We start from the raw sequence: 60,948 nt of genomic DNA on the forward strand, positions 1-60,948 counted from the left end.
GCTGGGAGCAGTTACTACAGAGGCCAAAAGTGCTTCTTTAAAAGATCTTGGTAAGGTTATCTTCTTTTCTAAGTGTGGCCTCACTAAGAGGTATGAATCATGGAGAGTTTACTCTAATAATTCACCCATGACAATACATGGAGCATGATAAAAACCAGGTTAGGAGAAAACACCTCAGGGCATGCTGCCACCTAAGTCCTCCAGATAAATATTTCACAAGACGGCTCAGGTCCTCTCTTGTTTACTGCTGCATAATGACACAGCTTCAGCAGCTTTACAACCCACCTACTCTTCTAACCACAGCAGTTTATCCACAGGAAAATCTTAAGAAAAAAAAGGGCAGAAAATGTGCATTTGTATTCTTTAAGGGGGAAAACAGAACATAATATGGAAACAGAAGGAAAAAATGCAGCTCATTTCAAAATAATGTAAGTGCTCTGAAATGGGCTCTGAGCATTAGTCCTGAACTCATCTGCAATGGGCTGCAGCAGGTCTTCCCCCAGTTTCATCCAGGATCAGGAAAAAATATGCAAACTTAGTTCAAAATGCTTAAATCCCCACACACATACTTGTCCCACTTCAGGTGTAAAACTCTTCTCTCACAGGGTTCTGCTACCTCAGCTCACCAACCAATGCCCCAGTGGTGTTTAATGGATCAGTGACTTTTCTTGGTCACACTGCTTACAGTGCTTTTCTCTGAAAATTGTTAAGAAAGGGTGGTTCATCTCTGAGTTTGATCATGTGGGGCCTTGTTGGCCTGGGGTAGCTATTCAGGGCTGGGGTGATTTTTCTTAATGGCCAAGTAGTACAAGGCCATGAGTTAGATAAAACAAGTTCAACTGGAAGAGCTCATGAAAAAAATAATGGTCTCTAGGCTCACACAAATAATTTGAAGAAATATACATCTCAAAAAGATGGAGACTCTGATGAAGATGCAGATATTGTAATTTGAGGTTAATACATTTCCCAATGTTTCCAGGCTGTTAATGCAAAGAAATATTTATAAAATGTGTTTGAAATGTTTTTAAATGAATGTTGGGAAACCTTGATGATTTACTATATTTGATAATGATAGTGCAGTAATTACAAATTTTTTTTCACTGAAAATTATGAATTTTCAAAACCTAGAATGAAAAGCAATGTTACAAAATTGAAAAGGAAAAAGGAGCTTACCTGCTCCTGTGTTATTCTACTGTCAGCTCCTTTAAGAGTACACCCAAGTGCTTTGTGGGCATTAGAATGTAATTATTGAAATTTTGTATACTTCTCAAAATATATTTTCTCAATGTTTCAGAAGAAAATTATAAAAGAAATTTGGAAATTTATCTGAAGCAATAAAGTGAAGTTGTAATGTATTGAGTCCAAAACTACTGCTTTGTGAAAAACAAAGTCTGAAAAGCTGATACTGGTTAAGGCTTCATTAAGGTATCAACTATCTAAGACAGAAAGAATAACCACTTTATTGAAAAAGCAGTTGAAAAAGGAGAACAAAATTATCTCTGTTATTGCGTGCACATAATTATGTTATGTCATCCACGTATGCAAATAAAATAATAAAGGTAAAGCAAAATATTGCTCTGGAGCAATCACTGAGGTTTTGAAAAATTCAGAGAAACAGATTAAATGCATGTTACCAGTGGATGTTCAGGTGCTTTCATAAAATTAACATTATATATAAACACAAATCAGTGCTTAAGTGCCAGATGGTTAATGAAGACCAGCCAGGAAACTTCCATAATTCACAATAATGAGTATGGTAATGAGACTGCATTATAAACTGAACAGCCAAGTGATACATAGTGCCTACTTGAAGTAACAAAGCTTTGGAGTGTTTGATATTACCAGAAAATGTTGAATTTCAAGAACAAAAAAACAAAACAAAGCAAACAAAAAAAACCCAAAAAAACAAAAAAACAAAAAAGAAAAAACCCACCCAAAAATAAAAGCCTCCCAAAACCAAACAAAAAAAAAAAAAACCAAGCAAAAAAATGCCAAAAAACCCCAACAACAACAAAGAACACCCCCTCCCAAAAAAAAAAAGAGTAGAAAATTTTCAGATACTCAAAGTTTTTTACAAATTTTATAAATACATACCTGCATTAATAGCAAGCCACTAGAATTGAAGTGATGGAATTTTAAACATCACTTTAAAATAATTTTAAAATTATTTCCAGCATTTTCTCATTTCATTGGCATTGTTAATGGCAATACAGACTGCTACTGCTTTTTTGGGGGCTTCATTCTTATAAGAGTTAGATTTGGTACAACTGTGAGAGCGACACATCTAGTACTTGTCTCTGATAATGGAGCGGTTACAGAACGACACGTGCGGATCATTCCTACAGCTGGAACCAACAATTCCCACTGTGGCCTGTGCATGAATACACTTTTTAAAAGAAAACAAGTTTGAACTGTTTTCTCCGTTATTGGCAGGACTAGTTTGGATCACAGATCGTATCTCAGATACTTGGGAGACGGCTGGGTGGGAGATGATGGGATAAGAAAGTTCTAGGGGTTGTAGGGGAAAAGTGATGGGTTGTAAAGGTGGTTCCATGTCTTCCATTCCATTCCAGCTCCATCCCTCCAGCTGGGAGCTCTCCTCTCCAGCTGTCAGAGTGCAGGTCCCCATCCACAGACATGGCTTTTGTTCTCAGACCATACCTGAACAGCTGCTTTAATCCTTGCAGCAAATTCCTTCACCTTGATCTGTTTTTCCCCCTTCAGAGAGCTTTGTAGCCTTCTGAAACACTCACATGATCTGATATCTGTTTGGCTTTTCCTTCTGAGTAACCTTCAGAGAAGCAAATCTGCAAAAAACCCAAAAGCTTCCTCTTTATTTCCTCATTGTCTTCCAGATTTTAAGATCTGTTTTACCAGTGCTCCCTTCCACATTTCTGGCTAGCTGTTCATGGGAGGTTACCTCTTTAAGAAGAGATTAATCACAAGGTGGTGGTGTTTTCATCATCCTACATTAATATGTTAATAAACATACGCTCAGCATATCTATACTGCTTCTAGTTCTAATGTAATTAATTTTAAAGCTTTTATTCATGAAATAGCTAAAATTAGCTATAATGTCATTAAAAATTCTGAACAAAGTCTTCTATTTGAGCCTCCAAAATGGGGCTTAAGTGTAAAATTTTCAGTGGATTCATTAAACCTTTTATCAGTGATTGAAATTCTTACTTTTTCACTATAATTCTTGGTTTACATATTCTTGATCTCTTACAGCAATTAGTTAGTGTAATTAATCATAATTTTCATTCTGATAACTTGTAAACATTCCTTACCCTGGTACAATCTCCATTCATCTGGAGCCTCCTGATTTTTCTGGTGTCTGGGCTGGTGAGAAATATGCTTGACACCATTTTGCTAGGAGTCAGCTTGAAAATGAAAATGAAAACAGAATAGTGGCACTCTGCTTCTTCCAACAGCTCTACAATCTGCCTCCTTTTTCTATCCTATGTCCTCCTTCCTATGCTTCTGTCTTCTCAAACACATGCCATGGCAGTGCATTGTTAATAAAAATAAGTTTATAAGGTGTCTATACAACAATTGTACACCTCTGCAAATGGGGTATTTCCAGAAACAGAGTTCAATATTCTCTTTGGGTTCCTCTCAAGGAGGGTATCCAGCAGGGTGCAAAGACATTTTCTTAGCCTCGTGCCTTGGATTACATCCCTAGACAAAACTCTTCTTGTGCTAAATATTTGTCAAAGCAAAACCAGGCAAAATTATGGACATTGTACAACATATTTGCTTCAGACACACTGCCCTTACATTTCCTCCTTCCCTTTCATCATCATTATTATGTAGCCATTTTTCTGTCTGCCTCATTAATCCTTTTGTTATATTTGGTATCCTATTTCAGTCCTTTCTGTACATTACTGTACACTGTTTGTATTTGCTTGTTCTGCACAGCATGTCTTCCATCACCCAGTTTTTTTGTTTTTCTTTTGTTTCAAGCCATGTGGTTTCCCTGGATTCCTTTCTGGATATTGGTTGCTTTGTTGCTTCTCAGTATTTCTACATGTATCATTTTATTTTGGCTTTTGATTCTGTTGTTCAGGTTTGGTGTATATTTTATGAGTATTATATTACAGTATGTTCATAATTTTAATGCAATTATGATATTATTTCATTTACTTTTAATCTAGGTGTATCAAGGAATTAGCAATAGGAATTCAAGCATGATGTGATGGAAAGATGATATTATTGCACCAGTGTTAGCAGATTTTTAAAGATGCTTTTTCAATATCTTACATATACAAAAAAATAAATAAAATTTGATGACTAATAGATTTCTATGTAAGTGAAAGAAAAATACTAATCTTCTGTGGGAGGAATGATGACTGATTACTAGCAAGATAGAAATCTTTGGGAGAAACCTGAGAGATGTTTAAAATTCCTGACAGTAGAAACCCACGAGGTTTCGACAGCTGCCTAAAAAAGGGGTCAAATAAGAAGGGTAACACATTACTGACTTAAATAGTCTGAAAATAACTTCAGATAGAAATCTTTATCATAAATACTGTTGGGTTGGCTTTGCTTTCTACATTTACTGAACATCTGTACCTGTTTCTCTCTCTTGCTTTTTCTCATTCCACTTTTTCTCTCCTCCTCCTCTCCTTTTTCTCCTGAACTTATCTCTTTTTTCATTTCACTTCTTTGTATTGATTGTTATCAGAATTAAAATAATCCACATGTATTTTGTCCCATTCTGGTTTTACTACAAGGAGAAAACAAAACTAACAAAGTCTTCAACCACAGACATCTAAGACAATAGTTGGCTTTAAACTGCCAGTGTACACATGGCATTTTCTGTCATGCCTACATTTGCCCATATAGATGGAATGATAATCTGTTGCATTCTGATTTGAATACAGGAAAAAATATAATTAATGGGGCTGCTACTCTTGCTGCTATGTTTGTGTAATGAGCTTGTGGGCACTGGTAGTACTAAGCACAGATGTAAAACAAAGGAATTGCCTATGTTTTGAAGAATTTGTAATGTGTTAATTTCATTCAGGTAGATGTATTCCGCTACAAAGTTCAAACTAATATATAAATAAATAACGTTCATACTAATCCACTACAGAAATACAATTTTAAAAGGGAAATTCAATGGAATTTATTAACTCTAAATGGGATTTTAGTCTCTCAATGGGATTGAGACTGTCTTGAAATTCAAGTTTTCTGTGATTATGAAATTGTATTTTATAAAATGTCTCACAGTTATCAATCTAAAAGGAGTTGTCAATATTGCTTTACAATGTTATTTGTATAGCCAACTTTCTTTATTTGAGAAAAGCCCAGGATTAGCTATTTCTTCTTTAATGCTTTCCTGAATATTTTGACACACTTTGATTGAATACACATGATTTTTCTTTACTTTCCAGGGATTTTATCTCAGACTTGTATCTGTGAGAATTGATCAGTACAACTACCTATATAGATACTGTAATTTTTTTGCAAAACACTAGCTACTGTACATATAATTTAAAACATTTTCAATTAATTGTGAAGGACAGGGAAAAATTAAACATGGATTCAGAATACAGATTCTTTTTTATGTGTAATATGTGAAGGAAGAAAGCAGGGAAAAGAGATTGTGTTCTGCCTTATCATGATTAGATAAAAAGCAGGAATAATTACCAGCTCAGTGGGTATGCTGGTACAAAGGAAGAAACACTCATCAAGCAGTTGTTTTTTCAGCTTCAGCAGATTGTGCACATAAACACACACACCCCCCTTGGTGAGTTTTGCTATCCTGTAAAATCTAATGAATTACCTCCATGGCACATTTTGATGAATATTGTTTTATATTACCAGTTGATGTTATTTCAGTTTTTGTATTGTCTAAGACATTATAATGGCTGCAATTCAAATTAAGGATAACAAGGTACATGTGGAAATGATGAGGGCATTTTCCCAAGTCTTTCCAGATTAAGCTTGTTAGCAGCATGAAATGCAGTGAAGACTCATTGAATAATACTTAAAAATTGAGAGTCTAAAATGTAGACAAGTATGGATAAACCCTAGTGAAGCAAAGCTTTGTTTTCCCCACTTGCTATTCTGGAGTTAGTTGAAATAAGAGATTAGTTCTTTTTCAAGTGGTCATTCAAGTAAACTTCAGAATAGACCTGGGAGTTCTGCAAACCTGGTACAGAGTAAATACATTAAGATTAAACAGTATGCTTTTTTATTTGAAATTGCTTGATGTACTCAACATTCTTTTCCAAAATGCCCTGAAGTGTATTATATACATTGCTCACAGGAAGAAGAAGAGGGAGCTTCAGAAAAAAAGCTTACAGAAATCCAGACTTGGTACCCAAAACAGGAATGGTGAGACCAAGACAAAAGATCACATACAGAATCAGGCTCGTCAAGTCAGATGGTTCATGGGCTGCAGTTCTGTTGGAAATGTTTGTTAGTAGTTAGGTGAATGTTGCACTGATTTCTAAGTCTGAATCTACCAACATACAAAGTTCCCAGTCTCTTGGGAAAGGGAGGGAATCATGTCTCTCATAACAGCATAGTTTCTGAGGTTTTAAGTATCTATAATTCTTGCTTAGGTAGTGTGCATCACTAATTTTAAGATAAGGACTGGGCACTTAGAGAAATTAACAATGGAGGTATATAGATATATAAGGAAGTACCAGAGATGAGGAATAAGAATATTTTTATTTTTAGAAGCACCCTAATGATTAGGTAATGATTAGCATCTTCTAATCATTAGTAACAGGCCTAAGGCTATAGATTCAAGGGATACAGTCAGGAGAGAAGAAATGCTTACTGAAACTAATGGTTCGTGCCAGCTTAGTACAAAAATCAGGCTTAGATGATGTTTGCCTCACATTTTATGTTCTCCGTCACTTAAATCAATGGGTTTTTCTCTTTAGAGTACTAGGTGTAATATAAATCACAGACTACACATACCTTCTTTTTCTTTTATTTTTTTAGCTTCATAGAGCCTTTCTCTTCCTATAATGATTTGAGGAACAAAATTATTTGCTCACTATATGGTGTTACACACAGTTAATAGACTATCCATGCTTCTTTCAGTGAAATATCCAATTGATGGACCTAATTCCTTTCTCATTGGTACCAAATTCAAACTCATGTTTAACTCATGGGAGTACTATATGACATTTTACCGCTACTTGGGTTTGTTCTTCTCAATGCATGCCCCATAATTGAATTGAAATAGAAATTAAAAGTTAGAAACTCAGAATTTGTTATAAGGAAACACCCATCAGTTAATTGTTTCAAGATACTAATTTGTATTTAAGAAAAAGACGTGTAAGGTAGGAAACATAGACATGTTCAATGCATAAGACAATAATCCACAAGCAGATGAGGAAAGTAGAAAATTTTCCCAAGCCAGAAAGTATGATCAGTCATCTACTGACTCACCTAATCTATGCAAATTTGCAGTGTGCTCAGCAGAGATTAAATGTGGTATCAGTAAAGATGGATGTTCCATGTAGACAGAAAGCAATGTTTATCCAGCTGCTGCAAAGCCATCTTAATTTGTGGCTCCTTTAGACCAAGAACAAAGCAAACAGCTTGCAACCATAGCTACTAGTTCAAATGTCAAATTTCTCTCCTAAATGTACTGTGGAGGCAGCAGCAGCTGACAGGCAGTCCAAGCGTAGAGTATAAGTGGGTAATGGAAATTCCAGGAAAGATCCTTTGCAACAATTGAGGAAAGCCAAAGGTAAAAAAAAAAAAAGATGCTTCAGTCACTTGGGTGTGAATGTCTGTGAGTATTGCTCTGTCCTGCACTGAGCAGTGCATATTGAGTTCTGTTTCTATTGTCTTCCTCACCCTCTGTAAGAAGACACAATTCTTTTTTCTGTCTTTATTACTGGAAATGCAGACTATAGCTATAACAACAACATCAAGTAAACACCTGGCCTACTCAGCAAAAATGTACCCAGGGATTCTCACTTCCTGTCCCATGTCTAAGTGCAGGGAAATTCTGGTGTCTGCCCAAGTAAAGCATAAAGCTGGAAGGATTCTTCACATATGGTGATCCTGCAGGAAAACAGAGCTCCACAAGTCAGCACCAGAGCCTAGCAGGCTTACTGGACCAGGTGGTAAAACACAAAATTTTGACTAGGTTTAGCTTTTGTCCTTTCTTTTACTGTTTTTGAATGGGATGATACTAATGGACAGATCTGACCATCCTAATGTTTTGGAAGGTCATTCCTTCTTTTGTAACTCATATTTGAGCAAGAAAGTGAAAACTTATTTAATATTCTTTTCTCAGTCTCTCCCTTTTTCTTTTTTTCTTTTTCTTTTTTTCTTTTTTTTTTTTTTTCTTTTTTAACATTAAGAGAAGCTAAACAAGAGAGCAGAGGAAAATTCCAGGAACAGGACAGTTCATCTACAGCACATCATATTTTTAAATTAAGTTCCTTGTTTAACATGAGTTTTAACCATTGTCATGCTGACATCTGGGGTGCTGAACAAGCTTGTTTGGGATACAGGCTAGCATTTGCATGTGTATGTTCTTATGTGCAATTTACATAGGGTTTTTTTTGAGACACGTCAAAATTTACATCACTTTTTCTAAAGTGCTTGCAGTATACCAGATGGAATAACTGTTTTCCTTTCCTGAAGGATTATTTTAAACCAAGATCCAGTGCAGTACTCTATTTATAATTACAGAGAAAAGAAAGAAGCAAGACATAAAGGAACTACATTAAATACTATTTTGTAAGAGTTCTTAGGTGACATTTGACCTCTGTGAACAGTTACTGCTTATCTTCTCTCTGGAATAAAAAACTCTTTTATCCATATCCATGTTGCATTCTAACAAAGACAAATGTGATAAATGCAAAGTCAAATGCACATAAATTAATTAAAGTTTGAAATGGTTCTCTTTCACTGAAACTGCGGTGTTCTGACTGAGCATCACCTGCTTCAAAAGAAAGCACAAGTATTCCTGCAGCAAGTGGCTTAAGGAGAAAAAATATTATTCAGTGGAAATCTCCTTTAAGAGAACAGTTTAGTGTTCCATAGTCTACTTTAAACAGTATTCCTGAAGGGAAAGTTAGCCATATGAAATTTGGGGTTAGTCACCTGGTTTCAGATACCCAAAATGGCTAATACAAAACTTGCCATGGTACCTCTGTAACACCTCACCTCAGCTTTGCTTCAAAATTCCCATCACCTTTTCAATATAGCAAGGTTACAAATTCAGTTTGTTTACTGACACTCTTTTTTTTTTTTCACTTTCAACACATTCAATTTGGTTGCATACCATAAGTATCTGAAAACCTACTTCACAATCTATCTATCAGCTGATGGGTCTGACTAGATGGCATAAAACAAATCTAATTTGAGAGACAGGTAACTCTCCATGTTTTTCATTCCTAGAGATGGTTAGAGTTTGTTGATTAGATGACAGACTGGCATGATAGACAGACATAAATAAAATTAACAAAGGAGTCTTCCACCTTGGGGCACTATCTGATCTTCCCGCAGCTCTGTGTGAAAGCAGTTAAAATTCTAAACGACAACAACAATAATAATAATTTCCCCATATCTTCTGAAGGCCTAAATAGTACATATCCAGTTATGCATACCTCTTTTGGCCAGATTTTCATATTTTGAGATTTGCATAATCCTCATGAAAACTAAAGGGAAATAATCCTTTTGAAACTATTTAGCAAGGCCATCCTGAGAAAAGAAACTGAACTATTTAAAATTGCCCTAATTTTTTTAGAGATAATAACCATGTAAAGTATACCACCTAGCTCCTTTGCCTAATTACACCAAACCTTTCCTAAATAATTCTTTAGTTTGAAATGTGATCTATGAATCTTCCATATAATTAAGCATTACTTTTTAAGGAAAAGCCTGCATTTGTATTAAATTTAAAAGAATTGCCATCCTATTTCTGATAAATACACCAGTTCCACACATGTTCCTTAAATCTTTGCAGTAGTTCCCCAGCATGCAATCAAGTGAACACAGCGCTGAGTCACAAGAATGTCACTATTCACAAGCACCAGAACCAAGACACTCTTTGCAGTAGCAAATTGGAGACTATTATTATTTTTCCATCACTTCTCACTCCTTAGTGTTTACCTCTAATGCACCCACAACTTATTTAAGAGTCCACACACAAAGTCCTGTGGCTTCACAAGTCCTATGCCCTTAAAAAGACTCACAATATTACAAGATATAACATTATGCAGAAATTATGCCAGCAGCAACAGCTTTAAACAATCTATTATTTCTCATCTTTTTTTGAGGCTCAAAATATGGACAGCCTACTATCCTGAGTGTCATGCCACAATTCTTTGAGTAGAGCAGTATTATTCAGCAGGAATTAACTGTAACTATACCAGTAGGAGGTATTTACATGATGAAAAGAGCATAGATGTAAGAAAAGATTTTTTAATGTTTTGGGAACCAAGAATTTATGAGACCAAATTTGTATCAAAAAATGTGCAAGAATTGCTGTTGGTGTGGGGTATTTTTCAAAGTCATCACACTATCAAAGATCATGATACCATGTAGCAGAAAATAACGCTAAAATACAGAGAAAGCATAACTTACAGTACTGGTTTTTTACCAATATTCTTGTAAAATAGTTTTCCATTCTCCAGGAAAGCCATTCATTTTGTTCCTCATTAAAATTCTCATAAAATAACTTAAATGGAATAATTTCTGTGGAAAATCTTGCTGTGTTACCATGACTGGATGCAGTCCTAGTTGGGAATATTTGGTCAAGAGAACAACTGGAAAAAAAACACCCATGGTGAAATTATGAACAAATTGTTAAGGTCTTAGGACAGCTCTCTACAGCCTTCCTTACTTTTCATCACTCCAACCAATTTATCCATTTCTATAACTTCCAGGCTGTACAGGATGACCTTTGGAATGGTGTCAGTGCTGGGGACCACAGCTGTTACCTGATGGCTGCTGCTCAGCCAAAAGAGGAGTCAAATTCTGGAAGATGTGGATGGTGTGGAAGAGTTTTGATAGCTATGAAATTATGAAATAGAGTACAGTTCAGAGCCACCTGGCAGCCACTCTGGTTAACTGCTCCTCAACAAAAAAATCCTGTTTCCTTTTGAAATCCTCAACTGCTCCTCAACAAAAAAATCCTGTTTCCTTCTCTCTCTCTCTGTTTATTAGCTGAGTCCACACTGAATACAGTAATGGAAGTCAGTGTAAAGTACGTATTGCAGTAATGATACTGAAATATCGCATAATTAATAAATTATTGTATCACATATGACTGATGGAGAAAGAGAAATCAGTAGGAATGGGAAAATGACATAGGGCATACAATGTAGTTTGAAAGAAGAGGGGAAGTTAGCAAGAAATGTCAGGAAGAAATGTGAATGGCTTGGACAGTCTGCAAAGGAAGAAAGGAAGGAAGCAGGTTCAAAAGGAAAATAGGAAGTGATGGTGCACAGACAATTTAGGGCTGTAGCTCAGAGGAGGTAAACTGCAGAAAACCTGTAGAGATTGCAAAAAGAAAGGGGTGGCTTTGAACTGGATTTTTTGCCCGACGACTTTCTTCAAGGGGATCAGTTTCTATTCTTAGTCTAAGGAGTGAGATGAGTTGCAGAGATCTGCAGGTAAGATGACAGAGGAGTTACAAGATGACAAAAGGGAATTAAATGGAAAGGAAAGACAGGCCATAGTGCTTGGAGAGTGTGCTCAAACAGAGACATGCTGACAGTGGGAACAGAACCACAGTCTGGGATCCAGAGTCCACCACCCTGAGAGGAGTCCTTGACTTCTGTGCCTCAAAATAGCCTCCTCTCTAAATGGGAGACACACAGATTTGACAGACAGGACAGTCACAATCAAAGGGTTGTTGTCAACGGCTTGATGGTCCCAGGTGGAGACCAGAGACTGGTGGATTCCTCCAGTGTTATTGTTGGGTCTGGCCCTACTGAACACCTTTGTCAGTGACACAGGCAGTGGGATCAGAGCACCCTCAGCAAATGTGCTGACAACACCAATCTGTGTGGTGTGATGGACACACTGCAGGCAGGGGATATCACCCAGAGGCACCTTGACAGGCCTGAGAGGGGCCTGTGTGGATCTCATGAAGAGGAGAGGGAGAGGGAGAGGGAGAGGGAGAGGGAGAGGGAGAGGGAGAGGGAGAGGGAGAGGGAGAGGGAGAGGGAGAGGGAGAGGGAGAGGGAGAGGGAGAGGAGAGGAGAGGAGAGGAGAGGAGAGGAGAGGAGAGGAGAGGAGAGGAGAGGAGAGGAGAGGAGAGGAGAGGAGAGGAGAGGAGAGGAGAGGAGAGGAGAGGAGAGGAGAGGAGAGGAGAGGAGAGGAGAGGAGAGGAGAGGAGAGGAGAGGAGAGGAGAGGAGAGGAGAGGAGAGGAGAGGAGAGGAGAGGAGAGGAGAGGAGAGGAGCATATAGTGACAGGACAAAGGGGAGGGGGAATGGTTTTAAAAGCAAAGAGGATAGTTTTAGAATAGATCTTAAGAAGAAATTCTGTACTGTGAGTAGGGTGAGACACTGGCACAGGTTGCCCAGAGATGTTGTGGATGCCCTATCCTGGAAAGTGTTCAAGGCCAGGCTAGATGGGGCTTTGAGTCACTTGGTCCCGTGGCAGATTTCTTTTTCCCATGGAAGGTGTCCCTGCCCTTGGCACGGGTGCTGGAAGTAGATAATGTGTGAGCTCACATCAAACCCAAAGCCTTCTCTGATTCTGTCAAGTGAAATACAAGTAAGCAGTCAGCAGTGTCCTCAGAATCCTCCTTACCCTCATAATGCTGCATCTTTAGAATTTTCTGGTGTTATTTCCAAAAAAAGTCAGCACAGAAATCAGCAGCAGAAATCAAACAAAATTTGCAAGCTACCCACACTGTCTGCTAATTGCAACAGGGTGAATGACCACTAATGAGATTCCCATTATACTTAACATCCTCTGAGTTTAACAACCTCTCTCTAGCTAATAAATATATTTTGAGCATTGAAACAGAATGGCTGCAGTTAAAAAAAAAATAATGTAATACCTAATTGTCATGCTTCAATAACAGACAGCAATTAAATACCATGCAGCCTCTTGCTCATCCCTCTGAGCCCATCATAGTAGGGAGGAGAATAGGAAAAAATAGGTAAAATTAATGGGTTGAGATAACAACAATTTAATAATTGAAACAAGTATAACAATGATAAAAACAGTTAAAAAAAATAAAAAGCAGAGATAGAGTAACAGAACCCAAGAGAAACAAGAAATACACAATGCAATTATTATCTGCTGACAGATGCCCTGCCCATCCTCAAAGAGTAGCCACCTCCTCCCAGCCAATTCCCTCCAATTTACTTACTGGGCATGACAGTCTATATTATGAAACATCTCTTTGGCCAGTTTGGGTCAGCAGTCCTGGCCATGCTCCCAAACAACTGCTTCTGAAGATCCTCACTGGCAGAGCATGAGACACTGAAAAGTCCTTGACTAAGGAGAAGCACTATTTAGCAACAACTAAACATAGAGTGTTAGGAACATTATTATCACACTGAAAACAAAATCCACATTATTGAAGCAGCTACTGTGAAGAAAATGGACTCTGTCTCTCATCTGATAGTAATGTTAGTGTGTTTACATAGCAGCCTTTGCACTTCTGCATACAGAGGTTTTCACCATGTGCTTGCATCTTGCTCTGTCAAATGCTTTGGAATATTCAGAAATCAAGAAGTCAGAAGGGAGTGCTAAAGCCATACTAACACACAATTCATTTTTTATTCCTAACCCTCATTCATTCTTTAGAGGATTGGAGCTGTGCTACTGTTTTAATGACATTTACTCAGCTGAAGAATTTCTCACAAACTTTGTTCTGCATTAAAAAACAAACCAGAAAAAAATTTGTATCCTCACCAGTCTTTCTACAAGAGCTTTTCTTCCACCCTGGATACCCTAAATGCTTATTTCCAACTTCCTAATTTGCAGACTTCTCAGCATACTAACTTTTTGGCCTGTCAGCCAATGTCTGTTGACCTCATGGAACATTGCCTTTATGGATTTCAAGCACATGCCAAGCTCCCACAGCAACAGCAGCAGTGGATTATCACAAAGGCCCTAGAGATAAGAAGCGACATCATGCATTATTGTTACTGCTTTTGCTAGCTCAGCAATACACATATCCATACAGCCAAACACTTTGTGGGCTTCCTCTCCATGTGGTGTTTCACCTCTTGCAGATGTGAGCCCTGTGAGAGTCACGGACTTATCCAAACATTCAGTTCTTCAACCACAGTTCCCGTTCTGATGTAAACTGCTTGTGTTAGATATTTCCATGGTAAGTTAAGAGCTGTAATCTGTATGTGTAATCCTCTTTATGTTGTGACGTAGCACGAGTCCACTGTCAGCTATGGTATTTGTATCCTCTCTGGACACAGAAAAAAAGGCAGCTAAATCACCATAGTGTCATGAAATTGCACCATATTAAGCTGCTTGTGCCATAATGCTTTGGATACTTCCCATATTCTGAAAAATATGGATTAAATCTTGTTTCCCAAATCCCACCCCCGAAGAAACTGAAATGGTAGATAAGCATTACCAAACACAATCACCAAAAGAATTTATGTAAGGGCTGCACCGGTGCAGCCCCACACCTTCCACAACTCCTCCACATGTGCATGTGAAGTGTCCCTGGGTGTGATGTCCTGCCACGGCGGAGCCTGGGGAACACAACTTTCTCCATTAAATAGCTCATTTTTCGTGTCATTATGTGTGAATCAGCAATTCCATAAACAACAGGGATTTGACTGAGGGCAAGAAAAACTTCACTGCGGCAAGAAGGAAGGGATGAGGTTTACAAAAGAGAGTTCGATCTTGTTCTTGTTTGTCGATTTATTTATGTATTTGTCTGGCTAGCTGTCGTCCCTTCACTTACTTGTTTCGTTAATTATTTAATTAAAGCTGTCCGCGCTCCCCGCCCGGTCCGGGGTCGGCCTCAAGGCAGCCGCGTGGCGCCACCTGGCGGCCGTGCCGGGGAACTGCCGGGGCGGGGCCGGGAGCCTCCCGGGCCCTGCGTCCCGGGAATTCATGGAATACCGGCAGCTGCTGCCCGCGCCCCCGCGGCAGGCTTTTCCTTTCCTCACCTGGCAGAGGGAAACACGGCCCGAGCCCGAGAGCGGCAGGCTCTCAGGAGTACTCGGTCGGGAAAATCGTCTTTGGCAGCAGCTGCAGCGCAAGGTTGAGGCACTAAAACAGGTGCTGGTGGCTGGAAGCTCAGCAAGAGCTGGCCCTCTTTTTCTCCTGTGAGCCGCAACTGGATCCAAGCCATGTTCTCCAGATTGTGGGGTTTCCTCCTGCAACTGACAATGTCAACCATTTCACAGCTGCATTGGCCACAGCCTCTGAGAATTGGTCTAGGGACAGCCCGCACCTCTGCACCTCTGCTGCTCAAGGATTAAGACCTATATATGCTGCTAAGTATCTTCATCTGTGACCAAAACCTCGCAGTTTTGTCTTATTTAATAGCTGGGTGCTTTGGAGCATTGTGCTAGTCTGTAGGCTGTGTCAGATCCTTAGACTTATCCCTTAGTATTAGCTTGCTAACAGGCCCATTAGGCAACAGTGCAATTCACCCCCTGATCCTCTACAGATCTCTGCTCTAAGTAGGGGGATAGACTTTCAGCACAATAATTGGCTGCAATTTGGACTGAAGTGCACAGGAGGCTAGCTGACCATTAGTGTTAAGTTGTAGGAATGCATTGCATACCAAATCCTTTGAAAAAAACTCTTCCATTTCTAAAATCTTATGCCAAGCATATGTGGACAATTGCCAGCTGACATTCTTCTCTTGTACTGTAAGAATGCTCCTCTCTTGGCTCCTCACCTTTACACTGCAAGCTCTTCAGGGCCGGGACAAACACTTATGTTTCCTTTTGTCTGAAACAACAGAAAACATAAACCAGGTAATAATAGATACTAACTATTGTGCTATGATATTTGCATATTCATACAGGTGAAGGAAATGCAGGGCAGAGATGCTTGACATTTCTCTATCTCTCTTCTTAAAATATCAGTTTTTTAGAATTAATGCCTCCACAGAAATGTCTCTATTTAGGAAAAATGCATTTAGAAATGTATAATATAAGGTGATGTGTCATAAGGCAAAACTGAGAAATTCCATTTTGGAATTTCAGCATTTAGCTTTTCTCTGTTTCAACAGCATATTGCGTTATTTAAAATTTTTATATAAGAATGTCCCTAAAAGCTGGAAATACACACTTGTTTACAAACCATTCAAAGTCTTTACTCACTCACTTTTTTAAGCTGTATAAGCTATTGCTGAAAGGAATTCCAATGAGTCTTTGCAAGCAGAATAGATCCCCAGGATTTCTTCCATGAAATTTTGCTCAAATGAGTATACACTCAGATTTTGTTGTTGATGTCTGCAAGTGTTGTGAGAGACTTCATTGTATTTTATTCTTACTCTCCTTGTAATAGTGGGCTTCACTGATTTCTATGTTCACTTTGAACAATAAGGTCCTAAAATCTGTAGATTATCCACATATAATAATGCCATTATATTGTCTATTATTTATTTTAACATAAGAGATAAGATTTGGGAAATTCTGCAAAACAGCCTTCTGTGTGATTTGTTAATGAGTTTCTCCCTAAAGCCTGTTTCTTAAGGCAGAGAGCCAGACCACTTCCACAGTATTTATTCTCTGTTTACATATGGGACAGTATCATTGGATCTCATTCCTTAAAGTCATCTCTGGGTCACGAAGGTCTGAATCCTGCCTCTTTAAACGTGTCCTGTGGTACAGCTTCTTAATGTGACCTGACTGGTACCTTTTCAATGCCTACATACACAGTATGTGGAAAATACCTAAACTTGTATACTCATAGAAGAGTAGAATGGTTGTCAGTAGACTTTTCTCCTTTAAAATTAGATGAGATGTTGCTGCAGTGAGAACATTCTTTCACTGTTTATTTCCTGGATGATACATTAAAATACTGGTACTGGGAAAATCAACACAGTATATTTGAAAGTGTTTAGAAACAGTAAAAAAAAGGATGGAGAAAGTTGGGCATAATTTTGCACGTTACAGCAACCATTTTAAGTCAGATAACTGTGTTTTGTATAGTTATTAACTGGCTGAGTTTGAATAAGTAATCTGACTGGCCAGGGAAGATTATGAGCTCAATAAATAAAGAAAATTCAGACTGTTTATATATGCCACTTTCTTTGCCAGGAAACAAATTAGCTTGAAGTGTGTAACAGAATAAACAAAACAGACTTGGCTTTCCCAGCACGATCTGTGAGGGTTGCAGAAACCATGCATAACTTTTAGATTCTGCCAATGATTTCCTGATGTCTTGCACATAAAAGATATGAACACAACCACCAGATTCTAGAGGATAGGGAAGTATGTAGCAATCAATAGCATAGTAGATTATCAACAAACATAACAAGGAGGCTTGATTTAATATAGGTCAATATGTACATCCAATTTAATATTCTCCAGTTGTCCTACACAATGACTGTATAAAAAAATCAATCACTTCCCTCCCAAAAAAAAATTTAGCAAAGTTGCCATCTGGTTTGCTTGTTACATCAATAAGATCTTGCAGGTGCTGTTACTGAAACAGAATGAAGATAAGTAGCAAGATAATTCCTATAATAACTCCTAGGTTCTGGTTGCTGAAAAATCAAACTCTAGCAAATGCTTTACGCCATCTTATTTAACATGGAATGTTTCCATTTTGAATTTTCAGTTCCTCTGTTAATTATGTTGTTTGTGCCATGCTTAAATCAGTTGTGCTATGAAGAGAACTGATGGGTCAGGCCTCCTGTGGATGAAAGAACTGGTGCTGAACAAACATAGGAGTTATTCCACATGGACTCTGGACTGTGTGTTTTCACTGTTCTACTCACTGCCTTTGAACAAAAAGTCTGAGGCAGGCAGACAGACAAATAATCGGATTAATTAGGAAACCAAACTGCAGAAATTACATACTTAACCATGGAATTTGAATATTTTAACTTTCTAATAAGTAGGCCATGTCAATTTTTTGATCAGTTAGCTTTTTGATGAAGCTATACCCAAAAATCGACAGATTTTACCCTTTTCATAAATTAGTTTTCATTGCAAAAATATTTGCCCTTCTTAGGCTTATTATCTTAATTAAAAGGATAAAAATTTCTGTTTCCAAAACAAGTGCAGACTTTGTCTGCAACTTCGGCCAAAGTATCTCACACATTTCTGCTGTGCAGCGTTAGGGAGGGAGGACTCTGGTGTTTTGTGTGCAGCAATAAGTGTTAGGCAGCAGTCCCAGTTTCTCTGGGGTGGTACAAGCTGAGGCTCCATAATTTCAGGATTTGTAATTATAGTGAGACACCTAAATTTCTTCTTAGCCATTCACATGAAAACTCAGTACTGCACTACCTGCAGAGAACAACTTGTAAAAGTTCAGACAGTCTTGAGTTTGAGAAAAAACATACTAAAAGGTACGGGAGAACAAATTCTACTAAATGTAAGCTACTCTTTTTGGGGGAAAGATGCACACAGCTCTCTTGAGCTTTTTGGTAAACCTTAACCACAATACTTACAGATAAGATCACCATATGTGCATTTATCATCTAAAATAACTTTATTTCCCTTTGTAAAGCCAAGACCTCTTTTTCTACGTATGATTGCAGACTTGCTTAGAAAGTTTTTAATATCACCTAGACTCAGTAAGAAAAAGTATATTGAAGAACTGAAAAATAGATTCACAGCACTACAAAGTGGTGTCAGTGAGCTGGATGGGGATTCTTCAACTTCAGTAGCTTAAGATGGAAAAAATCCCAGTTCACTCATAAGAAAAAAAAATTTAAAAATCAATTCTCTGTGGACATAAACACATATCCTCACAGGAAAAAAAAAAAAAAACCAACAAAAACAAACCAGGCAGTTTTAAAATATGGGGTCATTTTATAGTACTTTCTGTATAAATACAGCATACGGGGTTTGAAAGACATGCTTGCAGCAGCTATACAAGTCATACAGTTATTTTCTTTGCATTTTAGGATCAAGTTTTCTTCACCCATAGCACCTAGTAAATTAAAGAGTAGCTTAATGCATTAGTCTCCCTTCTCTCATGAAAGATATTCCATCATTTCAAGAAGGAGAAGGGAGTGACTTGAGCATTTGTGTATTCAAGTGTGTCAAAAAAAAAAAGGCTAAAAGGAAAGTTTGGAACTTAGAAAAAAGTAAAGTAATTCAGACTTTACCGACAATTACATGAATACAACTCCTTGGATCATACTGCCTTTGCCAGAAATGGAGTCAGAAGTAAAAATGCATCAATGTTGTCTTTTCTTGAACCTGTACCTCTGCACTTAAAAGCAGAATTTTGTTCAATACTTATAAATACATCTGTCAGATCAATAAGCTAAGACAAATTCCTCTTTCATTATGTTTTTTGCTAAAAGGCCAGGCTGAGGACTAGAGATTCTAAGACACAGGAATGGTTTTCCTTATGACTGCTTGAGAAAGGTAATCTTTATCTTCCCCAGGCTTGGAACAGTAATCTTTTTATTCTCTGAGCAGCAGAAACCCTCATGCAAGCAAATTCAGAAGGCACTTATGTTGAGCTTTTGAGAGGCTTTCCAATATTTTGTCTCTTTGTTCTTGACTAGGCCAGGATTTATTTTTAAATTTAATCTTTACCATGATACCAATAATGGCAGCATGGCAAACCTCTTAACTTACCTGGGTCCTAATGTATTAAACTTGAGGCGTATCTCTCAGGCTTTGAGATCCTTCTCAATAAACAATTTCTAGTCCTAAATTCCAAATTTGTTTCTTTGTGACAAACCAGTTTCTCAGAGTTGCATTGGGCCCAGTGAGGCTTGACTGCTCTGGAAAGGAAGGCAAGCCAGCATCCAAGTGTGACAGCAAGTCAGGTGGGAGCAGTGGCCTCACTGACAAAATCACAGAGCTCAGAATTAAGGTCAAGGCTGCTGACCCCAGTTAGACACAGCCCAGGGTGAGGCTGAGCTGGGAAGTTCATCCCAAGGGTGCAGCTTCTGGGCCAGACAGGGGAAGGTCCAAGACTGTGCCCAGACCAGCTGTTGCACAGCTGTGGCACCAGCAGTAAACCCACTGCTGGAAATTCCCCCTGGGGGAACTATGGGGTCAAGTCCTTCCCTCCAGCTTTCCTCACTGCACTGGTGGGAGAGGCCACCTTGGACTCTAACAGCTCTTCACCCTTCACTTCAACTTCTTTACTCTGTCAACTAAATCCAAAGATGTTCAAACTCATAGACCTGACAAATTTGACTTTGTGCCAGAATTTGGAGATGTAACACACACATATATAGATATATATGCTGTATTTCCATCAGCCTCAGAGAATAATGACAGAATTGCTTCAGCTACTCTGGGCTTTGATACAAAAAAAAAAAAAAAAAAAAAAAAAAAAAAATTCTGTTCTGAAAAGCAAAAGTTATCCATTTTGGAACAGTTGTTAGGATTTCCAATTAAGCTGGTTCACTTACTATAAATGGGCAAAATACAGACTTTTGAAACTAGTGGCTGAAACATTTTGCTATATAAACTAATCCTAAAATCTCTTCAATTTTTTTGGCTAGAAAACCAAATCAATCACTGTGGCAGTTTTCATTTCTGTCAGTGCGCTTAGAGGATGCAGTGTCACTATTTTACTGTGTTAGAGTATCACACTGACACCCCAGACATTTGGAAGAGGGGAGGAGTCTTGCCCGGCTACAGGCTCTTATTTCACTCAATTTTGTTGGAACTTTCATGACTAGTTTTAAAGGCTGTTGCATACCTACAACATAGCAAGTTTGAAGCAACAGCTATAGCTGCTACAGTAGATGAAGGAGAGGCATAAAAGCATTCAGTTGTCTTTTAACATTCTTTTGCTCAGGACAGAAAAAGTTGGCTGCTTCTGTTTAAAAAACCTCCTTCCCATCATTTAGGAAGGAGGTACAGGGTTTCCACAACCTTAAGGGAACCTTTGACTTGTCTGTGCATAGGCCTTCTGTATCTCTTTGAATGCTTTCCTGATGAAGAACATTTCCCTGGCTAAAGCCTTTTGAATTAAAATCTTAATATGTGCTGTATTGATGGATTAACAGGATATATATTTGTATATTGATTAAGAAAGCCTCTTATAACTATAACTAGTAGGGTACCTGATCTATAACTAGTAGGGTACCTGTTTGTGTAGCATCTTTTTGTGAAATTTTGGAGGGTTTTGTGGGGGTTGTATTTTTAATACATGGGTTTTAGACCCTATGTGCTAGGGTCTATTCTTTGATTCAATGTATCACTGCCAAATGAATTGAATTAATCAGAGACCTTGTTGGGAATTCAAATTACAAAGAGCTTTTCTTTAGAAATTACTTTTAGAGATAGAGAGATTGCATGCAATATTTTTTTCATACTTAACAGCCTGTGTATATCCTAATATAACATGAGATACAAATATATGTAGAGTATTCTGTCTCTTTAATGAAACTTTAATTTGTTATGGTTGCCTAGGGAATTTTTCTTTCTTAGTATTTAATTTACTAGTCTGAGTTATGCTGCAGAGCTCAGGTTTTGCTAAACCGTATCAACAGGTACATGAGGAGGTCTGGATGATAGGAACATGGCTGAGTCTTTAATTCATAGTTTAACAGGTATTTGTGCAATGCCCTTCCTAATACACTTTACCTGTTGGTCAAGCCTGAAGGGGTCAGGCAACTGGACATGATGATCATTTTATGTCCCTTACAACTTAAAGTTCTAATTCTATTCTATTCTATTCTATTCTATTCTAGTCTAGTCTAGTCTAGTCTAGTCTATTCTATTCTTTTTTTTCCTATTCCAATATAAAACATACATTTATTAACCAGTTAGTAATTGCTATGAATAACAACCATGTTACCAATAAAACAATCATTTAAATATTGTTATTCTTTCATGCCCGGTTTAAGTGTCCAGCACAAATGAGGACTGTCCAAGCAATATTTTATATCTTAGAGTTGTGTTTTAGCATCCAAGTGTATTATCTAGATAATGTGACCTGGAATAAAACCATATTTCATTTGTTACTTTTTTTTTCTTTGTTTTTGGAGATGTAAAAGGATCTGAAACAGTAGCTAGTTTGTTTAGCAGCTCAGTAGGCTGAGTCCTAGTGCAATGCAAAGGAAGTGATTTTAGCTGTAAGAAATAAAAATAATTTTTATTAAGCTGGTTTTGTGTATTTGCAAGACTATTTAATTGATTTTAGTACAGAAATTAATGTTTTGTTACATAGAAATTGCCATAGTGAGTGAAGGAAAAACTTAAATCTTGTTAAGTCATTGCTAGAGCAGCAGGAATAAAAGGACCTTGGGGAAGTACTCTGAACTACAAGGGCAGGAAATAATTCAATAATTGATTAGGAAGAAATAGTCTTCTTAATCAATTAAAAATAGTTTGAAATCTAAAATTCTGGACATAGATTTATAATAATTTCTCCCATAATTGTTGGTATGCATTTGTTATTTATACTAATGTAAAATTAGATGTTGATCTTATATCCATAATTTGTAAAGTATACCTTATATTTTACCAGACACTTGTTCTTAATGATAGTTTTAAATAACACAATTTGTATGTAATACTTCCTTGCAGATCCCTTGGCTAGTTTTACAATGTGTCAGCTAAATTATTTTAAACAGTTTAAAATTTTCTACCTTTACTTTATTAAACTGAACGTTTCCTTGTTCTTGTGTCACATGGGATTAAATTTACATTATCTGTGTTTTAACCTGGAATACAATATGCTTTCCTAAACTTACAGCCATCTGAATATTCTGGAGACAAGATTTCCTTTGCAGTTTTGTATTTATTACTGGTGTTTTTACAGCTTCTTGTGCTATAATTTCAGAGTTTGGGGGATGCCTCTGAGTAACTGTACTTAAATAAATCACTTGTAGTGTGTACATACAGTAATTCTTATTCTTCTAAGAAATATTTGCTCTGCTGTGAAGTACACATAATATCCTGTTTGCTCAGAAACATCCTGAAATAACCAATTGTACAACATTCCTAACACAGAACAACTCCAATTGAAGCTGCTGTTCATGCACATTGTAGGGATACCAAGCACCTGAAAAAAAAAAAAAAAGAAAAAAAAAAGAAAATACTTGAAAACTGCTAGACAAAATTTCTGCAGAGAAAATGGGACACATCAAGAATGCACATCAGCATGACAGTTAATGGTTTACAATAGAATTTTTTTACAGGAATCATATTTTCATGTCTGCCTTTCAGTATTCTGTCACAGTTTTCTTTGAAATCCTCTGTGAGGAAGGATGCTCATAAAAACTTTTTTCAATCATTATAAAGAATAATAAACTAGGGTTGGAAAAAGAGGTGGCACTCCTTGATAATGTGATCTTGATAATATTATGTATGCTTTTTCTGGGTGCAGCATCACCCAGAAATGAGTGAGTATGAGAAGCTACAGTTTGGCTTCCTGAGGAAAAACCCGTATAGTCTGAATACTGGAAGATTTTAAAAGTTATGAAATACTAAATGCTTACCTGCACAGATCTTTCTATTTATGTGTTTATTTAGTCCTTTGAATACAACATGAATGATAGCATGGATGCATCAGTTGCATCAGAAGGGTCTTATGCAACCATTAAAAATTCATTAGAAAAAACTTAATGGACTTTTGTATTTTGTTTTTACTAAGTAAAACCATCAATCAGCAAAGCAAGTCTTCCGAAAGAATTCCCACTTGTTCCTAGCTGAAGATACAAAAGCAAAGTGTTTGCACAGTAGTAGCATTCCTCTATTTAGACAGACATTTTCAGCCAAAACTTCTTGTATTGCCATGGAATGATGAGTTGGTGCACCATGATGAGAATTCACAGAGGGTCATTTTAACCTTTAGTGCCTCATTTCTTCTGTTTCCTTTTATGCCAGTCTGTGGGTATGGGGGTTGACTCCTTAAGAGGATGTTTATCAATAGAAACCAGAGTTGAAAAGTTGTATCCTTTGCTGCTGAAGGATTTAGGCTCTACTAATAATAGAGATAGTCTACAAACAATAGCCTAGCTTGACCGTTTTGAATAATTTGCATCATTGCCTCAAAGTATCTGAATTGGGCTTGCCTTTCCACAAGTCTGTCTGCATACATTCCTGTAAGCACCCCTCTCTAATAGTTTTGAACCATCAGCTGTTCCTAGCAAAAGTAATTTTAGAAAAAAGGAACTCTGGAATAGATTTGAATAAATAGAATAGAATAGAATAGAATAGAATAGAATAGAATAGAATAGAATAGAATAGAATAGAATAGAATAGAATATGCCTCACCAACAGAGTACAGCAGGACAAACCCCTCTGTTGGCTGTTGGGCTGTGCTGTGTCTGTCACACCCCAGGATGGGGTTTCCCCTCCTGCTGACTGAGGTGGAGCCTGCTGTCCTCCAGCACCCTCAGACCCCTTTCTGCCAATCCTCTCCCAATTCCCAACACCAGGATTGTGCCTGGTGTTACTTGATCCCAGGGTCTCAGTTTAGTGTCATCAGCAAATCTGTCAATTCCTGCATCCAGAGAATTGATAAATACATGGAATAAAACCAACTCTAGAACTGAGCCCTGAGGAACAGCACCAGCATCAACAGACACATTTGCAACAACCCTTTGATCCCAGACTTTATTCAGTGCAGCTTGTACATTCTCTTTGGAGAACTTGTCCAAAAGGATGTTGTGAGGGACAGTGTTAAAATCCAAAAAAACCAACATGCACTTTGGATGAAGCCTTCCCTTCATCCTATGGGCAGGTGACCTTAGCATAGTTAAGCAGGATTTCTGAATCCCTGTTGACTGTTCCTGAAGATTGTATTGCTCTTTGACTGTCTTTCAGTGGTACCCAGTATGTTCTTCTCCATAACTTTCCCAAGTCCTTAGACCCACAGGTCTGTCATTCCCTGAGTCCTCCCCCAGACCCTTTTGGGTAAATTGGAAAAACATAGCCAACTTCCAGTCAGTGGGGACCTCCCTAATCTCCCAAGACTTCTTGGATGATCAAGAGGGGTCATGCCATAATATCCACCAGTTCCACCAGTACCTTGTGATGAATCCCACCAAACTCCATGGACTTCTGAACATTCACCTCATACAGACCATCCCTTACAATTTTAGTGTCCAGGAATAGAACTTGACTGTTCCCACACTGGTGGTAGTGACTCACGGGACCAGGCCACACAGTTTGCTAAAAGGCCTGTCAGTTTACTAAAGACTGAAGCAAAAAAAAAGTTATTGAATGCATCTGCTTTTTATTCATCCCTATTAGTCAGGTGACCATCTTTAGCACATGTAAACTTTTGGAAGTTCTGCAAAAAATTAGCAACTATGTACAGAAGAAAGAAAACAAATTCAGAATTTCTATGGGGCATGAATTCCCCAGCTAGCTATTCAGGAGGCTAGCAGCTGTCATGGCACATACTGGCCAAGGTATTAGAATACTAGAAAGTAGCTGCAGTGCATCCTGTCACTTCTCTTGCTTAAACTGGAGGGACATGAAAAATTATGACAGAAAATACAGAAGAGCAAAATGAGTAAAAATGAGATCTGAACTGATAATGTAAGGGAGGAAGGAAGGGGTTTGATTTTTTTACTCTTTTTGCTGAATGGCAGCACAAATATGGGCTACATTAATAGAAATCACATTTCTTTAGGCCCAGTGATCACTTGTTTTCTTCTTTAGGGATAAAGTTTGTTCCCTTTCATGGTTGCCATGTTTCAATAGGTATTGGTGTTCCTAACCATTTAGAATGTACCCAACATGGTAATACTGAATAGCCAAAAAAACATTTGATGTAGATAGAAACAGGTTAGGGTGCCATAATCTAATACTTTTTTCTTTTTCTATTTTCCAATAACTGATTTTGTGTATCATTGGAACAGAGTGTAGGAATACTTATGCAGATAAGAGTGTCAAACAGTCTCAGCTTATCTTAGTTGAAATATTCCACACAAAGCTGACATTGAGAGATTTCCCTGATGAATGACTAATATTAACAAAAATTTATAGTCAAGTCTGTGCTGGTTTTGACTGGGGTTCAGGTAGTTTTCTTCACAGTGACTAGTGTAAGGTTTTGTGCTGAACAGAGAGCTGATCATTCAGAGATGTTTTTGTTATTGCTGAGCAGGGATTGCACAGAGCCAAAGCCTTTCCTGCTTTTCACATCACCTTACTGGGAGGCTGGGAGGGGACAGATGACCCCAAACTGACCAAAGGGATATTCCAGACTATATGGCATCACAGTCAGTATAAAGTGCAGAGAAGAAGGAAGGGTGGGATGTTTGGACTGATGGCGTTTGTGCTCCCAAGTCACCTTAGTGTGATAGGCTGTGCTCTGCTGGAAATGGATCAACAACGGGAAGCAGGGAATTCATTCCTTGTGTTGGTTTGCTTGTGTGCAGGCCTTTTGCTTTCTGTGTTATAAACTGTCTGTATCTCAACGCATGAGTTTTGTAGTTTTTACCCTTCCCATTCTCTCCCTAGTCCTGCTGGTGGGGAGTGAGGGAGCAGCTGCCTGGCGCTGGGCTGCTGCGGGGGTTGAAGCACGGCAATCCCTACAAGGCAGTGGTGAGAAGTGGCAGTGGTGAGCAGCAGCCGAAGGCCCATCCGGGGCGCTCCGGGCGCGGCGTCCCTCACTGCCGGCCCGGCCCGGCCCAGTCCTCGCCGGGCCCCGCCCCGGGCCCCGCTCCTCATTCGAGATTGGCCGCTGCCCTCCACCCTGGCTTCTGATTGGGCGGCGCGGGCGCTGCTGGCGGCGGGATTGGCCGCGGCGGAGGCGGCGGGCGGGAGGTGGTGGCAGGAGTGGGCGGGGTGAGTGCGGCCCCAGCCCCGGCCCGGCTCCGTAGGGCGCCCATAAAAGGGGGCGGGCTGGGGCCGGGGGTACCGGGTTGAGCCGCTGGCGGTCCTGGTGACGGTCGTTTGTGCTGTGGAGCAGCCGCCTTGCTCCATCCCTCCGGGACGGGCCTGTGGGCGGGGGCCTCAGCCGGTGGGTCAGGAGGCACAGCGGGCGGGCCGTGGCGGCCCCGCGAGTGCCCGTCCGTGAGGGGCCGGGGCCGTTTGTGGGCGCGGGGCAACCAGCGGGGCGCGCAGCGGCAGAGCAAACATGGGCAGGTCTTCGGGGGCAAAGGGCTTGCAATTAATTTTCTTTCTTTGTTGCTGGTTTGGTTTGTTCTTGTTTGGTTGGGTGTTTTTGTTGTGTTTTTTAGTTTTTCTCCCACACCACCGTGGGGGTGACTCAGTACCCCGGGGAAAGGGGAGGTCCCGGCCTGGGGTCTGCGCTGTGCTATCCGAGCACCCGCGGGTGTGAGGAGAGCCACTGGCCAAGGGACATCGCTGACATCGCTCCAGCGAGGTTGTGAAACATTCACACTTCTCTCTTTGCTTGAGGAGAGGATGTCCGAGCCAGCAGAGCAAGGGTCAGAGGGAACGTGCTTTGGGCCCAGAATCCAGGGGAGATTTGTCAGTGCCTTTTCTTCTGCACGAGTAAAATTAATTAACCTGTAGTTACACTGCCCGGGATGGTTCTTGCACCTGTAGGAAAGCAGCACCTCCTGCTGCACCTTTGGAAGTTCTCTTGAATGCTTGTGGCAGTGTTGGCTATGGTGGAGCTGAGTGTTCTCAGGATGCCCTGACCTGCTCATGGGCTTTACTGGGTACTGCTGGTCAATTAACACTGAAATATTTGGGTGACACAGCATATGAATCTCCGTGGTGCACAAAAACTTAGGAAGTTTATTCTAAGTTTAGAAGCTGTGTACTTTAGGGGATGTGTTTGAAAGCTTAGAGTCTGTGTTTAGGTCCTCTTTATGTACTGTAACATATTCAGCACATTTTTTTCAGTGTAGTTCTTGATCTGCATTTGTCTGTGCATACAGGTAAGCAGTTTAGAAGAATGACTTTTGATTGGATTTTTGCCACACTATCTAGAAAAAAATGTGTACTGTAGCAATGAAGAATGTGAAGAATGGTGTCAGACTGTTAGTGTTCTCTTTAATGCAGAAATGAAGAATACATACTTTATGGTTTGAAATTTCATTTGGGAGAAGTATGTTTATTTAAAATTGTGTAAGCAAATGTGCATAATAAAATAGGTTTTCTTGTAGCTGAGTCAGCGTCTCACAGAATTTATTTTTCTCTCTCTCACTAAGAAAGGAAGAAGTCTGGAAAAAAGTTGTTCACAAAAATCTTTATTTTGAAGTTGCATTAAAATGCAGGATGAGAAAGCTTCTGTGAAATAGGCCTGTTTTTAAAATTTTCTTTGCTGGTAGAGTGAATGGCAGTGTAGTAAGGTGCAAGAGTTCCTGACAGATCAAAACCTCATCTAAGTAAGAAATACTCATGAATTGTTGCCTTGTTAAGATAACTGGTCCTAGGAAGAGGTGTGCCTTTACAAAGTAGTTTAGCATAGCAAGTGAAAAACACTGATGGGATGTACTGCATGACTTCCCCAAACACTGTAATGGGTATTTATTGCAAAAAGTTGATCTGGAATTGTTACCATTTTTACACAGTAATCTCCTTGATGGCCCATAGTACTTGTTGAGCTGTGTTTGTTTTGCTTCTTGGATTCTTAGGAAGGCTTGAATGAAACCAAAAGTATTACTGTGCTGTACAGCAGTAGGGCTGGTTTTGGGGCAGGCAGGTGGTTGCGGGATGAGTCACGTTTATTTGGCATGTGAGGTAATTGGAGGTGTGGATGTTGTTTGGAGCTGTGACCATATAACTTACCATTCTCTCAAGGCTTGTCCTAATAGTATTTTGAAAAATAGGGAGAACAAATTGGTTTTAATTAATTTAATTCACTGATACAGTAATAAGCCCCCTGCATTTTAGTAGCTATGTGTCTGAATCCAATAGAGCCCACTTCAGTTGCAGTGGTGCTTCAGCAATCCTGTATCTATATGTTTAATAGTGTACGTTTATAGGTTCTAAAGGGCTACTTTGCATTTATTTCAGTTGGAAAATATGTTTAAAGACTTCAGTTACTACTGTGCAATAAACGCTCAAGTTACAGAAACAACTTCAAATGTGGAATAAGCAGATAAACCCTGACTACTAGAGAAGGACGATGAGCTCATCTCAGCCTTCTGTTCAGAACATCCATGGACAGGGGGCACTGTGATTGTCCCTAAAGGACACACTGACCTGAACCAGTGTCTGGAACTTCAGCTTCTGTGGTTTTGATAGCCTGGACTCAAACAAAACTCACCATGCAGTTTATTAAGGGAATGTCCTGAAGCTCTTGTAGTGGTGCTGTGCACATTTAATTGGGGGGCAGTTATTTGAGGTGTCAAGGTGCAAAATGCAGTAATTCTTACAAGAGCCTAAGTTGTCATACAGGTCACACCTGGCTGTCTGTTTATGTGGAGCAGGGCAATGACTTATTTATATGGGAAATAGAGGTAATTATTGATGAGCTCGTAGTAATGAGTGCAATACTGTGCTAGGATGACAGAGTGGATGGTCATGTAAATTACTAAATGCTCATGTGTTGTGATGGGAAAAAATACTTATAAAATCTGCTGCTAATGGCATTAATCATTCTGAGTAGTTTTAAAACAGCTTTTCAAATTTGATTAATTTACAGTGTGATGTTTTTATACTAAATCCTTATCAACATTTCAGGTAACTAAATATGTGAGTGTGGAAGCAGAGAGAATTCCATGTGGCACATGTCTGTGTGTCCTTAAAAATTATTAAAACAGAATCTGAAAAGTTTGTGTTTCAGATTCTGAAGTCCCCTGTGATTTTTATGTATTGCTGTAACATTGTCAATATCTCTCTGCTAGAAGCAAAGCAGGGAAAAGAAAATTCAAGATCATAACAAATTTGAGATTTAAATTATGCCGTTAGTTGATACTGTAGAAAAGTGTAATACAGAGAAGTGATCGTGAGGATTGTGGATTATTTCTTAGGAGATTAGTGATAATTGGTTATACCAAAGTTTCCTATCATGTCAGCTTAGTGTCAGAATGTTCCAAAACATTCAAGAGAAGTTTCCCTAACCCAGGTGCTTTTAAACAGTAGCAAAATCGGCCTTTTGTTTTGGTGGTGCTATAGTCAACTTCATATGTTAACTAGATCTTTATTCATTATGTGTCTGGTGAATCAGATATTTATTGTTTGGAACTTAAAAAAATTGTGGTGTAGGGTTCTGAGAGTACTGTCAGGATCCTGCAGCAGTATTTTTGAGGCCTAAAATTTGGCTCCTAGGTAATGGATCTGTAATATGCTTCCAGGATTGTAATAAAGTGCTTTAAGTGCAAAGTAGTGTCTTTTAAAAGGAGATGACAAAAAAAAAAAAAAAAAGTAATTGTACCACACCAAGTAAACCCAGTGCAATTTCATACAGCATATTAATTGTGAAACCTTTCAAACATTTTTGAAAAGAAAAGAAGTGTAAAAGTAATAAAAATTGTGATTTATCTTCTGTGTGAAAACAAGCAAATAGTTATAGGTAGTCATGTTGTAGCACCAGTAGTTTGGAGGGAAAAAAACCCCAGATTTTCCACTCCATCCAAAAGTAGGTATGTAGGACTGTGATTCCAGCCTGGGGGCAGAATAAATATCTGAAATTCTGGAGCTTTGGTTAGGGAAATGACTGTGGAGCTGGTAAGAACCTCAAACTTGTCAGGCATTCCTCTTTCCCAGCCCTTCCTCCCAGTGATTCTTCACCCGATGTTTGTTTGTTTGAATACTTTTCTTTGGGCTGTGTTTCTGATGGATATTTTTCAGCCTCCCCAGGCAATCTGTTTGAGGGATACAGTATCCTTGCAGGTAGAAACATTTCCCTTGTGTCATTTCCATGTATTGTTTCTATGTGTCAGGGAAAACAGTGATCTTTTTTGAAGCATGGTGTTTTAAAACTATATGCAGAGCATAAGATGTGATTTACATTGTTGGTCAGGACACAAGTGTTACTTTTCCTGTCCTGTAGTTTTCACTCTAATGCAGCTCTGTGTGTTGCTATTTGCCAAAACAGAGGGAAGCAATGATTTGACTTCTGTCTATTGTGGTCCTCTATAATCCTCCACTGTCCTTCTGCTTAGCTGAACATTGCCAGTTGCTCCCCCTTTAGTAATTCCCTCAGTTGTTTTATCCTACTTGACAATAATCTCTCATGCTTCTCTTTTTGAGAATGATTTTACTTCTTCACAGGTTTATTGGAATCACTTCAGATTCTGTTTCATGACACTTCAGGTGAACTCTCCTGTCTGTTGATTGAATCAGAGGCTTTTGTTACCCTTGTATCCAAGATAAAGAATTAAGTTTATGAAAGAAGAGTTTGAAGTGCTGAGACCTCACTGTTCTTCAGGGAAAAAAACAAAACCAACAACAAAACAAAACACCTCTAAACTTTGAAAAAAAGGTTTAAAAGTTGCTTTTACTGCTTCTGATAATAAGGCTTGATTACATGTTTTAGGTTAATTTTGCATTAATAAAGACAGTTATAGAAGATTATAGCAATGTGAAAACACATCTTCTGGTCTTCTAGTCTGATGAATTATATCTCTCCATCATGTAAGAGGTTCCAGGGCCTGCACTTCCACCTTGGGATTCTTTTGTCATTTCTAGTTGCTGTGTTTATCAGGAGGAAAGGAAGTGATTGTTCTGGTTTCTTCAAGTGTTTTGGGGTCATCTGCACTGACAAAAGTAAAAGTGTGCCTGTTCTGCTCAAAGTGTAGACAGCTCTTTTCATTTTGTTGATTATTCACTTCTATTTGAAGTGTTTTACCTCCAGAGACATGCTTCCTCCTCTGGGAAGCTTATAATCAGAACTTAAATAAGAATACGAGATGTGAAAGTCAGAAGAAGAGAGCAGAGATATGGAGGTGGGGGGTTAGTGTCTGAATTTCTGTATGTCTTCCAACAAGTAGTGGGTAAAAATCGCTACTTCTGCACCCTTAGTTTAGTACACCTACTTAAAATACAAAAACTTGTGATATTGGGGAAGGAGGGAGATAAGAAAGCTTGCCTGATGATTAGCGGCACACAATAGTGTTCTGTATTAACAGAATAGATTGCTACAGGGACAACTGGAGAAGTTAGGCTTTTTATTCTCAAAGTTAAAATGCTAGCTTTCTGTGGGAGGATGGGGCTTGCTGTTACTTGGTTAGTACATGGCATACACATTGTCCTCATCTTTAAAAGCTTTTAGTACTGCAGTTGCTTAATCTTCCCGCTTGAGATTTAATGTGTAATTTCTGCTGAAGCTGTTAGTTAGGATAAAAGCTGTAAAACTGATTATTACAGTGGTAAGGCAAAGCTGTCAGTTTATCAGATCAAACAGAGGATTGAGGATTTTCATCAGGGGAGATGAAAATGATGCATTCAAACTATTTACAGTAATGTGTAAGAAAGTAAAGGCAACTGGGCTGAAGTCAGAGCAAGTCAGTATAAAAATCCTGGAAATAATGCAGGAGTTGTGTATAGCACTGAAGCAGATAGACCCTCAGAAAATGGTGTAAAATCAGTAATGGAATGGCTCAGTTGTACCACCTCAGCTGTGCTAATGCAACAGCCTGCTGAGCTTCTTGAAAATGAAGACAGACTCTCAAAGAAAAAGATCTGGCAGAGCTGAGTAAGTTAATGCAGGCTGCTTTAGAGCTTGACAGCCAACCATTGCAGTGACACATGAAGCTGCATCAGAGCAAGCCACCCTAACTGATAGTGGAGCCCTGGAAAATGTTAAAAATAGTCTTTGAAAATATTAGGCCTTGTATTTTCTCAGATCACTGCACCTGCGTAAGCAGTATGATAAGTGATATAATTGTTAGATGTGATGATTGTTTAGTAGTTAAATGTAATTATTATATAACCATAAGAAGAATCGTGAGAAACTATGTTGGAAATTTAAACGGGGCTATGTTTAGCTGAAATCTGTGTATACAATAGAACAATATAAGTTTGATAATTATCATGAAAGTTATATAACGATAGAGTATAAAACACGTTTACCTCGAATGTACAGTCGGAATCAGATTTGGGTGGAAATCACCCCGATTCCCAGAGCTCTTCAATAAAAAGCACCGCATATAATCGCTTATGTGATTATGTGTTTTTGAGCGCTAACATAACTGGCTCCTTGGCTGAAGTCAGCAGATTGCAAACATCAGCCTAGGAGGATTCTGTGCTCTCATGTTGGTCAGAAGAGCCTGGATGAGAGGAGCTGTGCAGGATCTTCAGCTCTAGGAGAATGTTTAAGGACAGAAAGGAACTGCCTCAAGTCGGTTGCTTGTAGCAACCTGCCTATTCAGACGCCTCTGTATGGAAGGTGATGGCTGGGCTCCACTTATTGAGGGAGTTCTGGACTTGAAGAATTTTTGTCTCTTTTGTGACAAAAACTTGTGACTTGTCCTGTGAATATATCCAATGCATTTCTTTTAGAGCAACCACTGATACTTTCATATATACACTTAATTCACTCTTGTTTGTATAGGGGCAGCACTTGCTCCATTTCAAGTCTGGCAAAATTTTTTCGTAATTTGGGTAGAGTTGTGAATTGTTTATGATGTTTATAGGAGGCCATTATTATGATTTGGAGTATACAGACAATGTCCAAAATAGTAATCAACTTCTTTCTTTTTGCCTTCATGTTGACTAATGCTTTGGTAAATGCAGAAATTTAATTATTTGTAAAACTAATAGTAATATGTGTAATATTAATAGATTGTCATAATTCAGAACTTCAGTTTTGCATTTATGACACAAATTGCATGCAAAACTGCAGGCATTTTAGGGAAATGCAAAACAGAAACCATTTAGTGTTTAAATGGGAGGAAGCTGCTCGCTATTTGCTGGTGATCATTTGCCTCTTTTGGGAAGAGTCTCAGATCAGTATCAGAATATTTTGATATGATCATGGCTTTTGGAGGTCTATTTTTTTAAAAATGTAATGTGAGAGGTAAAAAACCACAACTAAACAATATTCTAATTTAAAAATAAATCAGTAGTGGACCAGCGTGACAACTTAGAGAATTTGGGCTACAGGCTACTTGCAGCCTCAGGCAGAGAGAGGGAACTAGATTGAGTAAAAAAATTGACTTAGTGAAATCTGTAGCTCAAAGGAGAGTTCAAAATGACCTGTTAGGCTGATGAAAAGACAATGCCTGGAGAGTATGTCCCTGAAGCATATTCCATTTGTCAGTGTACTTGTAGCTGAGCTGATACTGCTTATGAAGATAATTGCTGCTGTGCTCTCAAATATCCTAGTGAGTAGACTTAAGTAATTTCTAAACCAGAGAGTTTGAGGAAGGAAGGTAGAATGGATTGGATCCATAAGAAAAATATTTAATTTTTGCTTATTATCCAGTGTACAGTTTTAAACTGTGATAGAGCTAAATTTCTACATGAGAGTTTGCATGGGATAATGTTCCGTTTGACTGAAAACAGTGTTGATAACACAGGGATGTTTCTGTAATTGCTAGCTAAGCCCTTTTCTGCTTCTCACTCCACCTTTGAGAAGGTGGGGGGTGCACAAGGAGCTGGAGGGGACACAGCCAGGACAGTTGACCCCAACTGACCAGAGGCTTATTCGAGACCATGTGGCATCACGCTCAGCTGGTTGGGAAGGAAGGTTGGCCAGGCTGCTGTGACTTTGTAACTGTCTGAGCATTGTTGGGTTGCTGGTGAGCAACTAGGGGTTATTTGTGTTATCCATTTTCTTTGCTTTTATGTCTTTGTCTTCTTATTTATTGTTTTCCTAAAAAACCTCAAATTCCAAAACACTCTTTATCACAGCCCATGGGTTTTCTCACTTTTACCCTTCTTAGTCTCTCTCCGTATTGACTGGGTTGGAGAGTGAGTGAGCACCTGTGTGGTGCTTAGCTGCCTACCGGGGTTAGACTCTGGTATATGGTTTTCTGAGGCTGAGATTAATACCAGACTGCAAAAGTAAATTTTAACTGAATAGTCTTTGCTTTGAGTATTAATCTGCTAGTGTATGTAGTCTGAAGCTTGTAAGCATTGTAAAAAATTTAAATAATTTCAGTGTTAAGCTGCCCATAGAGGCAAGAGAAGGAAATTGTGACAGTAGTATGTTGTTTCACTTATTTAAATTGAAATATTCCTCTTATTTTTGGGACTATTGTGTGCCTTTGTTCTGTTAACTGAAATGAAGTAATCTGTTTGCAGTCCTGAGCAGTGGTGCTTAGCAAACTGAAAATTCTCCATTCTGATTATTTTCTTTTTTTAATTCATCTGCACTTATAAGCTTTCAATACCTGCAGGGAAGAAAGAGATGTAGAATACTGGTTCCACGTAAAAAATTTGGATAATGCAGTTTAAAAGAATTTGAATACTTTTCCTGCAACATTTATTTGTGTTGATCAGAGCTATGATTTCGTTATGATTCAGAAATAGTCAATTATGGGGGAGGGTGTGAAGAATATGAGTTGATTTTCAGTTTTGCCCATTTGACAGCCAAATAAATTCATACACTTCTGGGAATAAATGCAGATGTATTTTTTTTAAGATGGTAACCTAGAAAACAGTAATCGTGTCAGTATAAAATGCATTCCCTTTTAAAATTTTGAATGTGGAATCCTGTTGTTGCCTTGTAGGAGAAAATATTTTCTGTAATTCATGGATATAAGAGAAAAAAGAGCAATTGTGGAGGATAAAGGATTTATTTTTATTTCTATGTCAAGTGTTGAGATTGGGTCCAGAATGTGCATGCAAGTTTTTTTACAAATCTGGAGGAAAATCTAGGAAAATCTAAAGAACATTTTAAAAAATTATTTGTTAAAAGATTGCGAATATACTTCTTAGAAGTATTTGAGGCTAACTTCACATTTCTTAAAAGAAAAAAAAAAAGGCAAGTTAAATACTTCCTGCAGCAGAAGGAGAAACTTGGAACTGTTTCCTTCCAACTTCTTGCCCAATCCCCTCTGGGCCCCTCAGTCACATTCTGCTAAGCTTTTTCCTTCTGTGTAATAGGCCTACTGTAAGAAGTCCCTCTCCAGCTCTCTTGTAGCCCCATTTTACATACTGGAAGGTTGCTGTAAGGTCTTCCTGGAGCCTTCTCCAGGCAGAACAGCCCCAGCTCTCTCAGCCTGTCTTCATAGGAGGGGTGCTCTAGCCTCAGATCACCTTCATGGCCCTCAGTCATGCACTCCTTGACCCAAGAGAGCTGCTGCTCTTGTCACTAGTGCACAGGATGTGATGGAGTTGAGGAGATAGAAGGGAATACAAGGTAATGGTGAGGAAAGTAAAGGGAGGTGACCAAGTTTCAGTGGGTGAGGACAGGATCCTGCCAGCATCCATCTGAGCAGGAAATTCCAGTCCTACATGTAGCTCTGTAAATCGGTTTGACATTTTTTTTATGTAGTATTGTGGTCAAGAACATGGATGATTTCTGTAACTTAAATTACAGTGCTACATTGTGAACACTTGAAGACATGCATCTACTCTAATCTTGAACACACTATCTGGAAAAAGGGGGATTTTTTTTCCTTTTTTAAATTCTGTGGAAGAGGACAAGTAGGTTAGGATTTGGTCTAGATTTGGAGGCTTTCTGTGCTACACACTATAATTTGCTGTCTCTAGAGAGTGGTGTCCTTAGTGCAGTGTTGGTAGAAGTAGAGGAAGCACACCACTCTGTCAGTGATTAAGGCAGTGCCTGTTAAAGGCTGGACCTACGTGTTTGTGAACTGTGCATTTTATGAGACAATCACTCCCATTTTTTAAAATCAGTGCTGGTAATCCAAAATGCTTTCCTGGTCATGATCCTTTTGAGGAATTCAGGTGACTCTAATAATGTTCTGGAAGTATGGAGATATGTGTATGAACATCTTCAGCCAGAGACGTGAATAATTATCTCGTTTGCCCTATACCTTAGTTATTTATTCACTGGTATGTTGCTTCTCTAAGACTGGTCAATTTTGCAGATACATCAGGGACTGTTGGATGTGCTTTGAACAGGTCTAATGAACAGACCTTCTGAAGCAGTACCCACTCCTTAGGTTGAGCTAGCCTGGAAGAAATACCTGAGAGAGGATAATGTGTTTCACAGCTTCATTGTGTGAAGGGTTTCTTGTAAATTCGTCTCTGCATTCATGTGGCTAAATGCTGCTGATTTTAAGCATGTAGGTAAATAAGTTCATGCCTCCATCTCTTATTTTTAGATGTTTTGTATTTAGGTGGAAGTTAGCCTCTCCTAAATACCAAATGCGACAACCATACCTCCAGTAAGTGGTGAAAACTTTCACTGGCTTTATCCAGTAAGTCTTTCCCAGGACAGAAGAATAATAACTGCCTGCTCTATCTTCTAGAGACAGCTGAATACATGATGAGAGACTCTATATGTGAGAGCATTTTTTGGAACAAAAAATGTAGTGCATTAAATTTTAATTTTGTCAACATCAGTTTTTTAAAAATGAAACATTTGCATTCAGAGAGCTTGACTCTGTTGAGTGGACATCTGTTTTTGAACAATACTGATGTTTTAGAGAACAAAATGAAATTAAGAATGATGCAATTTTGTTGTATTTTTACCTTGTTTGTTTCAACCACTTGTTTGAGAACAGATTTCTGCATTGCTACTCTGATTTACTAATTTAACTATTGGATTTTAGTGTGCAGATTTGGATGTGGCTGCTAATTGTCAGCTTCTTCTGGCAGTCTGCTGACCAACCATGTTGTAATGAAGGGAAATTTCAGAATTGTCAGAGCTTGGTTGAAAATAAATAACTTGCTGGTTGACTTAATAAAAATATTAACTACTGGCTGACTAGATAGGAAAATGAATTGTCAGTCCTGTTATTTCTTGCATTAGTTGCCAGGATTTTTGTTTTGCAAAGATGCCAGAGTTTTCACCTTTCTAAAGATTGCAAGAATTGTATAGTTAATAACAAAACAAACATTTTAGGTTCTGGTTTTTAATGTAGGATGGGCGGGTCTGGACAAATACTCAAAAATATTTCCAGGGAAAATGATGTGTAATCAAACTACATAGAACTTCATAGATGAATGAGTAAAAAAAAGCCTCAGATACTTGCTAATTTTTTTTCTTCCAAGGTTCAATCTCTTTCATATGTCTCTGCCCATAGACACTCTTTGTAAGTGTAATGAAGAGATTAGTTGCACAGCCAGGAAATAAAAAATCTTTCATATTTTTCTGAAGTTTATAATACTCTGTATTAATGGTTGCAAGCTTTATCTTCCTTGTCTTTAATGTTAACTTTTAAATTTGGTGAGTTTCAAGAACAGAAACTTTTTAATTCCATATCTACTAAAGATTAAAAGTGACTTAGAGGGACACAAAGAAGTCACCGTATAACTGAAATAGTGAACTTCTAATTGCATTTGTACAAGCAACAGCTTTTGGGCATGAACCCTTGTGTTAGATTATTAATCCTGAGAATACTGCTGTATTAAAATCTCTCTTTATTACAATATTGGCAGCCTTTTACCACCATTTCTCAAGTTCCTTTTTACTCCTTATCCTGTATTTCCTTGGTAAAAGCTGTAAGTTTCATTATCATGAAAAACTGCTGCAAGAAGAAGCAGTGTGTGGGCAATGCTTTGTATGGCCATGCCTGAACATACTACCTCTAGCAGTAAGAATAAAGCCTTTTCCCTGGGACTTTCATGTTAGGTGTGATTTGATTAATTATACTTTTCAAAGTATATACTTATACTTATCACAAAGATAAGCTAGCTAGAGCTGCTTGAATTGTGCTGTATTACCTGAAGGATTTTTCATTGTAGTTCTTGCAAATCTTTTCTGCAAGCTGATTTGTGTTGCATCAGATTTATGAACAGGCTGGAAAAAAAAAAGCTGGGACATCTGGGATTGATTTTTAAAAAACCAAATTATTAAGTCTCTGTTATGTACTAAAAACATGTTAAGATGGGGGTACAATCAGTGTTTGTCAATATTATTCAGTGTAGATGGAAACTCAGTTACATGCTTTCATAACATATTGACCCAGAGTACTCTATGTTCTTAATAATCATATTGTAAATGAAGCTTAAGACTTTAGAGAAATAGAAAAATTCCTTGATAAAAACATCTATCAAACTTCTAGGGGAGAGAGAAACTGCAAAGACAAATTGTTGTTTAACAAATATCTGTCTTTTTCTTTCCCCCATAATCTTGTGTAGCAATGGGCCAAGGACTTGGTAAAACTGCCTGGCCCAAACCTGCAGGAGCATATCAGACTTTTACAAGTGGAAGAAGACATTCCTTTGTTGGGTTTAGACCATTTTTGAATAATCAAGACATAGATGGACATCAACAGAAGGATGACTGCAAACAATTAGAATTGGAAGATGTTCAGAAAGAGAATTCTTTATGTATGTACATATCTTTGTGTATGTGCCATTTTATTGCAAACTGGGATGCTTGGGGCTGGAGGAGAAAGGCATACTGAGAGCCATATAAGTGGCTCATGTTATTGAGCCACTTAAATAACATGAAAAGTACATTTCCTGTGTCTTTAATTTGCTTTTATACTAAATTTCATTCTATAAAATATAAGTAATCTAATAAATCTGTATTAGGCTATGTAGTTTTGCTTGAAGAACATTCATAATGAGTTAATGCATTCTAATAAACTAGAAAACAGTAACATTGTTTAGTTCAAATTATTTTCTCTCCAAATTAAAATTCACATTTGGAAGAAAATGCCTATTCTAACCTTCTGTTTAGAATGAGGCTGTGAAATATTTGATGCATCTTGAACCAGGTTGTTCTCTTTGTCAACCATAGTGAAAATTAGTTTAAGCCCCTATAACATCTTTAAAAGTTCCTTTTTTTTTTTGTGTATACCAGTTAGACCACTTTCCTTTCTTGTTTAATGTATATTGGATGTTATTATTTACCAAAATGCCTTCTGTGACATTAGCATCTGAATAATAATTTAATAGAGGAATACAGAATCCCTTATTGGATTAGAAATATGGTCCCATTTCTTTGTCTGAGGTTTTCAGCTTAAAAAACCTTATTTGATAGAGCCTTAGATCTTCAAAAGTGCCTGGAGGGAAAGGACTTGGAGGTACTTCTCAACACTGGCTGAGTATGAGCCATCAGTGTGCCCAGGTGGGCAAGGACACCTGGCCTGTGTCAGCAATAGTGTGGCACCAGGGCAGTGACAATCCCCCTATGATGGGTGCTGGTTAGGTTACAGCTCAAGTGATGTGTCCAGTTCTGGACCCCCCTGTGCAGGAAGGACATTGAGGGGCTGGAATGTGTCCAGAGAAGGGCAGCAGGGCTGGGGAAGGGTCTGGAGTACAAGTCAAATGAAGAGCAGCTGAGGGAGCTGGGGGTGTCCAGCCTGAAGAAAAGGAGGTTTGAGGGACCTTCCTGCTCTGTACAATTGCCTGAGTGGAGGCTGGAGTGAGTCAGGTGTGGTTCTTTCTGCCCAATAACAAGTGATGGAACAAGAAAAAAAGGGCTTCAGATTGCACCAGAGGAGGTTTAATTGGCTTTTAGGGAAAATATGTTCACCAGAGGGTTTGCCAGTCATTGAAAGAGGCTGCCCAGAAAAGTGGCAGTTGTCAGTTCCTGGTAGTCCATAAAAGGTGTGCATACATAGTCTTGGCAGTGTTAGATTTATGGTTGCACTTGATACATTAGTGGTCTTTTCCAGCATAAGTGATTCTATTGCTCTACAAGGTAACTTTTTTCATCCTCCTTCCTTTTAGACTATTTTGAAACTGCTTTCTTATTCTAATTTTTTTTTCTTTTTAAATGATAATGGTATAGTGCTGTTTTAGCTTTGTATGCAAGGGTGGTTTTAATTTGTTGTAATTGAAGTGTGTTTACTGTTGTCCTTGCTTCATACATTTTTTTTATACTTTCATCTAGTTAAAGGTCTATTTCCTGTAAGGCAGTGTTGAGTCTGGAGTGGCATCTCTATATAATGCTACCACATTTCTTTTTTCAGTTACACAGAGATGCATGCAGTTATTTTATGGGTCATTAGAAATTCCCTGTTCCCAATACAGTTGCTTTGTATGTAAAGTAGTTTAATAACAAAATGCCTTTCCTTTACATGTGTTTGTGTGTATATTGCAACTCTTCAAATTTATCTTACAGAACCATTTTGGATTGATTTACTTTCTTTGTCTCCACTAGGCTACATTTTTTCCCATCTGTTGTTATATTTGGGTGGATAGGTATTACCTAAAATGCTGCATATTTTCTGAATATGCAGCATAGCATATTTCACAAGCGTCATTGAGTCCAATTCCTGGCTATAGGACATCCCCAAGAATCACTCTGTGGGGCCTGAGAGCATTGTCCAAACACTTCTTGCACTTGGTTAGGCTGGTGCTGTGACCACTGCCCTGGGGAGTCTGTTCCAGTGCCCAAACACCCTTTGGGGCAAGAACCTTTACCTGATACCGAGACTAAACCTGCTCTGACGCAAGATCAGGACATTCCCTTGGGTCCTGTTACTGTGCCCCAGAGAAGAGATCAGGGTCTGCCCCTCCTCTTCCTCTCTGGGGTTCTTGCAGACCTCTCAGTTTCCTCTTCTCCAAGATGAGCAGACCAAGTGACCTCAGCTGCTCCTTGTGTGTCTTCCCCCTATTGGTTCCTCATCAATCTTCTTGGCCCTCCTTTAGACATTGTCTAATATCTTTATATCTTACATTGTGGTACCCAAAACTGCCCCCACCACCTTACATGAGGCTGCCCCCGAGCAGAGTGGGACAATCCCCTCCCTTGCCCAGCTGGTGATGCTGGGCCTGATGCCCCCAGGACAGGACTGACCCTCCTGGCTGCCAGGGTGCTGCTTACACATGTTGAACATGTTGAACTTGCCATTGACCAGGATCTCCTGTGCTGCTCTCCAGCATCCCAATTTAGTGTCATCAGCAAACTTACTTAATGTACCTTGAGTCTTGTGTCTTAGTTTTTTATGAAGATCTGAAGACCACAAGGATGAGGATGGAGCCCTGTGGAATTCCACAGGTCACCAGTGTGATTTCACTCCATTCACTGTCACCTTTTGTGCCTGACCCATGAGCCAGTTACTCACCCATCACATGATGTGTTTATGCATCTGTGTGCTGGGTGTTTTGTGTTCCAGAAGGATGCTATGTGAGGCAGCATCAAAAGCTTTGCTAAAATCCATAAAGATTACATGAACTGGTTCCCTTGTCCAATAGGTGGGATACCTTGTCATGAAAGGAAATAAGGTTTGACAGGCAGGACTTTGCCTTTATGAAGCTGTGGTGACTGTGACCAGTGGCTGCATTTCCTTCAGGTTTTTCACTACACCAGAATAGTCATCTCTGTGATTTTTATCAGTCACTGAAGTGGACTGACAGGCCTGCCTTTCCAGGGTCATCCTTGCCCTCCTTGAAAACCGGGACAGCATTATTATGGTCCAGTTAGCTGGGACCTCTGCAGTTTCCCAGAATTGTTCAAAAATCATTGTGAGAGGCCATGCTGTGACTAGTTGACTACCCTCAGATGAATCCCATCAGGCCTTATAAACTTACAGAGATTCAGCAGGAGCAGCAGATCCCATACAAGTTCAGGATTGACTGAGTTGATCATTCTCCAGCTCAGGTACTGGGGCGTCCCTGGACATCCTGTCTTCATCAGTCTTGAAGATGGGCAACGAAATCATTTAACAATTCTGCCTTGTCTCTGTCCTTGTCTGTGAGGTGACCATCCTCATCCTGTAATGGGCTTATGTTATTCCTGCACTGCCTTTGCTACTGGCGTACTTAATAAAACTCTTTTTATTGTCCCCTGTGTTTCTGGCCTGCATCAACCCCAACTGAGGTTTGGACACATTAATTTTCTCCCTAGAGTGGCAGCAGCATCTCTGTATTCCTCCCATGTCACCTGGCTTTTGCTTCCACTGGCCATACACCTTCTTTTCTTGCTTTAGCTCCAAAAGAAGATCCCTGATCATCCAAGCCAGCCTTCTGCCTCACTTGCTTGACTTCCAGCATTTTTGGAATCACATGTTCCTGTGCCCTTGGGACATGGTCCTTAAAAAGTGACCAGCACTGACCTCAGCACCTTCCAAAGCATTTTCCCAGGATCTCACTAACTAGTTCCCTGAGCAGCCTGAAGTCTGCTCTCACGTCCAGAGTTGAAGTTTTTACTTTTTCTTCTGTCAGCAGAGACTTGGAACTCTATGACATCATGTTCACTGTGGCCAAGACTGTCAACAGTCTCTACTTGGGTCATGAGACGCTCTGTTATCAAGCAATAAATCAAGGAGGGTACCTCTCCTAGTTGCACACTCCCCTTTAATGCCTGCACCATGAAGTTACCATCGAGGTGCTTTAGGAATCTAAGAAACTGTTGAAGATGTGTAGGAGGAGATATTATTTATAATATTAAATATATGACTGGATTTGATCCTTGGTAACTCAATATATGTGACTCTGCTTGAGCAAGAGGAATGGAGTGGATGATCTCTAGAGGGGCCTGCCTACCAGCCTTGGCTCATAGCAATTTTGTGGAGGAGCTTCAAGATTCTAATTAGATACAGTATTATTTCCTAGAAGCCAGACTCCTAGTGCTGAGGGGCATAGCTCTCATAAGATTCCAGTGCCACGAATTCACCAACCTAGTAATGGAGCCTCATCTAATGATTTAGATGAGATTTTGGACAAAAAAGCTGGACTATTGCCTTGGTTAGGAGTTCAAAAATTACTTGAAAAGTATTGATTTTGTAGTAGCAGTAGTATAGATGTTTTTACCTTCTTTAACTCTTGCTGCTAGATTTGATGTTTATTGTCCCTTTATGCAAGAGGTGTTCAAGTGTAATATAACTAAAATGCATTTGTTATGAAGCAGCTATTACCTGTAATACCACATTCAACCCTGCTATTTTCTTCTTAAGAGGAGTTGCACTCAAAGGTGCAGGTAAAAATTACAGTTCTTTTAGTATGTAATTTATAGTAGCAATAAGTGACTTTATCTGAATGTGGCAGAAGGCACAATTTAGCCAGTTAATGAATGGATAATCCAGTATGGAGAGAAATGTTCATTCAGTTTTCCTGTTATCTTATAATTCCCTTTTATATAAACAATGTAAAAATTCTGCTTGTGTATGTGTTCCTTTAATGCTTTTTTCCCTATCACATCTGTAGCTGGAATTGTATAATTTAGATCTATTTCTATAGGCTTAGTTTGTATAAATGAGAAGGTAAATATATTACTGAAGAATGACTGCATCTCTGATAAATGTTTCTATCACTTTGTACAACAGTCCTAGTAACTTATCCCTTCTTTTTAAATGAGCAGTTGTAGACAAGAATATTTCTGTTGGATTTGATTATTCCAGTGCATTCTTTCTTACAGCTTTCTCTGAAGATTCTAGTCCATTGGTTCAAGTTTCTGAGCCTTTGTCAAAAGATGCTGGCACTAGAGAACCTGTTTGCCAAAGTGCATCAAGCCAAACATCACCATTTTCTGTATTCTGTTATGACCTAGAAGGCAACCAAACCTCACGGGACCTGATGAATCCTAATGAAAAATCTGAGGACGTTGCAGAACACACGCCTGGAGGGCATAATGATTTGAATGGTAAAAATGGAATTGCTTTTGTAAACATTGACTCTTATGAGCCAGATAGCAGTGATGGAGATGAAGAGGATGCTCTAGACAAATATTCTTGGATAAGAGAAGCAGCAGGTCTAATTCAGGGAAGACTAGATAACATACTTTCTCAGTGTGAAAAAGACATGGAGTCTATTAATGACTTACAGTCCCGACTCTCTGCTTTCAACCACAGTGTTTATAAAGAAAGTTGCGAAGAAGCACAACCGTCTTTGGCATGTCCAAGCAATAGGAGACCTAAATCCGCTGAAGATGAAGCTACACCAAAAATAAGCCTGGGTGATGACAGTTATGAAACACAGCAGATAAAACATATAGTGGATGTAGGAATTGGAACCCCTGTACCAGTTGCTGATGTATTAAACATCTGTGATGGAGACTCTGACCAAGAAAATTCATCTGAACTAGTAGTGAGACCTAAAATTAGAAAACAAAATACTGCTAAACAACTGGAGAGAGAAAACCATCTCCCTAGTGATGATGAAGAGGAAAATGATTCCTGGAGGAGAATTGGAACTGCTGATGTTCAGCAGTGCCATCCTGAGTGTCCCTTGAGAGATGGCAAAGATGAGATGAGTTCTGGTATGTTCTTTCTCTCAAGAATGCGCAGTCATCAAAAGAACATAGAAATAGACTTAAGAAGAAATGCACTAGCTCAAGTACAAAACAATGTTCTAAGTGACAGTGCTTTTTGGAATGAGTTTGAAGACCACAACACACATTACTTAATGTCCCACAAAGATGAAGACAGGTAAAGGTTTTATTTTTCTATCTGTTTTAGTATTGAATCTTTTGTGTAAATAGTGTGTGAAACTGAACAATATGTTAGCAAATGAGACATAAAAACTTAAGGCATTTCAGAATATGATCAGATAACAAGATGCCAACTTTTCCTTTCAGTTATCCCTCACTCTTCTGGTAATGTAAAAAGCCTTTCCTTATGTCTGCAGTCAGAGAATCTTATCACTGAGGAATATTGTTTATTTTTATTTCATTTTTACTGAGCAGATGGAGGGTAAAGACTGAAAGCCTTGTTCAGCTTTGAAAGTTTCTTTCTAGGCTTACTCTTCAGAATTATTTTTTTTGCTTCCAAATCTCAGTATTCTACATGGCAGCCTATTTATGTTATTGTCTCTATTGAAAGAAATTGTTCTTCCTTGTAATATCTGAAGAATAACTTGATAGGGTTTTTTAAACCCATTTTAATGGAAATTATTGAGACTACTAGGTGTTTCCAAAGTAACTATTAATTATGACAGTTTTAGATTTACAAATTGCTCCAACCTTGACATGAGAAGCAATGTTCAGGTTTCTCCTGCTTTGAGGTCTTCAGGTGTCCTGGTTTAGGGCACATTTTCAAGGAAACTCCAAAAGCAGTCCCTCTAGAAAGCAGATCCAAGTGGCCCTGCCCCCAACTGATTCGGGAAAATATTTCCTTGGAGAAAAGTGGAAAAAACTGTTTATTTAACAAGAAAAGTATTCACAAGAATAAAAAAAGAAAAAATATTAAAATTCAGAGAGTCCTTGTTGTGGAGTGTAAGTCGGCTCCCCCAGTCTCTTAGTCCTTCCAGCACTGGAATGCAGCATCCCGGGCTCCGACTGGTGTGTGAGCTCCTGGTGTTTTTCTGGGTTTTCAGTCCAGAGCAGGCTTGAACAGTTCCAAGAAAAAGAAAAACCACAATCCAGGGAACTTCTCTGCCTTAGCTAGCTAAAAACTAACTAAAAGCAAAGGAGAGCTCTGTCCCGCTGTCTGTCCATGCCACAGAGAACACAGTCCAGGAGCAGGAATGTGGAGGAGTGAGTGCAGTGTCTGAAAACAAACTGCGTGCTTCTTCTTCACCCCCCTTCACTCTCTGCAACAAGTCTTAAAGGTTCAAAACTTAATATTGAGCATAAACAGAACAGATGATTGGGGATGCAAGCACCATATAATTACTCTAAGACATCATCCAAAAGACAAAATAATTTGGATAAACCTTATGTTTAACTTCTATTCATAAAATGTTAGCTTAGAACTCTTCACTATTAATTGGAATTATATAACTGAGCTATTCGAGGGTAAAAACATTTCTAACCGTATGAGATGTAGTAGTATTTGTGATGGCTTTTTTCCCTCTTTTTCTTGCAGTTTGCTTTCATCTTGTTGATTCTGTTCCCACTTTACAAGACATATGTTCTGGATATTGATGTGGCTCTCTGTTGATGTACATGTGCTTGTCATTCATAAGCTAATCTGCTTAGTAGATTGTATGTCCTGTATTTTCGTAGAGAGAAAAGCATGAAAATTAATTAGCATAAAATCTTGTCTTTAAAACTTAAAAGTCGCAGACTTGCAACTATGAGAGAACAAAATGCATTTTAAAATAGTAGACTTGGGGGCTTTTCTTTTTCAAGGTGTTAAGTATGGGGTCCTGTACTTGGTGGGGGGATAATGCCCAGTAGCAGCACAGACTGGGGGCTCACCCACTGGAGAGCAGCTCTTCTGGGTAGGACCTTGTGGTGCTGCTGGGTGACAAGTTGACCATGAGCTGGTCATGTGTGCCCTGGGGGCCAGGAGGGACAGTGGTATCCTGGGATGCATCGGGAAGAGCGTGGCCAGCAGGTCAGGGAGGTGATCCTGCTCCCCTTCTTGCCCTAGTGAGGCACATCTGGGGTACTGTGTTCATTTTTGGTTTCCACAGTTGTAGAAAGATAAGGAGCTACTGAAGAGGGTCCAGTGGAGGCTGCAGAGATGATGAGGGGTCTGGGGCACATCTCTTAGGAGGAGAGGTGGGATCTGGGTCTGTTTAGTCTGGAGAAGACTGAAAGGGGATCTCACTAATGCAAATAAATAGCTCCAAGGTGGGTGCCAGGAGGATGAGCCAGACTCCCTTCAGAGGTTCTCAGTGACAGGACAAGGAGTTATAGTCATACACTAAAACACAAGAAGCTCTATCGCAGCAAGAAGAACTTTACGGTTGAGGGTGGCAAAGCACTGGAACAGGTAGCGCAGAGAGGTCATGGAGTCTCCCTTTCTGAAGACATTCCAAACCCACCTGGGACCATTCCTCTGTCCCAGGTTGGACTGTTGAAGGGTTGGATGGCAGGGTGGCAAAAGGGTTGGACTGTTCTTCAAAGGTTCCTTCCAACCCTGACAATTCTGTGATTCTTAATAAAGGTACTTGCAAATGAATCCATCACTTCCTTGTAAGGTTTGCTTTTTAAAAATTTTAATTAATGCATGGTCTTTTCCCTTTTTGAAATGATGCTGCTAGAAAATTAAAATGCCATGAAGGAAGTGCAATATATTCTACAATTGTAGCATTGGCTTCCATGATGCACAATGATGGGTTATTGTAGCATGACAAAAAGAAACATGGATTGATTATTAGAAATGTTCTTGATGCTGATGGAAACTGAACCAGTAAATAGGAATCATGTATTTTTAACTTAGAATCCCCATAATTTATGTACTAAAACCTAAAAATACTTATGTATATGAAATAAATTGTCAATTAGTGTGTACAAAGAAGTAATATGTTCACTCTTGAAAGGTGAAGTTTTATGTTTAAAGATTTAAACTATATTTTATGTTCATGCAGAGCTGCATGAAAAGTGTATTTGACATACATGTCAAACTACATCCTTCGGGTCAGTTTTAGCTTATTCCCAACCCAGGGAGAAATTCACCTTTTGATTGCTGCAGCGTGGGCCTCCACTTCACATTTTCACTTTGAGGAGGTGCACAGCTTTTGTGGTGTTAGCATGTGGAAGCAGTGTGGGAAGGAGAAAGTTTTGCATGTTTCTTAGAACCATGTATGTTCAAAGGGTGGTGGAAGGTCCCAGGGCAGGGTTGGAGGGAGGAGGATCATATTCATTAGCTCCTTCCATTTAATTTTGGACTGTATGCCAAGTACAGGTTAGGAAGGGGTTCAGTCAGGGGGAGGGACTACTGTCAGCTAATCCACATGCAGATGCTAAGTTCATGTGCTATGCTTTTGGCAAGTGACAAATTTGTAACTCTCTAACCATTAAGTAATCTTCTGCACCCATGCAGAACTGAGCACAATTAAATCCTGAGTTCTGAAATATTTAATGTTCTTCAGTTGTTTAGAGTTAGTGACTTTAGGTATATCCTTTTCTGGTTTGAATTAGTGTTTGTGTATAAACGTTAAATAGAACAAATTTGACTAAAAGCAAAGGAGGAGTGTTTTAAAGTGTGTTGGAAGTCATTCTCAGATTGTAAAATAGAGACAACTAAAACAAGGCATGCGTATTTCAGCTATATACAATTTTATCTAAGATGAAATTGTATAATATATATTAAAAACTTGATCAAACTACATAAAAACAAACAACATTCCAAACCAAACTCCCAACCCAAAACCAAAGAACCAAACAGATCAAAAGGTTTAAAAAGTCAATATTCAGTTTTAGATGGTGTAATGCATTAGATGAGATGCCCAAAATTAATGAATATTCTCATTTCCATCACTTTTCTTAGTCATCAGAATTGTGGTAGAAAAATTTATTCCTGCCTCAAATTAAAATGCTTATATATAATCTTTGTCTTGAATTTCTTTATTCTTGTAAAACTTGCAGTATATACTATGCAGTTTTTCAAAAGCACTGAAAATTCCTTAAACTGAAAGTTCTACTGGCATACATTTGTAATATTCGATAAAAGGAGGAAATTAGTGAGTTTTTAGGTGGGGGAATAACAATACACTTAAACATTCTGGGTTTAGCAGATTAGAGAACTATGCTGTGGATGTTGTGGATTGCTTTATAAAGTGAGGTCCAGTAAGCGAGTTGGCTGTTCACATGTATGTTTTCTCCAACTTTTTGAAATGACAGAGCTAGTTGACTTTTTTTTTGATTTTCAGTAATTGTCACTGTAGTGAGTGAAGCATCAAAGTGCCATTACCAATGGTAGCAGTAGTTTATCCTTCCTAAGATTGTGCTAGCACTACTATTTTGTTTAAGCTGCTCAAAGCTTATTTATTGCCCTTTCCTATGTGGTGGCTGAGCAAATTGTCTTTTCAAAACTCCCTGCCATTCATATTGTTTGGGGTAGTGAATCAAGTATTTTGAAGTAAGTAATCCATTATATCTTTCTATGTTACAAAAGGTCATTCTATATGGCTTATATGTTCTGAGATCTGTGACTTTAAATTTGTTTGGCTGAGAGGTAAGGCTAACATTGATCATTATTTGTTAATCAGGCAGTGCCACTGCTGCCATTTTTCTAATCTGGGAGAAAGATGTGTATAGTGAGACTGGTTTCTGGTTTTTAGTTGTTACCTGTACTCTACATATGGGGCAAGGGAAGAACAAAACATTTTTGTAAAGTAGGATGGGTAGAATGTTTGAATTTTTTTTACAGACTAATTTTCTTTTTTTTTAAATAACTCTGTGTGCATTTGATTTGTAATGCATCTATAGATAGCACAAGATTAATTTCTCTTAGGAAAAAAGTTGCCTATATTGAGAGCAATGTTGATAGAAAAGTAGGAAATTATTTTCTTTCCCCGAAAGCAGTGTTTGAATTCATACTCTGTTACTTGTTTAAATTGCAGCTCAGAGTGCAGTGATGGAGAATGGTCTACATCTGTGCCTTCCTATTTTACTGCTGTGGAAAAAGAGCAGTCCTCAAGTGATGAAAGCTGGGAGACTGTCTCGTGCAGGGAGGAGCGTGACCCTGGTGTGCAGAGGAGCAGCAGTGGTGTGAAAGAGGACAGCACAGACTTCTGTTTCCAAGAAGAGTAAGCCTTTATTTTATTGGCTAACTTCCTACAACTTCCAGCATCGCCAGTAGTAGGGTATTCACATAGCACTACATAGAATAACATCTAAAAGCAGTTACCATGCTAGCAACAATCATTTGCCTACATCACAATAATCTCAATAGTTGTATGCATTTCAAATAATGGAAAATATGACATTTCATGCAAGCAGTTCTTTGTAATGAAACATACAGAAACAATGAGAGCGTATTGCCATGTAATGTCAATATGGCTAATAGACTTAATATTGACTTTAAAAAGCCAGTTAGGCAAGTTAATTGTTAATATATACGTGTTACATAAACATCCTTTGATACTGCATAGAACTACTGGAAAAGAACTTGTTTATCTCTCTGCTTTATTACTTCTCCTATTCCACTGCTGCTCCTTATTTTCTGCAGCCCTTTCAGTGATTAAAGAAAACTTGAATTTCTTGCTTGCTCTAGTAACTTTAAACTTTATTTTTCCAGTCATTCAACTGTAGTTGCCTTTGCTATAAGGCAAAATTTGTAACTATGTACAGCTAAGAGGAATGTTCTTGGCTTTTTTTAAGCATTTAATATTGACTCTAGTTTGGATCTTTATAAAGCAAAGGCCACTCTTAAGTGTTCTTTCAGCTTCTTAGGTGCACAGTACCTATTGCTAAGCAGTCCTGTTTGTTGTTAATGCTTTTTTAGTATTCTCCACATTCTTGGGTCTTGAAGAACTAGTGTGACTTTATGAAAACTTTATAACAACTCATCTCTTTCAGAACAACAATAATGGAGGTTTTTAACTTTTTTTGATATGAACAGCATAAAAATGTATCCATCTTTAACATAATTCGTGTTTATTTTCCCTTCTATAAGGAAAGTGGGCCTCACAGCCTCATGCAGCTCTGCATCCAGGTAACTTCTGCTCCTCTAGAATATCCAGGAATGAGAGGAGTCTTTCTCTTGCAAGATAGCTTCTCTTGCAAGTAGTAGCTCTTTGCATTGCGTTCAAGCCAAGCTTTGCCATGGAGGCTGCTCTGGGTGTCAAGACAATTTTTCTCCTTAGTGCCTTTAAGAACTTGTAGATAAATAAGATGTTTAGTACCAAATTTATTAACCTTGGCAGGGATGTTGTCTGTACTAGGGAAAATTTGAAACAAACTGCTTACTGTACTGCTGGCCTTGAGCATTAGACAAAACTTTGCCACAGAATCATGGGTGTTATTAGATTGTGAGTTCTGTGAATTTCTTGAGTTTTTATGGCAAATGCTTAATTCCTAATCTGTGACTCTGTAGTCTGGGAAACATGCCTGTTTAGTCTTTGTGTTTTGTTTGGCTTTTGTTGCTTATGTATGTTTGTAAATTCTCTTAGCTTTTTAGTTTTAGCTTTTTATTTATTTATATAAAGGGAACAGGCATTATTGGAGGAAGGTGAAATTCCTTGGTTACAGTACCAAGAAGAAGTAGAAAGTAGCAGTGATGAGGAAAATGATCCAATTCGTGATTTTGTACATCTTGGATTCCTCTTGTTGGATGGAAATAACAATCTTGAGGATGACTCCAGTGTGAGTGAAGACCTGGATGTGGAGTGGAGGTATGCATTTGATAGTCGTCTGCTTTCATTTCAGAGGTTTTGTAGTTGCTATTTTGTTTTCTGTATAAGATGTCAAAAGTACTTATGGCTATCAGTATGCAGTTGCTTCAAGGACTAATAATCTCAGTTTTAAAGTTTAAGGTATTTCAAGTGCTATGTATCTTCTAATGAGAGAAAAGGGAATAGATTTGCTAAATCAGGCTGTGATTTGAGAAAATTTTGGTGCCCTAAATATGCAAGGCAGGAGTTTATTTTCTAATTTCATTTTCAAATGGAAGTGTAACAGAAATAAGGCAATATAAATGTAATCAGCATTCAAGTCAGTCCTATTTTATAATTGGTCTTTTCCTCCTTTCAAACTGGTGTAAGTTAGTCATTACAGATCTATCTTATTTCTCTTTGAAATACCATACACTTACCCAATATTATAATAAATAATTTTTATAATAATTTTGAATGCTTCACTACGTTTTCTGTCATTAGATTACTGAAGGATATTGCAATCAATTTATTATAAAAATGTTTCAAATACCAGGAATAAAGTGATTGGAGCCACATACAAAACAGTATAATGTATAATAGTATAATGTGTTTGTTTTAGAATGTGATAGACAAAAGGTTTTCCAGTGAGAGACATAACACATATTCTCTTCTGGTTATTAAAATACAGACTTGAGTGCAGACATACCAACACTGTTGTTTTCTCCTTGTGAAGTTATGTTGTAGAAAAGCAGAATAGGGACTAATGCATGAGAGTCCAAACTAGAAGTAAGGCCTGTATTCTTACACTGTCAGGCAGTAAGCTAGCAATGCAATTGTGCGATAGGGACAGAAGCTGTCTTTTAAGTGTTGGAGGTTAGCCTTGGTAAGCTTCTTAGTTACTAAAAACAGGAACAAAGATGTTGATGGTCTGTTAAGTTTGGTCTGCTGAACATATGCAGACCTGTACATCATTTCACTTGTGCCACTTTTAAGATTTAATTTCTGAATTTCTAAAACAGAACTCAAAGGATCTGACACATGATGTAATCAAAATCTGATTGTTAGTTGTAAAACAACTTTACAGCAATACATATGAAACATATTAGCTGAACATATACCCTTTCACCGTAAGAACTCCCATCAGGATGTTCTGAAGTATATACTGTGGGAATGTGATACCACTGTGCTGGGACCAGAACTGCAGAACTGTCTCTGAGAGGCTGGGGCTGCCCCATGTGGGACAGCTTGTTCCAGCTGACTCCAGTGGACCCACCATAGGGTGGGGCCTCTGGGAAAGTACTAAGAAAGGATAAAAAATGTTGAACAGCAAGCAGTGTGTGAGAGAGAAATGAGGATGATGTCAGAGAAGCAACCCTGCAGACACCAAGGTCAGAAAAGAGGGGGAAGGAAGTGCTCTAGTGCTGGAGAAGACTGTGGTGGAACAGGTAAGAATTTGCTGATGGAACTGTATCTGGGACGAACCTGTGCTGGAGTAGCTGATGAAGGACTGCAGCTTGTGGGAAAAACCCATGTAGGAGCAGGGAAACAGTGTGAGGAGGAAGTAATTGCAAAGAGGAACTACCCATGGATAGACCACAATCACTGTTCCTTTTCCTCTGCCCTGCTTGGGATAGGAAAAATTAGAAGCCTCAAGGATTAAGGAGTGAAGTTGAGCCTGGAAATAAAGAGAGGGCTAAGAGAAAGGTGGTTTAGTTTCTGTCTTTGTTTCTTACCATTCAAATCCATTTTTATTGGCAATAAATTAATAGAATCACGGAGCAGCCTAAATTGAAAAGGAACCTCAAAAGATCATCTGGTTCAACCTTTCAATTAAATTAAGGCTTTTCCTGAATTGAGTCAGTTTTGCCTGTGGTGGTGATTGATGACTCATGGCCCTTATTCTTGACCCATGAGCTTTTTATCTTATTTACATGTCCAGTTGAGGCAAGGGAGGGGGAGATCAGCTGGCTGGGTATCAGGCTGTTATTAACAGGTGATGTGCAATAATTTGATATGTCCAGACTTTGTGTTGTAACTGTTAATTTTGAAAATAAGACCATGTTTCCTAACCCATGTTTTTCAGACTACTTGATGAGTTTGGTGATGGCCTTGGACTTGGTCAAGCCATTCCTTACATGGAACCTCAATTTCTCACATATATGGCACTAGAGGGACACTTAGAAGCTGTGGAGGTATTAAAATATTTTTGATGGTCTTATATCTTTGATGTTGTAACATAAATATTTATAATTGAATCCTTTTTCAACTTAATCTGAAAATCAGGAGGTTTTCAGATACTTTCCTGTGTTAGCTTGAACTTTTGAGTCAGCAAACATGAAAATACACCTTGAAAGTTTTTTTAAAGGATGTACTACAAAAAGTCATTTATCAGTACCTGCTCCTTTTAGTATATGCATTTATTTCCTCGTAAGGCAAATAAAGTTACTGGTTACTACCAGTATAAACATATGCCATTTAATTCTAAAGAATTTTGCCAAATTCTCTACATAACAAAGGAAAGCTTATGCTTGAACCTATGCCTGTGAGTTGTCGCAGCTTTTTTAAATTTTTTTTCAAGAGTATATTTGGATTTCTCAAATTTTTATTTATCAGTAGAAGACTCTTTCTTTGTTTGACTGTCTTAGTATATTTTAAATTTTAAAAAAATTTTAAAAAAACCCCATCAAGTAACAAACAAACAAAAAACTCCAATCAGGTAAAGAAACCACCTGAAAAAAAAAAAGTCTTTTATCTTTACCTTGAACTATTCCATTTCACCTGTCTAATTTTGGATACAGACCAAAGCATTTATTATCAAGAACCAGCATGGTTATGGTCTTTGTCTTTTGTTTTTAACTTCAGGTTGGTCAATGTCAGAGTGAATATAGAGCTAGCTGAGATCCAGTTTGATGCAGTATGACAATTCTGGCACTGCCAGAAATCTCCCCTGCAGGATATTTGTCAAAATAAGAGCTAAATGATGTGTAGACATATATAATATGGTGTTACAACAGCCGAACTGAATGTTTTGTAGGTTATGTAAGTTTAGGGCAGCAAGGGGCAGTTTGGCTGCTAGCACCCACTTTAAAGGGGTGAACTGGGCAGGCTGTATGTCATAGTGTGCTTGCAGACAAATACCAAGGGCACTTTGAAATGCTCTCTAAAGCTGGCAGACAGTGGAACAATCATAGATAATGGGGTTTTTTTTCCATGAATATGTGCAAAGTCAATGATTTTCTGAATAAGGTTCCCAGGTCTTTTCCAAGTCAGTGGATGGGGCCAATCCTGTAAGTTGGCAGTCATGCAGTTTCCAGGTTTTGTACGTCCCCCAAGGTATATGGGAGGTCATCATTCATGGTCAAGTATCAAAGGGCCTTCTCCAGCTGTGTAGGATCTTCTTAGCATTACTTATTTAGACACACTTCATTAATGTGGAGAAGGTCTGTTGATACCCTTATTGTAAAAGCAGTGTTTTGAAGCCGTATAGAGAAGGTTCTTGTCTCTTTCATAGTGTCTGGTTCTCACTACATCAAAAAAAAGCAGATGAACTGCGAAAACAGTTGGCCTCCTCCTTTGCACCAAAGTGAGAGGTTCTGTGTAGAGAGGAGAAACTAATCACATCTTTTTTTTTTAATCTGCAAATTAGCACTTGAGAAGGAGACTGAGTTTATTACAACTCTTAAGTTTTGATTTCTCATTCCTATATAACAACATTTGCCTAAGTACTCTGTCAGAAGAAATGTGTGCAGTCCTGTCAGAGTGACCTGTAAAAGTAATCCTAGGTGATTATGTGCATGGCTGGTTGAGGAGGTGCTGTAATTATGTTTGTGTCACCAGGAACAGAGTGTCACTGAACACTATTAGCAAACAGGCAGATGACTACAGAGGTACCTGTGGTGGAGGGCACTGTGAATGTGGAAAAGCCGATTCTCTTACATAGCATTTCTGCTTGAAAGTAGCACACAAGTGTATGAAACTTTATGGTAGGCATAGAAGTCTTGGCCTGCTTGGAATTAGTCAGCAGAAAGTGGTAACTGAGAAATAAAAGGTAGAGGACTGTATGTACTTGTATGGACTATGACCACATAGACAACACAGGTTCTGAGTAAGAATTCCAAATATTCCCTTCAAATCTCAACCAGAATATAGAGCACATATTTTTACAGTATAAAATGGTTACTAAAATTGTTCAGGAAATATGAGCAAAATATCAATTTATTATTGCTTTGAAATACTTGAAAGGGATGTGACACAATAAAGCACCCAAAATTCAAGTGTATCTTAATTGGAGGGGAGGGAGTGGGAGAGCTCTATCCCAAATAATTATGACATTTGGACAGGAGAAGTAATGAAAGTATTAAATACTTGTTTTGAAAAGCTATGTTGTATAGCTTTTATAGCTCTCTGGGTTCCTAAAACTTAATAGAATATATGTGTGATTTTAAATATTTTTTCTTCCATCTGTTAAAAAGAAACTACATAGTTGGGAGTGTCTGGTTTACTTCATTAGCAGTACAGAACAGGCTAGTTGCCTCTGCTGCATCAGTGACATTATAAGTATTTCCTGTGCCATTTCACAGATGTGAGGAGCTCAAACCCTCGTAGGCTGTAGCACTCTTGTTTTGTAGCAAAATGTCCAGCATTTTGGTTTTGGTACATGGAGAAGTAAGCAGTCATTCAAGCAATAAGAGGAAGTACAGGTATTTTGAAGATACATCTTATAAAAGTTATGAAACAGACACTACTTTGGATTTGAAAATGTGGTTTTCAGCCTCAAAGTATATGGCTTTGTGTCTATAATGTTTCTTTTGTGTAGGTTTCAGAAGCAAGCAAGTAATACAGTTCTTTCTGTTTGAGAATACTCATGCTGAATATAAACAGAGTAGTTTGACACATAAATAATATTGCAATATTCTCTATCCCTGGGATCTTTTCTAATTTTTCCAGGTGTAATAGTTACTCTGCTTAAGCATAGTATTTTTACCTACTGTCTATTCTCAGACCATTGCAATTGGAGAAAAAAACCAAATACAAATACTAAAATCATCTTAATGTTAGTTAAGTCATACTGTCTGCTGTACCAGAATTTGATGGGTATTAGCTGTAAAATTGGAGCAATATACTTGTTTTGTAGGGGAACTTGCACACAACACTAGGAATAACCCCAGGTTTTCCCTTGAACTGACAGATTTCTTGTGGCAATAGAAGCTGTAAATATTTCTTGGCTCATGCTGATCTCTCTCTGCCCCAAAGGTTTGACTGTAGGTATAAAACTGCTGGTTTAGATCTGTGGTAGTGTGGTAGCTTGAGGTACCTTGTCACTGTGATCCAAGTCCAAGCATGTTTTCACGTAGTCCAAGCATGTTTGAAGCTGTAGTAACTTCAGGGAAAGTTTAAGAGGAATGACAACTGGAGAGGTTTCTGTATAGTCCAGTATTTCTCTAGTATATAGAGCTTTTTAGTTAAGTGTACTCCCAACATGACAAAAATATCACACTATCTTACACTTCTTACTAAGAGAGTTTTGTAGCCAATAGTGTAAATAATTTTCAAGCTGATTAGAACAGTAAGTAGTTGTACTTAAATGATGCGACTAATTCATTCAGGGTGTGAACCTGAATGAATTAGTCACATCAGTTCTTCATTGGTTCTTCAGTTTGCATGCTGTTCAAACAGGTTAGTACATTTCTCAGCAAATACAACCAAATATTCTGAGTTCTGTGATTTTATTATTTTTTTTTCTTCTGGATATCCTCCTGAGTGCCTTGCACAGTTGAATGTATGATGTACAAAGCAAATACACACGGCAAATATGGTGTAGACATAGTCTTAAAGATTTTGTATGGTAAAAAAATTGAGTTTAAAAAAAGTTACTTCAGAGCATTTTGTCTGTTTTAAGATTAGAAATATCTACATAGATCTTGGGTTTTTTATTTCTTGAAGTTTACACTCTTAGTGTAACGAAGGTACTTAATATTTTTTTGTTTGTGCCTGAGTAATTTAATAATTGAGGCCAGGAAACACGTTAATGAAGCATTTATTTTCAGAAAGACAATGAAAGGACAGTTTTAGGTTGGAAAGCTTTATTACATTTTCAACTTGCTGCTTTTTCAGTAACTTTATAAAATTAACAAATGTTCACTGTAGATTAAGTTGTGACTCTGTCCTCATACTCTAAGAAAGCTTTAGAAGCAAGGCATTGCTGTTTTGACCTTCGGTTTCATCTCATTCATTACAAAAATAAAAATGATAGAATGGTTAGTTTGACAGACATATCTTCCATTTTAAAAAGTAACACTGCTAGAATTGGATTCCTTTTCATGCTTGTTTGTTTGTTTTGTATGAAATGTTACATTTGTGAATAATAGAACTTGATCTCTGCTTACCCCTTTCAGACCGCTCTGGCACAGTTGGAGTCTCTTACATTTGATGTTGAACAGACTCATCCACCAGCTAGAAAAGAAACCATAGATAGTCTGCCACAGATTATTGTCACAAGTGACTACAATGGTATGGAAAAATAAGGAACAAGTAATTTCCACAAATTTTGTAAGAACAAATTCAACTTTCTCTAATACCATAGATGCAATATTTAAGTATTCTTACTGCATAATGGTGTCTTAAGATCTTTTGAATCTGAGTATAATTTTGATCCATTTGGAAAAGTAATCTTTAATGGAGTTACTGTGACTGTATTTTGTAACAATTAGTGATACTGTTGGTAATATATGTATTTGAATCTGAGCTCACCTGAGATGTAAAACAAGGTATTAATGCTTTTTCTTCATCTTGGGTCTAGGTCAAGAGCAGTGTTGTACTATCTGTTGCAGTGAATATGTGGAAGGTGAAATCATAACAGAGCTACCCTGTCATCATTTGTTTCACAAACCTTGTGTAACTCTTTGGTTACAGAGAGTAAGTACTACAGGATTGGTGGAGGGTTTGGGGGCAGGGGGTGTTGTGTATATTGTGTATTCTTCTGGGAAGAACAACTTTTAACTCTTTGAAAATGTGGGATGAAATACCAAGAATTTATGAAATATTATTTGAATTTATGCATTTTAGAACCAAATTCTAGTGCAAGTGAGGAAAAAAATTTATATTTGTACTCACCTGAAGGTCAGTTTCTTCAATAGAGGGAATATTTCTGTAAGGGAAAACATGTTTTCCTTTACTAAGAATGAAAAAGATGGATTAGTTATAACTTGTTTTGGTACCAGAAAAGCTTTCTTTACTATACTTCTGTCTTGAAGTAAAGACAATGGAATCATTTTCTCTGAGAAGAGCAAACGGTTAGGTCTGTCTTACCACAATGTCAGGCCCATTTATTGTGACAGAGACTGGCAGAGGAAATAGTGAAGCACTTGTAGATTAACTTTTTTTAAAATTACCTTTATTAATTCTATACAATATTAGATTTAATTTTCATTATCTATAATCACTTTGCTTCCAAATGTCTTAAAAAGGCTTGCACCATGTTGAAGCTAAACTAAAACAACTGTAATTAATGAACGGGTATGTTTTTTTTAGTTACACTTCTGCTCTCCTTTATGTGCTGTACAAGCCTGGATTTGGTAGTTCTCAGTGAGCTTACAGTGTAACAGAATTTCCTCAAGAGTATAAGAGAAAGATTAATTGGTTTTACCATGGGGTAAATGTCAGAATACCTCTAGCATGGAGGCCTGATGGATTTCCTTGATGGGTTTATAATTCTTTTTACCGTGATAATGTTGATTACCATAGTCATTTTTCTTGTTTTACACATCCTGCCTTTTTTTTTTTCTGTTGTTATAGTAAGCAGCTATTGCTGAAAACTAGGTTTTTCAACATCTTAGATTTGGGCTGTACCTAATTTATTTTTAATCTTTGCCTCAAAAAAAAAAAAAGCCCCACCTGTAAAATCAATGCTGTGAAGAACTTGCAGAGAACCTAATGCATTTGCTATGTAGCTGGAGTAAAAGCAAAACAACTCTCTCTTCTGAGTTTGTCAGCTCTAGGTAGCTGTCAGCCCTAGGTAGCTATGCAGTCAAATTTGAGTTTGAGGTGGTGCTGTTGTGGAGACCCTAAATACTTTATAAATAATAATTTTAGGCTTTTCAGTAGAATTGAATGCAAACTGTGCAAATGACTTGGTTTTTTTTTCTCTTTTTGTAGTCGGGAACATGCCCTGTTTGTCGTCATGTCCTTGCACCTGTACTTCCCGAAGCAGCTGATGACACTGTTTTTTTTATTTGATTGATGATTCAGCATCTTCTGTTAACATTGCTACAGGACCCTCAGACTAGGGTTGAAAATAAAATCTGCCACCAAAATAAAAATGTAAATTTTGCCTGTTTTAATTATAATGTGAAAAAAATTCAGTATAAAATATTGATATATAGTCATGGATTGGCTTGGGTTGGAAGGGATTCTAAAGATCTGGCTCCAACCCCCTTTGCTGTGGGCAGGGACACATTCCTCTAGACCAGGTCACTCCAAGTCCCATCCAACCTGACCTTGAACACTTCCAGGGCTGTGGCATCCACAGCTTCTCTGGGCAACCCGTGCCAGGGCCTTACCACCTTCACCATAAAGAACTACCTCCTAATATGTGATCCAAACCTACTTTCTTTTTGTTTGAAACCATTCTCCCTTGTCCTGTCATAAGCCATTGTGAATAGTCCCTCTCCATCCTTCTTGTAGACTCCTTTCAGGGACTGGAAGGGACCTCAAAGCTTTCTCTTCTCCAGGCTGAACAATCCCCATTCTCTCAGCCTTCCCTCATAGCAGAGGTGCCCCATCCCTCTGATCACCTTGGTGCCTCCTCTGGGCTCTCTCCAGCAGCTCCATGTCCTTCCTGTGCTGGGACCCCAGGGCTGGAGGCAGCTCTGCAGGTGGGGTCTCAGCAGAGCGGGGCAGAGGGGCAGAATCCCCTCCCTGCCCTGCTGCCCAGGGGCTCTGGGTGCAGCCCAGGACACACTTGGCTCTCTGGGCTGGGAGTGCCCATGGCTGGCTCATGTCCAGCTCTCAGCCACAGCACCCCCAAGTCCTTCTGGGCAGGGCTGCTCTTGATCTGTTCATGCCCAGCCTGGGCT

The 60,948-nt window shown here is 38.5% G+C and overlaps 1 protein-coding gene across 1 annotated transcript; it reads left to right on the forward strand.

Moving 5' to 3' along the window:
* The first annotated feature begins 26,820 nt into the window (after positions 1–26,820).
* Positions 26,821–60,192, forward strand: PJA2 (praja ring finger ubiquitin ligase 2). Its single transcript, XM_077171434.1, is given in 10 exon segments — positions 26,821–26,836; positions 39,131–39,322; positions 44,304–45,312; positions 50,120–50,305; positions 51,707–51,892; positions 53,958–54,066; positions 58,270–58,384; positions 58,674–58,789; positions 60,029–60,104; positions 60,107–60,192. Coding segments are annotated over 9 exon segments (2,040 nt in total). The 5' UTR covers positions 26,821–26,836; positions 39,131–39,132; the 3' UTR covers positions 60,160–60,192.
* Positions 60,193–60,948: the final 756 nt, after the last annotated feature.

Source organism: Agelaius phoeniceus, chromosome Z (genome assembly GCF_051311805.1).
Source record: "Agelaius phoeniceus isolate bAgePho1 chromosome Z, bAgePho1.hap1, whole genome shotgun sequence".
Taxonomy (NCBI): Eukaryota; Metazoa; Chordata; class Aves; order Passeriformes; family Icteridae; genus Agelaius; species Agelaius phoeniceus.